General features: G+C 35.7%; 3 protein-coding genes and 2 pseudogenes across 6 annotated transcripts; 3 read left to right on the top strand and 2 right to left on the bottom strand.

Moving 5' to 3' along the window:
* Positions 1–22,209: 22,209 nt before the first annotated feature.
* LOC143616007 (small ribosomal subunit protein cS22-like) lies at positions 22,210–24,827 on the bottom strand. The gene is made up of 4 exons (XM_077088975.1): positions 24,520–24,827; positions 23,711–23,812; positions 22,458–22,757; positions 22,210–22,353 (listed from the first exon to the last, which is right to left on the bottom strand). The coding sequence occupies exons 1-4, from the start codon at positions 24,781–24,783 to the stop codon at positions 22,315–22,317; spliced, it is 705 nt and encodes a 234-aa protein (XP_076945090.1). The 5' UTR covers positions 24,784–24,827; the 3' UTR covers positions 22,210–22,314.
* Positions 24,828–35,706: 10,879 nt separating this feature from the next.
* Positions 35,707–41,299, top strand: LOC143616005 (uncharacterized). Its single transcript, XM_077088974.1, has 7 exons — positions 35,707–36,234; positions 36,305–36,470; positions 36,556–36,606; positions 36,701–36,883; positions 37,004–37,097; positions 38,904–39,580; positions 40,837–41,299. Exons 1-7 carry the CDS (start codon positions 35,771–35,773, stop codon positions 41,158–41,160), a joined length of 1,959 nt encoding a protein of 652 aa, XP_076945089.1. The 5' UTR covers positions 35,707–35,770; the 3' UTR covers positions 41,161–41,299.
* Positions 41,300–44,292: 2,993 nt separating this feature from the next.
* Positions 44,293–53,458, top strand: LOC143616009 (protein EMSY-LIKE 3-like). Of its 2 annotated transcripts, none has more exons than XM_077088977.1 (10): positions 44,293–44,415; positions 51,205–51,419; positions 51,497–51,606; positions 51,693–51,918; positions 52,001–52,213; positions 52,295–52,363; positions 52,445–52,666; positions 52,758–52,826; positions 52,898–52,958; positions 53,143–53,458. In XM_077088977.1, exons 1-10 carry the CDS (start codon positions 44,388–44,390, stop codon positions 53,157–53,159), a joined length of 1,230 nt encoding a protein of 409 aa, XP_076945092.1. In that variant the 5' UTR covers positions 44,293–44,387; the 3' UTR covers positions 53,160–53,458. The 2 variants fall into 2 exon arrangements, with proteins under 2 accessions (XP_076945092.1, XP_076945091.1); XM_077088976.1 differs by having other exon boundaries at positions 52,898–52,961.
* Positions 53,459–53,834: 376 nt separating this feature from the next.
* LOC143616011 (protein EMSY-LIKE 3-like) lies at positions 53,835–56,866 on the bottom strand (annotated as a pseudogene). Its single transcript, XR_013150586.1, has 10 exons — positions 56,839–56,866; positions 56,182–56,396; positions 55,989–56,098; positions 55,659–55,892; positions 55,374–55,588; positions 55,238–55,306; positions 54,909–55,130; positions 54,751–54,819; positions 54,611–54,674; positions 53,835–53,988 (listed from the first exon to the last, which is right to left on the bottom strand). The product of XR_013150586.1 is annotated as a protein EMSY-LIKE 3-like (transcript).
* An 836-nt stretch (positions 56,867–57,702) lies between these two features.
* Positions 57,703–59,450, top strand: LOC143616008 (F-box/FBD/LRR-repeat protein At1g13570-like; annotated as a pseudogene). The gene is made up of 3 exons (XR_013150585.1): positions 57,703–58,713; positions 58,816–58,974; positions 59,064–59,450. The product of XR_013150585.1 is annotated as an F-box/FBD/LRR-repeat protein At1g13570-like (transcript).
* The last annotated feature ends 12,639 nt before the right edge of the window (positions 59,451–72,089 follow it).

Below are 72,089 nucleotides of genomic sequence, written 5' to 3'. Positions count from 1 at the left end.
TGTCAAAAATTTGCCTGGATAATTAACCGGTTGCAGGGGCCCGGCTGGCGTAGAGGGCATAACGACGGCGACATTATAAATCAAACCTTGAGCGACTTTCGAGCTCAAGGCCAAACTTTTGAGCGGTCCGGGAAACCGTTCAAGTATTTGAATTGTTGGAAAAAACTACGCGGTTGCGCGAAATGGGACGGGGCACCAACCGTTCCGGTCGCCCGATGAGCCGGCTCAGCCCGGCCTTCAAAAAAGTCAAAGACAGCGTCGTCGACAAATCCGAGCACACCAAACACACCCTCAGATGCTCGTAGCTTCTTCTTGGACGATGCGGTTAATTTAGCCGACGATGTTAATTTAGCCGACGACGAAGAAGTACAGGAGTTGCCTCGACCACAGTGTAAGGTCCCGTTACCAGTGCCCTACTTTTGATGTTCGATTTACTCATAAACACCGTTCTAAATATCATAGTTAATTAAAACATTCGCGGAATATTAAAAAACTTTCATAAACATTACAATCAAATCCATAACTTTGTCTTTAAACGAACATATTGTCTTTCAAATCAAAAACATTAATTAAAAACATCTTAGGTCATCAGATGTCAGACTCTTATTCTTCTGCCATGTGCCCCCGCTCAAGCCAGCTGTCTCATTCTACTCACCTGCGTGCATACTAAAAGTCAGCTACGCTTAGTGAGTTCTAGTTAATCATACCACATACAACATATTCATAACTACATACTTTCGTACATACTTCATACTTTAATACCTGCATAACCATACCTTACGTTTTAAAGAGCATTACGCCCTATAACCATCGCATATATTATTATGGTATGCAACCCTTTAACCTTCGCATATATTATTAGGGCCTGCAACCCTTTAACCTTCGCATATATTATTAGGGTCTGCAACCATTTATCCTTCGCATATATTATTAGGGTATGCAACCCTTTAACCTTACCTTACCTTACCTTACCTTTCATTATCATCTCCATTATCAAATCCATACATTTAATATCATACATATCATAGTCGTACATACTTCCCTATTCACATACATATATCATACATACTACACTATACTTGCCTTAACAATACGTGCAATACCCGAAGGTCGTTCACGTACTGTCAAGCATACATTCATAACTATCACATTCGTCATTAAGACATACACTTACCATTTAAGGTAAGTGTATTAACATTCACATCGAGTATGCACACAGCCTCGAAAACGTAACAAGGAAATGGGGCTAGAAACTCACCTGAATGCGGTTACGTTCACCGTTTATGGTAATCCTTTTCTTGAGCTGTGCACGACTAATTGTATAACAATTACACGTATCAATTTAACGAACGGGGGTCTGGGGGCAGCGGGGTTCTAGGGGCGGCAGCCCTTAGCAGGGTCCAAGGGGTAAAGCCCCTGGCTGGGGTTAAGCTACCATGTCAGCTTGGAAAAATATTATTTTCATTAACTATCTTAACACATTTTCCATTAGGATTTTAAATTATTTTTCTAATTCGTTAACTCATTCGCTATAAACAAATTAAGCCTGGTTCGCTAACTAATTCGTTACTTTCATAATCTAGTTCGTTACTGATTCGTCATCTAGTCATCATCTGATTCGTCATTCCAATTCGTTATCTGAACAAGTCCTGATTTGTTATCTGGTTCGTTAATTGATTCGTGATTTGGTTCGCTGTCTAGTTCGCTATTTGGGCATAACGAATGGGTGAACTGATTTGTTGTTTGGGCCTAACGAATTGGCGAACTGATTCGTTATCTTGCCTTAACGAATTGGTTAGTTGATTCGTTACCTTACACCAATCTTATCCAGAATTTGACTCAGGGTCAAAGTTAAAATCGCCAAGAACACCAATTGGTCAACGTTTCTTAGATCTGCAATTAAACCTTCGTTTCTTAGCGAAACATCACGATTTTGGTATCCATGAACTCGGAATCACAGCGCTAACAAACCTCAATCATCAAATCGGCCAAACATTCACGTTTAAAGGGTGCGATTTATGGACCTATATTATGGGTTCTTTTAGGTTAACAATTAACCTATCAAATGTTAATCGATTTTAGTAAGATTTATTGTTTTGGATTCGTTTTTAACATACTAAAACAGATCTATGATTTCTGGACGTAATCCGGACCTAAACGAACAAGTTCTTGATATAAACGTCTCGATATAAACGTACCTTAAACGGTTCGATCTACGGGCACGATCTAGTATTGATGTAGGTTGTTACGACTTTCCAGCACCAACAAGCTCGAGTTTTCGCCTTCGGATCTAGGTTCGGGTTATAGGATAGTGTTTGTGAGTGTTTTCCAATGTGTAAGCTATGGTGTAGAGATGGGTAAAAATGGAAAGAATTAGGGTTTAAGCGGTTTTTATACTCCCTTAAGTCCATGGGCCTAAGGCCTATTCCATTTTATATTCCATCTTCAAATGTCCATGCCCATCATCTTACAGTTTATTTATCTAAACCGACACCCGACACTTTATTGAATAAACGAAATTTCATTTATTTATTATAATCAAAAGTAGGATGTTACACCACACGGGAGATCGAGAAAAAATAAGGGGGGAGGTTCGTCGTCAACACAATTCAATACGACGCCCAGTGAAGAAGTCGGACAATTAAACGAGTTGGTCGGTTGTTTGGAAACAAATGCCACGGTAATAGGAAACAACCTTCGAGCATCCAACAAACAACAAGAAAATATGAACCAGACGTTGAAATTGCGTAAGATGAAAGAAGACTACGGATCTCTCAAATCGGAGGGGTTTCACGAGGAAGCCGCATTATTGTTTCAACGACGACATGAAAAAATGCTCGAATATTACTGATATTGGTTTCTTTTTTTTAGTTATGTATTTTTTTTGTATTTCTTTTTAATTTTAATACATTTTTATTTTATTATTTAATTTTCTTGGTTTTTATCTGTTTAGTTTAATTGTAAAAAGAAAATAATAAAAAAAGATATTGTGGCCCCAGTTTGTAGCCCCTACACCATTACACTCCAAAAACAAATTCTCACTCCTTATTGACTGGGGGCCACGTGTCACAATTCGCTCCAATTTGTAGCCCCTCCACTACGCATGGCCTAACTAGTGTTAAAACTATTAACTTTTGTCATGATCTTTTATTTATTATTTATAAATTCATCATTTTGATTAAAAGTATATCTAATTAGAGCATCCATCAAACAGTCATCTATCATTCAGCCAGCATACACAACCTTAGACATGATAGCTCATTCCACAAAAATCTGGAACCCAAATTAGTACAAAAAAGCCTAAACTTGTTTTCCAGTACAACTAGGCTTTATATACACGAATCTTTTGGCCTTCAAGCACCTGCAAGACTACATAACAAACGTTATATCCAAAACAATCAAACTGAAACTACACTAGCAGCGTACTAAGAGTACAATAAAACATATATGCATGATCTACAAACTTACAGCATCATTAAATGATGAATTGGCATCTTCTACCTCCAACGAAACAAACCCGAACCCACTCGATTTTGAATTTCCTGGAACCCGAGACACTTTGGCACCAAGAACATTTCCTTTTTCTGCAAAAAAAGATTTTAAGCGAGTCGGATGTCACGGTTTTTGCAAGGTTACCCACATAAAGTTTGTAAGGGCTGTCAACAAATGGGGCGGGGCTTCTTCTGATGGAAGAAGTGTAGAGCTGACTTCAGTCAACGGTTTCTCTGTCACATTTACTTTGATTTTACGCCCTCCGATTTCCTGTTCATGAAAAATGACCATGTTACCCTTGTTGATGGATGTGTTTTAGTCATATACTAGGTTAGTGACCCGTATAACACACGAGTAGTAGAAAATAAATTTGAATAATAGTAAAAAATAATAAAATGATTAAAATATTACATAAAACAATATAAACTTAAAAATAGATGAGCCTTTTGTTTCATGTACTCGTATATTGAGTCTTTTTTTCATTATAGTAAGACTTTTTAAAGTTATGTAAGTGTTGTGTTATATTGAGAGTTTTTACGTAACATATTATATGATTTAATTATTTGGATAATGTGTTGCAACTTTTAGTAACACCTAAGGACTGTTGCATTGGTTTGGTCTTAACATCCATGACCTTTTTGTTGCCTATTTTAAATAGCTGTCAAAGATTAGACTACAGTTTGGGGCTGTTGCATATTATCTGTAATGGGATGGGTCTTTTTAAAACTGTAAAAGATCAGCTACAAATTGCATTGTTGCATACGTTAAAAAAACTCTTTCAACCTAAACAATTCGAAAAAAAATCCAAACTGTTTCAACTATAAGAAAACAATTTTAACTTAAAACATTCCAAAAAATTCCAAAATGTCTCAATTTAAACAATAAAAATTTCAACCTAAATATTCCTAAAATTCTAAACATTTCAACCTAAACATTCCAAACTAAAAAAAAAAACACCAAAAAGAACATAAAATTTTTATGTGAACATAAAATATATGTTATTTTAATATTTGGCTTATTTTTTTAAGTGAACATAAAAATTTTATGCTCTGAAGTTAAAGGAGGTGTTTTTAACCGTACCCGTTTATGGAACATGACCTTAAGCTAGCCAAGACCCGATTACCAAAAAAAAGCCGAACTTTACGAACCCGATTAAACATTAGACATGAATTTAAACGAAAGGTTTTGTGGGGCAAAAGCAAAAGTACAAGATTAAATACAACCATTTATCTTATATAAGACAACATACTTAAAAAAAGCCTCCACTAACCGTAGCTAGTTCTAGCAAACAACCAAACAATCTCTTGCCAAGTAAAAAAGAACTAAGCATAAGACACCTGGAAGGATCCATGTCAAAAGGAAGCCTATAGGAGCACCTTCAAAACAATTTTCTTTGTAATTTGTGATGATTTGAGACACCTCTGCAAAGTCTCAACTGATAACATCAAATTGTATTTAATCCATCTTATCCTCTTGCAAAGCCCCTACTGAACACTAAGTTGTTGTATTTAAACTATAATCTTCTTGCACCAAAATACTTAACACCCCCTTATTTTAACAAGTTCTGAGTTATGACCATTAATTGTATAAAATACCCGAGGAAGTAGCTTAAGGTGATAAACTTAATATATAAGGCAATATAAAAATGTGAAACCAGAATAGAGTTCATTACATAAACATTATATTAATATAAGAAAGTTTTTCATAATGCTATTTGTCATAGATATGTAACATTAAAAACAATTCAATAAAATATAAGCATATGTTGCATGTTAGCAGCATCCGCAAGATGTTAAATAATCAAAATAGACTTATCTGGTCCATGCAGTAAACTCGATGAGTTGAACTCCAACCCACACTCTAATTTCTGGTTGTTTAGCTTCAATACCACTGCGGATAGAACAAATAAACAATCTGTCAAAATTAAAATTTATAAGTGATAGAGACATTGTTGACTTTAAAGGTCAAACATATAGATTTTGAAGTTCAATATTGACGTGGCGATACAAATTTAAAAAATATCGTATTGGACAACAAAAGTACACAAACAGTAAGACTCACATTTTAAAACAAATATTTTTAATAAACGAATCATACCTGTTTTGGTTCTACATTCTGGCGACCAGTGGTTGATATGATGTGATCAGGATCTGCTTCATTCCCATCAACAACAAGAGCCGGAATTTCCTAAATTATTTTTCAACTTTTGTTAAACAATACGCTATTATCACAATTCCCACCAATTATTGCTGCCCTTTAAGTAATACACTTGTACTCAGTTCAGTTTTAGATAACCATGGCCAGTTTCAACATAAAGTGATTAAAATAGTAAAAGAATGATCCAACCCTAGCTCATCAACACGGGCTAAATACACACACCAAAGAGATATATTCAAAGTGAACAATCATAATACACGAAGTTAAGAATTAACAATTGGCTTATTGGGTTCCAATTTTCATTGATCAGTCATAATACACAAAGTAAAGAATTAACGATCTCATACATAAGAGAATCATGCTTCTGATCATTTGTAAGTTAATCAATAAGGGGCCTAAAAATAATTATCATTATAAAAACACGACTAAACAAATATAAACATAGCTCATCAGTTAACATGTTTAAACATAAATAATTATTTAAACATAAGTCATCAGTTAATTATCATCATCACTTAATGTATTTAAACCTAAATATCAACCTTCCTAGTGCAAATGAGAAGTCTTGTCATAACAAATTCCTCCATTGTTACATAATGGTGCAAACACAATTTTTTGATTAAACACATCAGCAACACCAACATAAACTCAATTTCTATATATGCGTCCAATTAAACATCCATCTTTCACGTCATGATCTATAATTATTGAATGAACCTTTGCAAACATGTTTGAAGCAATCAGGAAAATGAAATCGAAATAGACGAATTGTAAATGCAAAGCAGATGCCTTATGAAACCAATGAGGGAAGACAGTCTGATGCTTATATGAAATTGAATACCTTAAACATCAACGAATTTGAATTAAGAAAACCCTAAATCGATGTTCATGTTGTTACTGAATCACAACGTTGATTTCAATCCAGACGGCTTTTAAGAATTAGGGCCGACTATTAGGAATTAGAGATGAAAAAACTGAGTAATTGTGAAAAGGTGCATGGATAATTGATTTTGTAATATAAATCCCCCGTGAATGGAAATTAATAAACCCAAAATAAAGAATACGCGGGAAAAAAAATTTATGGATGATTATGAACGTGACAGCTGTTCCTTTCTTTTATTAGATTAGAGAGGGTAGAGGTAGGTAGATAAAGAGGGCAGTTTGGTACCCGATCTCTATTTGAGATATCAATATTTATTTTCTTGTTTTGATAATTAAAATGTATCCAGCTTGTATCGAGAAAAATGAAGATTTTTTTGTAACATACTCATTTTGATCAAAATTACAAGTAATAAACCTTTTTATTAATTAAATTGGACATAAGTTAGGTGCCTTGTTATGTAGCTTGCTTAGGCATGTAAATGAATCGTACGTTCAGTGAATGGCTTATGAACTGTTAGGTGTTCGGTAGGAAGTTCTCTTATGTTCATTTATTTTAATAAACAAAAGAACATGAACAAATAACTTATTCATTTAGTTAAAACAAATGAAAATGAACGCATGTTCCGTTCATTCATTTAAATTTGTTTATGTTTGTTCGTTTACGTTCATTGCTTTACGCTTGTTTAAGTTTGTTTGTTGATATATTCATTAAGATTATTCGACCTAACATTGGTGAAGCTTGGACTCGAGCGTCGGGGGGGGGGGGGGGCTCAAAATGTATTTTAAAAAAATCATAAACGAGGGGGACAACTCATTTTTGGCCGAAAACGGGTAATTTTGAACTACGTATAAAACTTTCGGGCGAAAAAAACGGATACATTTATACTACTACGAAAAAAATAGGGAGTTTTCGGGCGAAAATGAGTAAGTTTACACTACATATTAAATTTTCGGGTGAAAAACAGATACATTTACACTACTGCGAAGTAAAATAGGGAGGTCGGGCTCAAATTTACGGGCGAAAAACGGATACATATACACTACCGCGAAAAAAAATACGGAGGTCGGGCTCAAATTTTTGGGCGAAAACGAGTAAGTTTACACTACATATTAAATTTCTGGCAAAAAACGGATACATTTACACTACCGCGAAAAAAATATGGAGGCCGGGCTCAAATTTTCGGGTGAAAACGAGTAAGTTTACACTACATATAAAATTTTCGGGCGAAAAACGGACACATTTACACTACTGCGCAAATAAACAGCGGGGCCCGGGCCACCCCTGGCCCTAATGAATCTTCGCCATTGCGACCTAATAAAACTTACTATAGTTTAATAACTTTTAGGCCCAACACATTGTTCTTCACATTAGTTATAACTAGTTTTAGCAGTTCGTTCATCGATGTACAATCATGTTTGTTCGGGCACCGTTCGTTTATACATCAGCGAACAGACATAAACGATCACGAGCGATAAAAACTTTGTTCGTTCAATCATCGGGTTAAAGTTTAATGTACGGACATTAACATGCTCCTTTCATGTTCATTCGGTTCATTTACAAGCTTAAAGTTTGCTCTGTCTCTAACATACCCTTTAATAATGATAAAAAGATTTGTTGAAGCATATCAACAGATAATGGGTAAATATGTAATTTTGCATGCGATGGAAGAAACTCACTGTGCGATTTAGCTTCTCTATAGAAGCATTTACATTCTCAATGGTCTTCATTGTGACAAATCCAAATCTTCGACTCCTTCCGGAGTACTTATCATACATTACCTACAAATTCGAATTATACAAAGTTGTTAACTTTGATGCTGACAAAAACCATTTTCTAAAAAAGAAAATCAGGGACATTTTTGTAATTTGACAATTCGGTTGCCATTGAGCCGAACAGAAAACAAAAGTCCAAACATCCTAAAGATTCTAACATGACCGAACTAAACCAAGTTTATTCGCTCAAAACACACTAGTGTGTTTTGAGCCACCGAATCTCATATTTTCTCTAAAACTATTTTATAAACTAATTTTAAATTGTTTTTCTCAAAACACTTGGTATCTCATAATAGAACTACACACTTGGTTAAGCTTATTTTGATTTCAATGAGTTATCTCATAACATTTTGGAACCTTGGCTTCGAGCTTGACCAGTTATCAAGACTCGAACTGACAAATCCGAACACTCGTAAAGTCTCGTTTTGGTATCTATTTAACTTTGCAATATTGCAATTGTACCCATATATTTACTTAACAAAGGTTAAGTAAAAACTAATAAATAGAACACCGAGACCCGACTTCGAGTAAATTTACTTTTCAAAAATCAATACTTTAATTCCTTATGTGTATACATTTTAGCCTTCAAACTTTAATTATTTATGTTACTTGTCAAGTTATTTTACTTTAAAGCTTTCAAAACCATATACTAACTCAAGACCCTTTTTAATCAAGGTCTTGCCCATTGAACTTACCCATCCCCCCACTTTTATACTTAGAATACTTGCTCTATTGTGTGATATATGTTTCATATGCTTTACATGCACGAGTGTTTATTTTATGTTGTTGTGGATCACATTAAGTATGGTCATATGCATCCCTAACTACTTAGCCTTGTGCAAGTAGCATAGGGCATCATTATCCGAGTATGTCGGTTGCAACCGATTAGAAAGAATCCTCATTTACATATGTTTTATATACCAAGATTGATGCTTTTATTTATAGTCTCGTATTCATTTGTGGATTTTGCCTCATATTATATATACTCAAAACTTTAAAATTGCTCACCAACATACGTGTTGACAAATATTATTTTATGCATTGTTACAGGTTTGATTATTTTGTTGACTGGAGTTCGAGGATTCTACTTTATTTTAAGACCGTTTAAGTTATTAGAAAAATGAACAATTTATTTCTTATGCTTGATGTTATTTTGTATGAAAAAGTTGTGTTATTTGGTTGATTGAATGAAATGAATGAGTTGTTTAAATATTGTCACTCTAATAGTGTCTTGTGTTCTTGAGCAATCTGTTGCACCCCGGCATGTTCCGCCGCCTTTGTTCGGGTGTGACATTTATGACACTTGACAGACATATAAGGGATTTACATCTAATGTTGTGTAGTAAGCCGAAAAACCAAAACAAATGTTTAATTATATAGTAGTGTTCAAGATCAATAAGGCTGACAAAGTGACAATAGAACAAACATGTTTAACAATACGATTTTAAAAGTGCGTGAACACGAAATGAATAAAAACTTGCGTTGTAACACCCGGCCCCTCGCACCACCGATATTGTCCGCTCTGCCCACGAAGAGCTCACGTATTTGTTTTTGGCTACCCAAAACGCGTTGGTGATTGAAGAGGCAGGACATTACTTATGAACCAGTGATCTCTCTTGTCCATGGCCGATGTGGGATAGCCTAAAAGTGGGACAATGTTGTGTTTGCCAAGGGTGTTACAGACAACCCCCCTTTGGACTCATCGTCCTCGATGAGGCGTGTCCCAACATCCCGAACGGCAAAAGAGTGCTGATACCAACTGTAACACCCGGCCCCTCGCACCACCAATATTGTCCTCTCTGCCCACGAAGAGCTCACGGATTTGTTTTTGGTTACCCAAAACGCGTTGGTGATTGAAGAGGCAGGACATTACTTATGAACCAGTGATCTATCTTCTCCACGACCGATGTGGGATAGCCTAAGAGTGGGACAATGTTGTGTTTGCCAATGGTGTTACATGCGTAATCTTCTGAAAACAAAACGACAAAACAAAAACACCAAACTGACAGTGGAACACAAATCGATTGCAACGTTCTACATTTAATCATAACTTAAAATTTGGTAGAAACCAGATTTTAGTATTCTGACGGAGAAATGACATCATCAATCTTCAAGATCATCTTCACGATTTGCGTGGCAAGCAAGATCTGCTGTTGCTTGCCGATTAAGGTTTCAAATACGTTTTGCTCACACATATTATTCGTGCCAGTCAATACCACAGCAATGATTTTTCTACAAATATTCACGAACAACCTTCACCTGATACATTTGGCAAGGCGAGTAATTTACGGTTTATGTGTGAATTTATAGCTGGCCTAACATGTAAGACATGACATGATAACACAAGATTACATGTGGTGCTAGACACGAACACGACAATAACTAATTGTATCAATTTTTTCAAACACGATCCTGTTTAGAAACAGGTCACATGAAAACACAAGTTTAGGAACACCTAAATATCATATATCTAGTGAAAAGAAATTTGCCAAAAAAGTTTAACAAAATTCTTAACTAATACAAAAATATTTAAAGCAAAAATCAAAGAAAGTCTAAAACCAACTCATAACATCTACTTAGTAGGGCACATGGCTGTACAAATCGCGTCTAGGCGTTGATTAATCCCTGATTAATGCCTAGCCGTTGTTTGTTCTTTATTTTGTCAAAACCGGTAAAAATTGAGAATTGTATATATAAAATTTGGTACATCGGTTTGCTGGCTAAGAGCAAGGTGAAAGCAGACTGCAGCGATTTAGAGAACTCAGATCTGCATACCAAATGTGAGAAGGTGTGTTGTAACACCCCGGCTAAAGCGGAATACACCTGAGTGTGACGTACAGATTGCCCAAAACACATGTGACACTATTAAGTGACAATATTATCATTAATTAATTTAAACATCAAGTACACAAGTTTGTAACAAGAAATATAAGGGAAATATAAGAGCAATTAACAACTGGTCCATTTATTAATATAACCTAAGTTCTAGTGTCCTCGTCACGGCAGCATTCTCTAAATAAGGTACCTGTAGCATATATATAAAATAATGTCAACTAAATGAATAGTTGGTGAGTTCACACACGTTTTGATATAAGTACATAAAAATCTACAATTCTATGAACAAGTGTAAATGAGCAAGTAAAGTCCTTTCCAGTTGGGATTGTGCACCAACGTACTCGGATAATAGCGCAAGTAAGTGTCCATTCTGTTGGTAACAACCAACGTACTCGGATCGGGGGTCCCTATTCCACTCATAACATCGAGGTCCTGAGTGCATAGGGGGGCATATGATCATACTTAATCAGGAAACCATGAGCACGTAATCTTTGAGCAAGTAAACACACAAGTCCATGTAACGAATTGTAGTTTGTAGATAATAAAAAAATGAAATTGAATTGTTGATAGGATATATATGCTACCCCCCAAAATAGTTGAAAATGGTAAAAAGGGGGTATGAGAAACTCACATTTGATATTGGAGACAACTTGAAATAATAACCGAAAGCAAGTTAACAAACGAAGCAATTGAATCTCACGAAACTATAAATAATAACGAAGATACAAAAATCAAGGACTAGCTACCGGAATTATAAAGTTAGTTAACTTATGGTAAATGGGGACTTGGGGATTTTAACGAGTTTAACAAAAATGAATAAAGTTTATATAAATCATTTCATGTTTATTAGTTGAAGAATGATTTGTAGACAAATAATTATAACTTATTAATATAAGATTAAAATTTATGATTAAACATTTGTTTCCAAGAAACATAATTAATTAATTAACTTAAATGTTTTGCATGAATTCTCTTAAAGAAAATTATAAATAGTAGTTATGTTGAAATAAAATAAACAATAATTAATTTACTCAATTATTAAATCAAAGATATGAAGTATGTTATATCTATTGTAAAATATTTTAAATAAAAGAAATTTTTATAAATAATATTATTTGAAAGAAAGTTTATAAGTTATGATGATCAACGAATCATAAGATTTAGATAAATATATATTCATGTTTGTTCTTGCAAAATAACTAGGCTTGATCCAAGACTTAGAAAAATCAAAGTGTTCATCTTGGATATCCATGATCATAATGATTCTTAAAACCAAGATATAATATATTTATGATAAAAGTAACATGATCATGAAGAACAACTTATTAACAAGTATGAACACTCAAGATAAAATCAAAACGAAAGCTATAAAATGCTTGAAATGGTAACAATTTACTTGTTAGTGCTCTTAAACTTAAGAAAAGAATGGATTGAGGTGTGAAAATAATGGAGGATTTGTCCTCCTTTTATATTGAAAATATAGATTTGTTATGTCTTAAGGAAATTATGAAAATTAATCATATTTAATATAATTAAAACACAAATTAAAAATTGTTTAATAGGGTATTCTAAAGGTTTAACTATTTTAATAAATTTTATTGAATTAAAACATTCATTAGTTTTTATTAGTTAAGTAACATATGAAAAGATGATGATAATAATAAAATTAATAATAATAATTATAAATAATAAAAGTAGTAGTTATAGTTAAATAATAATTCTAGTAAATTGCATGAGGCATGTACATAAATATTTGATCTTGATTATGAATGCTTTAAATGAGTATTTAATACCACAAAGGTGGTGAAATGTATAGGTGCATAGAAATGATTACATAAAATACATTAACGAAAATTGAGATTAATTAATAATATTATAAAAATATATAAATTAAATAGAAACAAAACCGAAAATTTTAAAATGGGTCGGGTTTTCGGGTTTGAAAAGTAACGAATGTTACAGGACTTACAACTTTTAGAAATTTCGTCCCGAAATTAAAATAAAAAAAATTAAATAGAACAACTAATAAACGGAGTTGTTGGAAAATTTAGTAATTTTATACATGCATAATTAAAGTAAAATAACGTAGATCTTTGAATGACCCGAAAGAACGCCACAAATAGGAAACAATGACACTTATATATTGGATGTACCAGCGGCGTATCCACCATGCCCTTATCATATTGTATTTGCCCCGTTCTCCAAAAATCATTCCAAGTTCCGGGTAATTTCGCACAACCAGACTTATTATATTTTCCATGCGATGACTTTGATAATTACGTGTCGACCCATAATTACCTCTATCGTCGGATGGTCCATATAACTTGCTCTATTGTGTGGTTTTAAGGCATGGACTTTATAATTACATAAAATTCTCATATAGAACGTTGAAAATAAAAAAAATAATGAATTTAAAGGGTAAGCATTACTAAAACACATTGATAGACCATTCAGACCAAGGACGACGCGAAACACTAAGTCAAGTAAATAAAATCATCGAGTCTAAACCAAGTAAACGATTTAAAAAATGAAATAAACGAGGTAATGAAGTTAAAGAATGAAGCATTTAGAATTATGAACATCGTAACATGTGATTGAAATAATGGGGTCGGGAATAACGTGGTAAGTAAATGTAGCATTTAACCAACGAAGTATAAACATGTAAATTGATAACGCATTTGGGTTCGAGAATGGCTTAGATAAACGAAACTTTTTATGTTAATACCATGATGTTTAACAAATGGAAATCTCCGAAAGAATGCAGCGCAATTAACGGTAAATTGATGTGAAATGAAGTGAACATTACAACATATAAATTAATAATTTGAAATAAAACGGATAAACGAAATTCTATATTCACATTATTAAAATCCATTTAAGTTTGTGAAAGAAAAGTTACAATAGCAACCTTGAGTTTGTCAAAGTAAACAATTGAAATTTTGAAATCAAAATAAAGCATTGATTCCAGATTGATGAAATCAAGAACAACATAATGATTTAAATAAAACATCGAGTGAAAGAGAAGTACACAAATAAACAAAAAAATTTGTGTAAAAATATAACATAACATAAACTCGACATGTACATGGACACAGTCCCGGTTCTAAGTAAACGAATTCGTTTGGAGAGAACCGGTCACCGATAGTAAAATGTAGAAATAAAATGAAAATTCAGTTTCTATTAGGTAGCATAGTCCCAATTTCTACTTAACAGTTATGTTTAAGAAAAATGGGTCACAGACCACGAGATTTGAAATAACAAACGTAAACTGATTTAATAGAGCGAATAAGAATGATGTACGAATTCACGTTTCGTAAAAATACAAACGAATATGGATCAAAGATCAATGAACAATCAAAATAAACTTCGTAACCAATATTCTAAAGAAGTGGGTATAAAAATCACTTTGGGTACGTCCGAAAATATGTGAAGGAGAAGTTAAAGAAAAGAAAATGCAGCTTGCGACGCTTGTCTTCTCGAATGTCGGTTTATTCGGGGTATGAGAGGTTGACGTGGGAGGTGATGCCATGATTTCTTAGCCAAAACTCATTGGCGTTAACGAATGAGAAAGAAGGGAAGGGATATATCATATATTTTAATTTACGAAAATCGGTGTGTAAATCGTGGTGTTTTTATATATCATGTGAAATAAGATTTATTCTATTTTTATTTATGCAAAAAGTGTTTAGCTATCGCTAAGACTTGCAAGTTTTATGAAATCTTAAACGTAAAAACAAATGTTATCTTTTGGCCAATGACATAGGAAAAATAATTGTCATATTACTTGACTAGTTGAATGAAAAATAGTTTCAAAATGACACAAAACTTGTTTGAAGCAAATATTTTACTTTAAATATTATTATATTGATAGTAGTGACGATTATACTAGTAATAACAATATTACTAATAATAATAATAACAACAACACTAATAATAAAAATTTTAATAATAATAATATTAATAGTTACCGTAATAATAATAATGATGATGACGGTGATGGTACTACTAATAATAATAGTAGTAGTAATATTAGTAATGGTGATAATAATAATAATAATAATAATAATAATAATAATAAAGATAATAAGTTTTTTTAAGAGAATCCATTTGACTGAAAGTTAAAAATAACTAAGGATTTAGGATTAGGCGCGAGGTGTTAGTAAAAGAAATAAAATGTAGGATAGTATGCAAAAGAAAATATAGACGAGTTTTGTAAAAATCTAAGTATTGAAACCGAAAAATCGTATAAGGTCGACAAAGGATGCGGGGTTAGGATATTGCATGGCGGAAATAAGTTAGGCCTTCCAAAGTATGGCGAGTGTGCTAAGGTCACCACAATGTTAGTAGGCTTGAAGCATGAAGTTAAACATGTGGTTGAGACAAATGGTTAGTTACAGGTCTTGCAGATGGGTGAGTCGCATTGAGTTTGGGTTGGTTTTGGCATTATGTGGTTCAGAGCGATGGGGAATTAGACGTGATGTGACCCATCGAGTCCAGGTAGGATGGTGTAGATGGAAAGCAGCCACAGGTATTTTGTGCGACAAGAGTTTCCCAACTAAACTAAAGGGAAAATTTTACAGGGTCGCAGTTAGACCTGCAATGCTATATGGAACAGATTGTTGGGTCATCAAGAAGGCACAAGTGCGAAGATGGAGGTAGCAGAAATGAGAATGCTACGATGGATGTGTGGGCACACAAGGTTAGACCGAATAAAAAATGTTGTGTTTCGGGAGAGATTAGGGGTAGCGAACATATCAGACAAGATAAGAGAATGGAGATTGAGATGGTTTGGACACGTGAAGAGAAGACATTCGACGAACCCTGTTAGATCCGTAGAAAACATGACTATAGAGGGGAGGAGGGGTAGAGGACGACCTAAATTGACTTGGGATGAGGGGATTATGCGGGATTTGATAGACCTAAACCTCTCAGAGGACATGGTTGGAGATAGGAATTCTTGAAGAAGTAGGATTAAAGTTAAAGATTTTTAGGGAGAAAGAAGACCTTAAGGCATCTATTTACCTTATTATGGTCACACACCATATAGTATTATTATTATTTTATTATTACTATTATTGTTTTTAGTGTTATTATTATTATTATTTCATTCACTTTATATTGTCTCATACATATGTATTACAGAGCTGAGGGTCTCTCTGAAAGCCACCTCTTTATCCCGTTGGATAGAGGTACGGTGTGCCTACATCCCACCCTCCCCAGACCCTACTTATAGCTTGGTTGTTGGTGGGACTTAACTGGGTATGATTGATTGAATCTACCACAACTAGAAGTACATCAACGTTTCAGGGAAGTAAAGGGGTGGAATTTACACATACTGTACAAAGGGTATGTTTCAGCGTGAGACCTTTCGGTTGGGTTTAGTTTGCGTTTCCAAGAATGGTGCTAGGTTTGAATTTGAATTAACAATAGCGATGAAGGTTATGTCCTCCTTTTATATTGAATTAACAATAATGGAGGATTTTGTCCTCCTTTTATATTGAAAATATAGATTTGTTATGTCTTAAGGAAATTATGAAAATTAATCATATTTAATATAATTAAAACACAAATTAAAAATTGTTTAATAGGGTATTCAAAAGGTTTAACTATTTTAATAAATTTTATTGAATTAAAACATTAATTAGTTTTTGTTAGTTAAGTAACATATGAAAAGGTGATGATAATAATAAAATTAATAATAATAATAATTATAAATAATAAAAGTAGTAGTTGTAGTTAAACAATAATTTTAGTAAATTGCATGGGGCATGTACATAAATATTTGATCTTGATTATGAATGCTTTAAATGAGTATGTAATACTACAAGTGTGGTGAAATGTATAATTGCATAGAAATGATCACATAAAATACATTAACGAAAATTGAGATTAATTAATAATATTATAAAAATATATAAATTTAAATAGATACAAACCGAAAATTTAAAATGGGTCCCCGGTTTTTGGGTTTGAAAAGTAACGAATGTTACATGTTTTTAAAGGGATCATTAACATTTTTAGGCTATAAGCGGAATAAAATTAATGCATGATGTATCTATACATTAAATATAAATATAGAAATTGTCAAAGGTTAACTAAGCTTTTAAGCAGTTTGTAAGTGTTAATGTTAATAGGCACATACAGGACGCCTCCAATTAGAATAAAAAAAATATTATTAATAATTATGAAAACATAATCAAATGTTTACAAGTTCCGCAATCAAGTGTTTTCACAATCTGAAGACACACTGATCCGATTCCCTTAACGGGTCCTGGATCAAATGAGTCTACATGGTAGGATACAACAACAACCAACACGATATGAGCACATTATCCCAAAGTCTAGTGACAGAAACCTGCAAAACAGACACCGTGAGCTCGTTACGGGGAGGACAAGATGGGGGTCTTCCCGTAACCACCCTCCGTCGTGAGAATAAGTTCCGTAAGCAAATGTTTACAAGTTTCGTAATCAAGTGTTTTCACAATCCTAACTTGTTACATTTGAAAATAAATATCGTTATTTTAGTTTTAACTTCAGTAACCACAACCATTTGTTCCAAAACTGTTTAATCTACCCAGGGTACCTAAATGAGAAAATTGTGTTGATGGTGATGTATATGTACCTCGGACATTATAATCCCATGGAAATGCTCCCCATTCCTGCGGATAATGAGCCTATATGCACCAAACAATACAGTTAAATGACTAGCTAGTATATTAATACACAACTCGGTTTTGTAATAAACGTTATATATTTACCAGCTACACCAGTGTTGCGTCTAGTCCTGGTTCATAAGTCTGTTAGAATATAAAACATTATATATTTCAATAATATTTAAAATTTGTGAATACACTAACTAATAGTTATATTTGTTTCGGGACAGAGAGATAAAAAATAAATCTAGATGTTTCATGCCACCTTAAACAACCGCTATGAAACTGACTTTGTATTTAGAAGAAAATACCTTAAATTAAGGAAAAACCACGAAAGGTTATAATATATGTTTTCAAAAGTGGCCCGTTTTTACTTGAGCTCATTTTCACTCAAACTCGCTTGACCAAACCAGGTCTGACCCGTCACCGAACCCGACCAGCCCGTCTTTGCCAGACTTAGGCCCCAATTTAATATTAGTGATTTGCTACTAAACATCAGTATGTGAAGAAACAATGCGAAGGATCAATGCGTTACAAACGAAAAAGACTAAATATTTTCCATTTACTTCTCGTGGGAAGGATCAATGGCTTAAAAGCTATGTCTTTTGACTATCACTATTACAAACAAATTTTCACAACATTAGGCACAAAATTAATTCAAATCATTCTTCAATTATCTTTTTCCTCTTCAATACCCAAGTCATCAACCGCTTGATTTATTGGAATAGCCATCTTTACATTTTCGTCATCCAATTCAGCAATATCGCCACCAAGAATGTTAGCCAGGACGACGTTGCCGATCACACATTTACCGGAGCCACGTTTACCGGGGCGAACATCCGAACCAATCCAATCGAACCACAGGAGAACCAATCACATGGAAAACCCTAAACAGAGATCTCAGATCAAATTGCAAGTGCCTCTGCCTAGCTTGCGCCATCGGCCTTATCACATCTGTAATAACAATGCATATTTTTAATTAATTATAGCTTTATGATTAATTAATTTTCAAGGTTTGTATACCTAGTTATTATTAAGCTAAAATTGAATATTATTTACCTTCTTCTTCTATCGGTGTTGACCTGGTAATAGTCAGCCTTGGAAACAAGGCTCTTCCAGGATAGAAGTATGCGGGTCTCATGGCACGTACCTGAAGTAGTCACGGCGGCGGAAACACCACAAAGTTATTGAATATGAACGGAGGACAGAGCATATATGTGTGGGGGTTCATGTGGTTTGGGCGAAAGTTGAGGGTTCCAAACATAAACCTCCTACTCAGAGAAATGCGGTGTTCAAAGTAGTCGACGGCCAATCGCCGAAGTTACACGCGCCGACGCCATCACCATTGGTTGTTCCCGCCATAACAGCCACGGCTATCCCTAGGGTTAAGCAAATGATAATGCCTGCTATTGCGGTTGAGAAATCCATCGGCGTTTCACAGGAATGAGGAACCACCGGTAACTCCGACGGAGGATGATCGGGATTCTCTAGTAGAAGGTCTTGAGTTTTGTTTGAAGGTCTGAGTTTGTTTGTTTGTTTGAGTGAGAGAGATGCGTTTGGTGGTATGGTTATGGTAGAAACGGTTACAACCGCCTATTTTATACTTCAAAAATGTCACTTCTCAAATTAAAAAACAAATCATTTATTAAAAACAATTTTACCTCTTTAATTGAACAACTTGTATTTATTTTATTATCATAATCAGGCTATATTGTCGAGTCGAGGCCAGCCGAGCCCGAGCTTGACTAGGCTCAACCTCGGTTCTTGACATCATCAGCTGAATAGAACTTTGGTGGCTTCCCGGTTGGAGCAGCTTCAACGGCTTGTTTCTAGTGTTTAGGAAACGCACCACCGTTCTTAGCCTTGATGGCCCATAGACCCCTCTTGTGGTACATCTTTGACCTTAAATAATTGCCTACGCCTCTGATCAGATCTGGGTTCTGCACGCATGAGGTTTCCTCGCCTGTTGTGCCATTGATTCTTACCTAAATTGTCAAAAGAAAACTAGAAGAAACTCGTTAGCTAAAAACAAGCATGAATCAACCCCAAGTTCAAACTACGAGTAAGCGAGCCCAACTAAGCTCAAGCTTTTTTTTTTGGAACAACCAACTAAGTAACGCCGGGTACTTCGTACGCGGCCCCCATTGGCTAAAAGTAGCCCAAGCCGGCCACGAGTCCGGACGGACGGAGCCCCTAGCGGTACACCTATTGAGGGATTTCCGGTATAAAACCCGACCCCCACGCCCGCCAAACGACACGACAGCGAGAAGCCCGTAGAACCGGGTGAGATCAGGACTCGAACCATGGAAAATCAGGGCCATCCCTCATATCTCCCATATAAATTGGTGGTAGTGAGGTTTGAACCCCTACCTCTCACTAGTAAGGTAAGTGTTCTACCATTGAGTCACATCCAATTTATAAGTAAGCTCAAGCTTGTCTCGTTTATTATTTATTTATTTATTAATTAATACTCGGCTCGAGCTCGTGTAGCACCTTAAGCAAGCCGTTGCTCTTCTTCTGTGAAATTAATACATACAAGTTTAAAATAAGTAAAACTTAAAAATACATACAAGTCTGGAGCTCGAAAAGGCTCGGCTTGTTTCAAAACATTCATCGTTTAGATTAAAGATCATTAGTTGATAGATGAATAATCAAGCAGTAAGTAGTTTACTAAAAGAACAGTTAATAACTAGTATGCATTTCATTCAATAATAATCAAGCAAAATCAGATTCACACTAAGCAAAACCTAAATTAATTGATCTAAATGGATAGATATATTAATCCAACACTGAACAATGATTGGAACTCAAATTACCTGCGAAGAGCATTCTCATTCCATTCTCCATCTCCATCTCTATAATTACACTAAAAACATCATCTTTTTTCTTCCATTTTCAATTAAATAATAATTTTTTATATTTTTATCATTACCTTTTATCTCTCCTTCACTCATAACCATTTTCAAAAACATTAAAAAATATAGAGGTGAACAGTGTGTTTCTCCAAATTTAACCATAAACAGTAACATTTTCTCTCTACTCCTCTCACAATAACTTTTAGCCATCTCTACAAAATAGAGACTCCCCTCACATTATTTAGAGAATATAATGGGAATGCTCTAACAGCCTGGTGGGCTGGTTTATATGTAAAATGTGTCAAAGGGTAAAATCGTAAAATGAAAAACCCTAATAACAACACACCAATGTTATGTTTACATTTACAAAATTTATACGACAATGTTATTTTTTTTATAAAAAAAAAACTTAAAATAGCTTATGATTTGTGAGATATGTTTTTTGTTTAAGACAATTTTTTTATAACACTTTGAGACTCGAATCTATGACTTTTGAGTCTTCACTTATAAAGTATAAAATAATTTGTATGTTTGTTCTAGGGTTTGTGGTCCATTGACAGAGATAATGTTTCACAAACACTCAAAGTTATTAGGTTTGTGTCATGGGAAATTCAAAAATTTGAGTTTTTTTTATAAATATAAATATAATGTTTGGGTTTGAGTTTGTTTTTATTTGAAGATTTAAAAGCTTAAATTATGATAAATGAGACAGAGAATGATAAATTGTTGAAAACGCAAAATTAAAAGGCGAGAGCATTGTGATTACTATTGTTTAAAGCAAAACAAGTAGGTCGGTATGCCAGCTTTGAGATTCAAATGATTTGTTTGTTAGCGATTTACTAACTTAACAATGTGGTTCAAAACTTGAAATCAGTTGTTTAAATCAAACTGTCAGTTAACTTTTATTATGTATATGTAATGCTTGAAATATATAGTTATGTATGGTGCCCCCCTTACAAATGCGAGATTATGGGCTCAAATTCTTGCAAGTGTAAGGTTGTGGTTTCAAATCTTATGCTTGAGCTCCCTAAACTCAATATGTTCTTAAGTGATCTTAACAGTATTCACATCAAAAGTATATCTTAGTGAGTACTTGTAAAATGCAAGTATGATAAAAAGCAATCATACGGTTAGAAAGTATTAACCAAACGCTTCAAGAAACCTCAAAGGTTCTTGACAAAACTTATAAGTTCACATTTAACAATAATCAAACTAAAAACCTAACATAAATGTTCACCGCATGGATAAAAAGCCATCAACCCGACTGTTATTCATTATCATCAAGACCAATACTCGTTGCAAAGGGTTCAAACTCCGCAGATTCATCGACATTCATATTGCAAACATCACCGAGTGTGTTCGGACAATGTGTAAACATTACCCCAAATCTTTGTAGTTTGTACATAAGGCTGTCAGTTCGGTTATGGGCCAAAACTCACAACCAAACTTATAACTAGTGTTAAAACTATTAACTTTTGTCATGATCTTTTATTTATAATTTCATCAATTTGATTAAAAGTGTATCTAATTAGAGCATCCATCAAACAGTATCTATCATTCAGCCAGCATACACAACCTTAAACATGATAGCTCATACATAAAAACCGACAAAAATAACGAGCATAATTTAATACAAAAAAAAGGCGAAAACTTGTTTTCTTGTACGACTAAGCTTTATTTACACGAATCTTTTGGCTTTCAAGTACCTGCAGGAACACATAACAAAAGTCATATCCACAACAATCAAACTGAAACAACACTAGCAGTGTATTAAGAAGTGCAACCAAACATGCATGATTTACAAACTTACAGCATCATTAAACGATGAAATGGCAGCTTCTACCTCCTCGTCTGACGAGAACGAAACAAACCCGAACCCACTCGATTTTGAAGTTCCTGGAACCCGAGACACTTTGGCACCAAGAACATTCCCTTTTTCTGCAAAAAAGCTTTTAAGCGAGTCGGATGTCACGGTTTTTGCAAGGTTACCCACATAAAGTTTGTAAGGGCTGTCAACAAACGGGGCTTCTTCTGATGGAAGAAGTGTAGAGCTGACTCCAGTCAGAGGCTTCTCTGTGACGTTTACTTTGATTTTACGCCCTCCAATTTCCTGTTCATGAAAAAAATACCATGTTACCCTTGTTGATGGATGTGTTTTAGTAATATATGAAAAGGGCAATTGGGACAATTGGGTACCCGACTTATGTTCAATCTCTATTTGAGATATTAATAAATTATTTTTCTTGTTTTGATAATTGAAATGTATCCAACTTGTAATTTTGATGAAACTGAAAACTTTTTGTAAAATCCTCATTTTGATCAAAAATGCAAGTAGTAAACCTTTTTATTAATTAAATTGGACATAAGTTCGGTGCCATGCTGTGTAGCTTGCTTAGGCATGTAAACAAACTAAACGTTCAATGAACAGTTCAGCAGGAAATTCTTTTATGTTCATTTATATTAATAAACAAACGAACATGAACAAGAAAATTATTCATTTAGTTAAACAAGCGAAAATGAACACATGTCCGGTTCATTCATTTAAATTTGTTCATGTCCTTCATTTATGTTTATGAACGTTTGACTTTGTTCGTTTAAATTTGTTTATGTTTGTTCGTTTACGTTCAATTATGCTCATTGGTTTACGCTTTTTTAAGTTTGTTCGTTCATATATTAATTAAAATTATTGGACCCAATAAAACTTACTATAGTTTTAATAACTTTTTAGGCCCAACACATTGTTCTTCACATAAGTTATAACTAGTTTTAGCAGTTCGTTCATCTATGTTCAATTATGTTTGTTCGTGCACCATTCGTTTATAACATCAGTGAATGAACATGAGCGATAAAAACTTAGTTCGTTCAATCGTCGTTCGGTTAAAGTTTAATGAACGCACATGAACATGTTCCTTTCGTGTTCACTCGGTTCATTTACAAGCTTAAAGTTTGCTCTGTCTCTAACATACCCTTTAATAATGATAAAAAGGTATGAAGACTTTTGTTGATGCATATCAACAGATAATGGGTAAATACGTAATTTTGCATGCGATGGAAGAAACTCACAGTGCCATTTAGCTTCTCGATAGCAGCATTTACATCTTCAATGGTTTTCATTGTGACAAAACCAAATCTTCGACTCCTTCCGGAGTACTTATCATACATTACCTACAAATTCGAATTATACAAAGCTGTTAAATTTGATGCTGACAAAAACCATTTTTTTTAAAAAGAAAATCAGGGACATTTTGTAATTTGACAATTCGGTTGCCATTGAGCCGAACAGAAAACACAAGTCCAAACATCCTAAAGACTCTAGCAAACAATAAATGAACTATTTTCAATAATTAAAGTAAATTTGTGTAAGCCTGGTACACAAGACACTATAAATATCACAAACGAGCAATATTTCCCGAATGCAAAAAAAGATAAGATTTGGTTACTCAAACTATGCACTTTTTAAGAAAAAGAGTCAACTGATGCTTTAAAATCTAAAACTTGATGTTAACATTTAGGGGTTCACATCATGTTAAAAAACCAAACACCAGACATACATATATAACTGGAAAGTTCCTAAACCCGGTTCAAAGATGCACTAGAAGAACTTGAATATGCCAACAGTCTATTCCTAAGTTTAAGTCTTAAGTTTATGAAACTAATAAAACATCAAAATGTGCAATCACCACAAAGGCAACTTGTATGGATGTAACTACTTATGTATATACAAAAAAAAACATCCATATCATTTGAATTAATTCACATATCGAATCAAAAACCACAAATTCGATGCGAATGATTAACATAATAATAATAATAATAATAATAATAATAATAATAATAATAATAATATAAAAGCCAAGTAATAATATAAAAACCTCTGCCTTTTCAATGTCACCATGTTCTTGAAAGACCTTCTGAAGGTCATCATTAGTTGTTGTCCTTGGAATGTTACCGACATACAGCCGCCTGGCGGCTTCCGAAGAGGGGTCAATTGCCACCGCAGTTTCTTCGGCAACACAAAGAAGCCTTGTGGGTAGCCTGGGGTTTGAAAATTGAAGAAATCTGGAACAGGTGTTTGGTTTTGAAGAGATGGGTATTTGGGGTTTGAAGGATAGTGTGGATGCTGAAATTGTGGCCATTTTGTTTTGGAATAATAATAATAATAATACCCAAATGAGATGAGATGAGAATTAATTTGCAGTTTGAGCTAAGAAATGGTGAATGAAGATGAAGAGGGGTTTGGTTTATCCACTTGATTGAGTAGTGATGATGGATAGAGAAAAAAAAACCATAAATTGAGAGTTTTTTACATTTTATTGAAAGAGTATATATTTTTTATACATAATTACAAATTTTGTCTATTTTTATATGCGATTTATGAATCAGGTTCTTTAAAAAGTTTATTTGCGGGCGATGTACTATGATAAAATACATTCGCATTTTGTTATTTAAAAAGTTTATTTGCGGGCGATGTACTATATATGACAAAATACATTCGCTTTTTGTCATTTATGCTAACTGTAATCCAAAAACTCAGTTAAACTCAAACATGTCAAGACTTAACGGAGTTTTTATTTAACATATTTTATTTAGTTTCTTTTTCTAATATTATATTTAATTTATTTTTTTAATTATAAATACTTAAATAGTATGCGTAAAAAGACTTAAATGCCATCACATGCCAAGACTTAACAAGGTTTTTGGATGTCAGTTAGTCAAAATGACGAAAATCAAACAAACATGACATGTAAACTGTAAAGGACAGCGCCTACAGATAAACTTTTTAAAGGACCTGATCTATAAATTGTATATGTTTAAAGGACAAAATTTGTAATTTTGTATTCTATTTATTATATTTGTAATATTTTAATAGAGGTGTAAATAAGTCAGTTTCGTGTAAACTTAAGCTCTACTTGTTTAGCTTAACGTGACTCAAGCTAAGCTTGTAAAATTGTTTCCAAGCTCGTAGTCAACCTACTCTTGAATCATTGATGAACACATAACATGCGACTTAATGAAGTGCAATGACGAAAATGACAAAATTACGGCAAACTTTAAACATCCATTAGATCCTGTTTTTTTTTTTCATTTCATCTTAACCCATGTGTATCTTACATTTTGTTTGTTCATAAATCTGCTCGTGGATAAATTATGAGGTGGAAATGTCAAATGCAATGACCCAAAATAAAATACTTTGCTTGTTTTCATCACGTATAATTTCAATATATGGTTGTATAAAACTTAAACAACATACTAGTTAAAAAATTTTCCCACCAAAGTAGTTGGATGTGCAAACAAAGTGTAATCCTTGGCTACAGTCGACCGCCCCCTACCTGGTGGTAGGTCCACCACTGCGGCTAATCTTATATCGTGTTAGCATGAAACGTGGATAATATTGTGTGTAGTTATGCATCACATGAGAGTGGTTTGTATTTAGTTTCTTTTGTTAGGTTTGATATCTGTGACATTCGTCATTTTCCGATTCGATTCGTTTTTACCTTCGTATTGTAAACCGACCCGATTCGTATCCGAACCCTTCAATATTATTAAAATGATAGATTTTATGTTTCATAATCATCTCACGCTTGTCGGATCATTAAAACACCTTTTACGGCTCTTAAACGCTTCTGAAACGCTTAAAACGCCTCGAAACGAACCACAGGGACCAAATTTGCCAAACAACCAAACCTGACCCCTCCCCCTAGCACGCCGCGCCGCGCGGCCAGGGAGCCCAGCCTGGTCGCGCGGCGCCTAGCCATAGTTGTAGTCACCAACTCGTTTTTGTTGTTATTTATCACATGTTTAACCCTTGTTAACCAATGAGAAAGCTTGGAAATCTCTAAAACAACCTTACCGATAACCCTAACACCTTATCCTTCATAAAACAAAGCCATACCACGTATTCCAACCTACTCTTTCACATCAAACTCTCTCAAACAAAGTTTTAAGCTTCAACCTTCAAGTTCCTTCTTGTTTGACTTCTAAGAGTCAAACAAGATCCATTCTATTACAACATATATATAATATTTACCCCTTGTTTCCTTCGGTTTTCACTTCTCCGGTCATGGTCGGTTGAGGTGAAATGCTTGTAAGGCAAGGCTACATGGAGGATTATTGCAATCCTTGACTAACTTTGTAACTTGCTTAATGTTACTAATCTTGTTTAGTTTCTGTTTATTTTAGTTTGTAAACTCATTTTTGTAAGTTCCATGGTATTGGGTATGTGGCCACCATTTTCGGTTTCATCCCGAGTCAATAGCTAAACCAAAACTGAACTTTTTGTTTAATACTTTATTGTTAACATATTTTATTGAATATTTGAGTATTATTATTTTTAAGTTTATCTTAATGAGTTCTATGATATTGGATATGTGGCAACCATCATCGGTTTTATTCCGAGTCAAGTACCAAACCAAAACCGAACTCTTGTTTAAATGCTTTATATTTAAAATGATTTATTAATATTTTACAAGCAAGATTTGTGTATTATAATTTCAAAGTTCATTTTAATAAGTTCTATGGTATTGGGTATGTGGCAACCATCCTCGGTCTTATGCCGAGTCAAGGACCGAACCAAGACCGAACTAAACCGAGTTCACTCGCTTAAGACACACTAGTGGGTTTTGAGCCACCGAATCTCACATTTTCTCTACTATTTTATAAACTAATTTTTTATGTTTTCTTAAAATACTTGGTATGTCGGATCCAACTTGATCTTATAACAAGGTTGGACCGACAAAGCCAAACACTCGCTTAACGGACGTTGAGGTTCTTCCTAATAGAACTACACACTTGGTTAAGTTTCTTTTAATTTTATTGAGTTATCACTTTGGAATGTCGGGTTCGGACTTGACTATTTATCAAGACCCGAACCGACTAACCGAACACTCATTAAAATCCCGTTTTGGTATATCTAACAAGGGGTCGTGCACCATTGCATTAAACCAAATCTCCACATATTTACTTAACAAAGGTTAGTAAAACTAATGAGTAGAATACCGAGACCCGATTTCAAGCAAACTTACTTTTCAAAAACTATTATTTCAAGTTCTTAAATATTTACGTTTTAAACCTCAAACTTTGATTAATTATTTAACTTGTCATTTTATTTTGCTTTAAAGTCTTTCGAGACCATCTTCTAAATCGAAACTCTATTAACCTAGACCTCACTCGTTGAACTTACTATCCCGGTCTATCACAAACAACCCTTCAAGTTATTTATTTCATGTGAGTATTTTTTCATCCCCCGTTTTCCATCTTATATTTTGGGGGTGGCATTACATACTTATTCAAACTCAAATGATTTGTCCTTGTGTCTCAAACCACAAACTCTTTAGTATATGTTACTTAAATAAATGCTCGATTTGGTGTTGTATGCTTTACATGATTACATGCTATATGTTTATTGTTTTAGGCGGGTTGGCCTCTATGAAACTATTAAGTATGATCATACGCACCCCTAACTACTTTAGCTTAATTGCTAGTAGCATAGGACAACTATTATCCGAGTATATTTGGTTGTTACCATATAGAAAGGTGTCTCAAACTATTTACTATTTGCATATCTAAATTGTTGCTATTATTTATTGTTCCATATACGAGTTGTGGATTTCATCTATTATATACTTATTGTTCAAAACTATGAAAATTGTTCACCAACATTCGTGTTGACAAATTTTATTTTATGCAATGTTACAAGTTTGATAATTGCTTGAACGAAGAATTGAGGAACGTAGCTTGTTTTGAGACCACTAAGAAATTAGACAAATAAGCAATATATATTTGTTTACTTGTATTAGATTTGTTTGTACGAACAAGATGTGTTGTTTATTGATTTATGAAATTAATGAGTTGATTAAATATTGTCACTTTAATAGTATCTTGTGTTCTTGGGCAATCCGTTGCACCCGGCATGTTCCACCGCCTTTGGTTGGGGTGTGACAATATTAGTGTGGTAAGTCACTAGGTCATTTTCAATACTTAACTTCTTTTGTGTCCGTAAGACTATAGATAACCATTTTGTACAAAAGAAACTTATTTTATTCTCTTGTTTTTCTAAGATAGTTCGATACACATTAATTTGTATCAGAGAGCGATTGTTCCGGCTCAGCCATGTATACTTCTATATTCACCTTCCAAACTATTCTAGCTACACTTCGATCTCTTCGAATCCTATTGGCACCAACACCACCCCTAACCGATTGCACCAAGATTGCCTACCTTATTAGTTGATGTTACATTAGTAAGCCCTATTGCTATTACTACTTCTATTTGCACATCAAATTTTGTTTTGAGATTTCAAACATCCTCTAAAGTAAGGCATGAGCACACAAGAGTTCCAACCGCAGTCAACAACGGTTTCAACGTTGTTTACTGTCCCTACTTCCTAAAAAACCACTACAACTACCATTGCCCGAATGTCAATAGTCTCCTTCACGATTCCTCGCTTTCTTAAGGTGTTGGCCCTGCCCTTACTCTCCAAATCTTTAACATAAATAACTCATCCAACACCATTTCAACACACCAATCAAGCTTACATTTGAACAACAAAGCTCTAATAGAAGAGGCGACTGGAAAACATAGTGTCGTCCACCGTGGCGCTCCATTAAGACCTCCCTTAATTCACTCAAAATAGTCTAATGGCCCAATACTCTAGTAATAGAAGCTTGTGGAGTAGGCCAATCTCCGTACATATAAAAACATACTTTTGGTGCAATTTTATTCTATAGCATACTCAACACAAAGTACAAGCTTTAAATAAAAACGAAAAAACAACTGCAAATCCTAAGTGCACTTTATTTTGATAAACAAACAAGGGAAACATGGCCTAAATTATATGCATACATGTATCTTAAACACGAGTTTAACAAATAGTTAAGAAAATGATGGTTATAGCTTCTTGAGTAAAACGTCACGCTATTCTAGATACGAGAGTCGGGTCACTTGAAAACGAAACAATGCTAGAAGAGGTTCAGTTTTATACAAGGTTTGAGAGATTCAAGTTTGAATGAATGAAAATTAACCCTTAAGTCATATATTCTTAGAGCGAGGAATACTTCATGTCTAAGCTAAAGAATCATGAGGTGTCAAATTATAAGAAAGGGTCTCACTAAAATTTGAACTGTGTCATTTGTCTTCCACCAACTATTTTAAAGTATCACATGTGTCCTCATGACTAAGCTTGTTAACATACGAGGCATTGGAATATCATGAAAGGTAACAATAGAACTTGACAAGTATCATTTCATCTCCACAATTAAATTTAGAGCTTACATGTGTCTCTCACACGCTTCTAGGAAAGAAGATATTTTCTTTTAGTCATTCCTTCCATAATATATAAAAACAAACATATTATTTACTCATTTAAAATATTTAGACTATGACTTAATTTAATCGCTCGATAAAATATATGTAACTTTGAACGCTTATTTTTTTCTTAACGAGCGATTAATATATATTGAAATATTTTATTTTATACTTCGGAACGACCATATCTTAATTTTACACCAATTTCCTTTGTTTGGTATTTAAACTTCGACCCTTCAACTTTTTAAAGTTGACATTTCAAAAGAACATTTTGGCGGTTGTCACAACCGGTACCATACTGAGCACTTTTGGTACTAGTACCCATTTTGGCGATTTTTGGGGTTAGTACTTTTGGTACTGATTTGGTATGGTTGTTGTACCGAGTTCATCCCTAATAAATTGTGCTAGTATAAAATCACTAAGTCTTGAGACAAAGGTCAATTGGATTGACACGCAACTTCTTAGCACTCACATTTGCGTAAAGTGATGCATACATTTAATGTTGTTTCAAAACCATGTATTGAAATACTTTCCTCAAATGAAAAACAAAAACTTCGCATAGTTCCAAACATTGATCATGGTAGAAACATCTATATATCAATCCTAATATAAATATATTATAATAAAAACTCTTAAGATTTATATAAACCGGTATACACTAATAACATATGTATCTTTCAGATGTTATGGTCTTTGAAATTCATACTTGTGCATTTCATATTGATGTTCCCAGCATTAGATGACATTACATATGACTTTTTTTTTTGTATTTCATCTTAACACACTTATAACATTTTTATGATGTGGTTAAACATTTGATGTATTGTCATAGACATTTGATGTATTTTTTAAAGCATTTTATCTCTGACGTGTTCATAAACACTGATTTATCTTTTAAGTAAAATCACACGTGTCATTTAAAGTTATTAAGTAGAAAACAAGTAATAATTAAGTAATGAGAAATCCTTTTAATTTTATGGTGAAACATACATACATGTAAAGGTGTAAAAGAAAATAAATAGTTGAGGTAAGATGCTAGCTAGTTATATCAAGGGGACATAATAATAATAATAGAAAATTCCAATTTGCCTCCCTGAAATATATCGTCGGGAGATGGAATAGCCACTAAAAAAGAACTTGCGTGTTGCACCCCTGTATTTCTTTGGCAGGTTTTTCTGACTCCTGCCGTTAGTTGACTTACCGTTGACTTAGTGAAGTTAACATTATGCCCTTTTATAATGTAAGGCCCCGAACCCGGTAGCCCTACTTTAGCGTCGGATTTACTCATAAACACAGTTCTTACAAATCAGAGTTCATTAAAACTTTCGCGGAATATAAAAACTTTCATGAAACGTTACAGCAATCCAAAACTTGCCTTAATTAAACATTCTTGTCTTTCAAAATAAACGTCAATTACATTAAAACATCTTGAGTCTTCAGATGCCAGTCTCCTATTCGCCTACCATGTGCCCGCTCAAGCTAGCTGTCTCATTCTACTCACCTACGTGCATACTAAAAGTCAGCTACGCTGAGTGAGTTCTAGTTAATCGGACGCCATACAATACATACACATACATACATATCCGAAGATACATATCCATACTTAACTAGTTACCCTCCTGTTCTACATACATACTTACTACCATACATACATTCATATATACAATCACTAACCTCAGTCTACCGAGAGTACGTTCATAGTCCGCCGTCTATACCTGTACTCAAGGTCGAGAACACGTAAAAGGTCCGCAGTCCTTACCTATGTTCACCATTTAGGGTACGTGCAAGGTCCGCAGTCCTTCCCTATACCATCCTACATCCACAACACGTACAAGGTCTACAGTCATTCCCTATGTTGCAACCTAATTCATAGCACGTACGAGGTCCGCGGTCCTCCCCTATGCTACCACAATCACAAATACAGCACGTATAAGGTCCACAGTCCTTTCCTATGCTGATGCCTATCTATAATACGTATAAGGTCCGCAGTCCTTAACTACGTTGTCGTCTATTATCTGTAACACGTATAAGGCCCACCGTCCCTATCTACGTTTACATCTATCATCTACATTACGTATAAGACCGCAGTCCTTAACTACGCCATCACCAGCCGAGTCTATGTTCGACAGAAGCTAGAGGGATTTGCCATCCCAACTTACTATGTCAAACGTAGAACTCACATACCATTCGTGTACCTCGTATACACATACTTCACATATACAATAATTACATTATAGCATAAGAACACTCTAGCCGTTCTTTACATCATTCATTTAACAACCATACCCCTTGTCGATACGTGCAATATCCGAAGATCGTTCACGCCCCGACAAGTATTCATTTGTAATGTTCATACATCTTCGATATATAATATTCGTACCTTTATTTTTAACCTGACAGTACGCGCAATATCCGAAGATCGTTCGCGTACCGACAAGCAATCATTCATATCCATCACATATATCACATATGGCATACACTTATCACTTAGGATAAATGTATTAACAACACATCGAGTATGCACACAGGCCCGAAAACATAACAAGGAATGGGGCTAGAAACTCACCTGAATCCTGTTACGCTCTCCGTTAATCGTTATTCCCTTCTTGAGCTGTGCACGGCTAACTGTATAATATTTACATGTATCAATTAACTACTACTACTCATGTTGTATTTCTATCTTTATACAACCCACAACGAACGGGGGTCCGGGGGCAGCGCCCCTGGCAGCGGGGTCTAGGGGCGGCAGCCCCTAGCAGGGCCCTGGCTGGGGTCAAGCTGCCAGGTCAGCTTGGAAAAATTTTATTTACATTAACTGTCTTAACACATTTTCCATTAGGTTTTTAATTTATTTTCTAATCGAACTTGACTTTAGGCGAAGTTAAACCTTAGGCGAACTTAGCTTTAGGCGAAGTTAAACCTTAGGCGAACTTAGCTTTAGGCGAAGTTAAACCTTAGGCGAACTTAGCTTTAGGCGAAGTTACCAGCTAGGCGAACTTGGCCGTAGGCGAAGTTAAGCTTTGAAGGCGAAGTTAAGCTTTGAAGGCGAAGTTATCAGTTTGCAGGCGAAGTTGCCCAGTTCGCAGGCGAAGTTGCCCAGTTCAGCTACGAGTTTGGTTTTTATCAAGCATTTTGGCGATTTTAATACCCTTGTTATGGTTCGACATCACCCACTAACGTTCCCTAACCATTTCGTTTGTATATATATCCCGTATATACTATAAAGCTTGGATCTTTAAGCTTAAGGACATTCAATAAAACATAAACTTTAAAGGTCAAGAACATACCTTTTGTGCTCGTTTGGATCTCGTTTAACTTGTTTAATCACAACTAATCGTTTACTCTCTCTCGGATCTTGCTCGTTTCTCTCCCTCGGCCGCCGGCCGTATATGGCGGTGTGTGGTGTGTGTGTGTTTTGGAGTGTGTAGAGATTATGATGGAAATGAAATGAGGGTTTAGGGTTTTAGGTTGGTTTAGGGGATATTTATATCCCTTAAAGCCCATGGACCTAAAGCCCATGGACCTAAAGCCCATTCTCACTTAACCCATGTCAATTAATCTAAATCCATGATCCGTTCTTTACTCGATATTAATTAATTAATAACGCGGAAATCACTAAACGTAACTTTCTTTATTCAACATTATAAATTTTAGGATGTTACATATAATAATAATATGCTCAGATCTTCAAGTTGTGCTAAGTGTAACAACAATCTTCATCATCTACCCATATCTTCAACCCAGATCTTCACCATTATCATACTCACTCAAAACCCAGATCTTCATCATCATCATACAACACCAAACCTAGATCTTCATCATCATTATACCCACACCACCACCAATGTACTCCCTTCACCAAACTCGGAAACCCTAAACCCATAAACCCCAAACCCTAAAACATATTTCCGACGGAGGTGACGGCCGAAAAATCAAGAATACGTTGCCAGAAGTTCAAGAAAGATGGTCGGATTTGATATTGGAAGGAGGTGACCCGGAAACCCTAGCCGCCGCCACCACCACTGTCTTTCTGTTGCCGGAAAAACGAACCGGTATCCTACACCACCATGGAGCCATCGCCGCCACACATCTCTCTCTCTCTCTAGCTGCCACCGCCACCACCACCGTCTTCCTAATTTCTTCAATTTACAATCTTGATTTGATTAGTTTCAAAATGGTTTATGTTATGGATATGAGGATGATAATGAGATTTAGATGAAAAAGGAATTGTTATGGATGGATATGGAATTTATGTTGCTGTTAGTATGATTAAGATGAGGGAGATATGGATATGAGGATGATTATGAATGATGATGATGATGATAAGATTATGATGATTATGATTATCGTTTATTATTATTATTATTATTATTATTATTATTACGAGATGATTACCAAAATGCCCTTGGCATCCCTCAGTCAACTAACGGAAAGGAGTCATAAAAACCCGTCGGAGAAATACAAGGGCGCAACATGTGCAAATTCTTTTTCAATGGCTATTCCATGATATATTTCACGTAGGCAAATTGGAATTTTCTCTAATAATAATAATAATAATAATAATAATGTGAAAGTGCCGCCCCACCACAAACTTTCTTTATTTCTTTCTTTACGTCAATTTCTTCCTTTCACCTCAAACCACCTACAAATAATATTAATAATAATCTGGATCTAAAAACACAAATCCAAAATTATCATTCGTCTTCATCACCACACCTTTTGATCTCAGATCTTACGCACATCACTTCATACAACAGCAATCCACTTCAATTGCTGCTCGATTCACTCTCTTTCTTCAGGTATCAGTTTAATGCTTATTATTGATTACTCACACTCTTTTACGACTGTTTTGACTTCGTTTTTTGGTTTAATTTTGCGATTCATTTTCAACTAGACGTAGATCTAGGGTTTTGCATTTAGGTTTCAAGTAAGCGTAAGAGTTATGTTGATGTGAAATCTCTCACTTATTCAATATTATTATAGATAGATAGATCTATTTGTGAATTCAGATTGCGTCTTCGTTACTCTGTTGCTGGACTCATCAAATCAAATTTTATGACAATAATAATAATAAATTGGGGGCAAGTTCCGTACAGATTAGGGCAGCATGTAACGTAACAATGAAGATTTGATGTGCTTGATGATGTGATGTCACTTTGTTTTGATTGTTTTCAACTCAAAATCGTACATGATTTGTTTAGTCGTCTTTGTCATTTTTTTGTAGTAATATATGATTCAGAAGTTTAAGCAGTATAAGTTTAGTCGAATTTAAGCTGAAATGTAGTTTCATTTTGAGTTTTTTTCCTACTTATATGCAGCTTAATCATTAAATCTTACACATTTTATGAGCCGATTGCTTAATCATTTAAGTGTTACGCATTTTATGAGCTGATTTCGAGTTTTGTTTGTACAAGCTGTAACTTCTCTGATGACACATTACTGCATTATAAACTCTTTTTAAACATCAAATGCTTTTCATCCTTGCTTTTAACACAAATTAGTGTATGATTTAGTCTTCTGCTCTTCTTTCTCTCCTTATATAGTAATATGATCTACAAGTTTAAGCTTTTAAGTTTAAGTGTTGTTGAACATAAGCTGAAAATATAGTTTTATTTTGACTTTTTCGACTACTACCTTGCAGCTTAAACGTTTAAATTTTACATCTTTCATGAGCTGATTTTGAGGGGTTTTTTTATAGTACAGACAGTAACTTCTATGATATCTTTTTACACACCTTGCATTGTGAACTCTATACTAACAACAAATGCTTATGATTCTTGATTTTTTAACTTTATGTAGATTCTTCGTTAGCTGTCAAATATGTGGAGAATCAAGCAATTCATGCCTAAGGAGAAATCAGGACTTGAAGGTCGCGTGATCGACATTGGAAATCTGAAAACCCATGTTCGCCACGTCATCGCGGAGGGCGGGTTCTCGTGTGTTTACTTGGCTCAAGATGCTATAAATGGTTCAAAGCAGTATGCACTGAAGCACATGATATGTAATGATGAAGAATCTCTACAATTAGTGAAGAAAGAAATATCTGTGATGAAATCACTTCAAGGACACCCAAATGTTGTTATGCTATGTGCACATTCTATTTTTGATATGGGGAGAACAAAGGAAGCACTCCTTGTAATGGAGTATTGTGATAAGTCTCTGGTTAGTGTTCTTGAGAGCAGAGGTGCTGGTTTGTTTGAGGAAAAACAGATACTTTTAATGTTTAGGGATATCTGTAATGCAGTTTTTGCTATGCATTGTCAGTCACCACCCATTGCTCACCGGTAAATCACTATATATATTGCAATTTGTGCCTTTATTGCTTAGTAATCAATTTCATATTTGCAACTGTAGTGACTTAAAGGCAGAGAATCTTTTGCTTGGACCTGATGGTTTATGGAAGTTATGTGATTTTGGTAGTACTTCAACGAATCATAAACGTTTCGAGAGGCCAGAAGAAATGGGCCTTGAAGAAGACAATATACGAAAGCACACAACCCCTGCCTATAGATCACCTGAGGTTCGATAAAGGACCTGTTTCCTCATACGATAATTAATAGTCAGATCTTTTTTTTCATCGTTTCTAACGTGTGTTATTGATTCAGATGTGGGACTTGTTTCTTAGGGAAGTTATAAGCGAGAAAGTTGATATTTGGGTAAGTTTGCCGGTCTTTATGTGTCTTGGATGACATGCTAAAAGTGTTTGGGTTGACTCACAAATATGTTGGCGTGGAGTTTTATTTAATGCAGGCGCTCGGGTGTCTTCTGTTTCGCATATGTTATTTCAAGTCTGCATTTGATGGTGAATCGAAGCTTCAAGTTTTGAACGGAAACTATCGGATTCCAGAACAACCAAAGTACAGCTCATCCATTACAGATTTAATTAGGGACATGCTGCAATCTTCACCAGATTCCAGACCAGACATCACGCAGGCAAGAGCTTTGCTTGATTGGACATTCATCTCCATGAATTTAGGTTAGTTATAGATTGAACATGTTCATGGAACATAACATGTCCATGATCACTGATTCTACTTTGTTTGATTTATGCAGGTGTGGTTTTGTGTTAATGGTTTGCTACCTGATGGATTACAAAAGTCATTACCAGATAGACCACCTGAAATGCTTCAAACTGACATGACTGAAGGTAAGACACCAAATTTTATTGAATTCTTTCTTGATTCTGGTTTGACTTTGACCATAATGCATTGTGCACTTACTGACATGAACATTAGTTTATTCGTATAAAAATTCTGGCTTATTAGAGTAATTCAAAGTCTATGCTATCAATTGCGGTGCTATAGTGGTTATCGGTCCGGCTGTAAAATAGCGATCGAAATATCGGCACAAATATCGGTTCCGATATTTGCGGCGCGATTTACCGCTATTTTGCCGCTATTTGACCACCGCTATATCAGACTTATCGGTGAGATTATCAGTTCAATATTTTTGACCCAATTGTTAACTTTTGGCCCAAACCGTTACCTTTTTTTAGCCCATAGCCCAATTTCATTTTATTTAACCCTAAGCCCTAAATCAGATTATTATTGAACGATTAAAGACATCGACATTAATCAGATCCGATTCCTTGTTTCTTCTCCAGTGGAGGATTTGGTTTCTTCTCCAATCGACAATCAGATCCGATTCCTAAGCCCTAATATGATCTTGAACAACAATTGGAGGATTTGGTTGATGTGGACTCGGAGGATGATTTCATGGCTTTCGATTAATTGATTAAATCATGTCTTAAATTAAAAATATTGTTACTTTGTGTTTTGAACTATTGACTTTTATGATTTTGGTATTAAGACTTAAGTATTAATATTAGATAACTTTTGGTGTGTTATATATATATATACACACACAGCTATCCCACCGCAATAACCGATATCTCAGATATCGGTCATTGACCGATATCTGCTATTTTTTGGCATTAACTGCATAGTTCAAAGTTTAATTCTCAATTCACAAAGAATTGCCAGATAACATTTGTTTTGACCCCAAAATAGGTATATCTAGCTTAATTTGAGTATCTGCTATTTGTTATTAAGGTTTTATTTTAATATTATTCAAAGTAGAGAGGGTTCATAACAGGTGCAGGCTAAACGTGCTGCTTTCTAGTATTGGTCAAAGCAGGGTGTAGGTCTTTAAATGAACTGAACGTTCAGTAGTCCATGACACATTCAGCGGGAAGTTTGTTTATGTCTGTTTTGTTCAATAAATGGACGAACTTAAGCAAAAAGTTTTTGTTCATTTAGTTAAACAAACGAACATGAACACATGCGTCGTTCGCTCATTTATGTTTGTTTACATTATTTAATCTAAATTCGTTTATGTCTGTTCGTTTACGTTCGTCAGCTTACGTTTGTTAATATATTTTTTAAAGATTTTTTTGGCCCATTAAGTCTAGTTATAAAACATTTTAGGCCCAACACATTGTTTTTCATGGTATTTTTAGCTAGTTTTAGCTCAGTTATACTTGTTAATTTATCTTCAGTTATGTTCGTGTTGTTCACTTAAATTAAATGAACGGACACGAGCATGCTTTGTTCTTGTTCGTTCGGTTTATTTATATTGTTAACAAACGAGCATATTCATTTTTTTAACGAACAAACACAAACAAGAAAACTTTGTTCGTTTAATTGTTCGTGTTCTTGATCATTTGTTCAATTAAGTTAAACGAACGAACACGGGCATGCTTTGTTCGTGTTTGTTTACAAGCCTAGCAGGGCGGGTAGGTTGGTTGACTCACAAATGTAATTACAATGTTAATCTAATTCTTTGAATAAAACGATTTATGTGGTTGTATGCATCAGATTTAAACTTTTCCTTGACTTTTAGCTGTTTGTTTATCTTGATTCTTGATTTGACCTGTTTGAGATGATATACAGTAATACAACCCGCTCAGTGGTCAACGACTCAACGGGTCGAAAACACAAAACTATTACCTAATCTCAAGAATTAGGATTTTGTTATCATAATCACCTTAATATTATTGGTGCTGGTGGATTAACAGGTCTTTCAAAGTCTGCAAACAAATCTAGTCCAATGCCTCGTAGAAGTCCACCACCACCTCCAACCACTGCTGAGTCAGCACGGACCACACCCCAACCAGCGGGAAGTGGTGGGCCGATAGGTGCTTTCTGGTCAACTCAGCATGGTAAGGAATCAGCTGTTGCTCAAGATCTTGGCAAAGTTACATTTGATGAAGAGCCAAGTCTCCCCGAAAGGCGATTTTCTATGCACAAAACTAGCCCCTCACAAAAACCCGTTCAGGGCAAATCGGGCCCTTCAAAGGACTTTGAAATGAACTTTTTCCAGGATGGTACAAATGCTTTTGCAACCGAGTTTGATATTAATAAAGTCAACCCTAGGAGTAGTGTTGACTCTGGGAAGGAAGAGCAGTTAGAGGCTGAGGTGGAAAGATTGAAGGGTCAGTTGAAGCAGGTTAATATGGAGAAAAATGAGTTAAGTTCCAAATATGAAAAGTTATCTGCTATTTGTCGGTCACAGAGACAAGAGCTTCATGATTTGAAGCAAACTCTTGCTTCAACAACCCCGTCACCAAATAAAATCGCCACCAAAATCCAGTCATCTCCTGTAACTCAAAACCAGTCTCCCTCTCAGCAGGTAAATTTCTCAAAAGTTTTGTTAAAATGATTTCAAATGACAAAACTACTCCATTTAATATTGAAAACAAAAGAATGGGTGGGACCCACTTGAAAATAAAAATAAAAAAAAACACAAAAAATAACAAGTCAGTTAGACAAGTGCACATTGGTCATCTAGCAAGCTACATAACAGAACTTTTATACGACAAAGGACCTTGGTTTAAAAAAGCGTTAGGCGAGGCGAGGCGAGGCGTTTTGGTTCAAAAATCCGAAGCGCGAAGCGAGAGCTTCACGTATGTGAGGCGCTCAATTAAAAAGTTACTAAAAATTAATTATACATGACATATTTTACTTGAAAATCAATCATAAAGATAAAACATATTTGTAAAACTAAACATGAATACTTAATACGTAGGTTAAACATTATAAAAACATATTTAAAAGTTGCAAAACACTTAAATTCTTAGAGTAAAAAGTAAAAGGTATAGTAAAAAGTAATAATGAAGAAAAATACCTCTTGAGTCATAAACATGTGTAATAATTAGGTGAGTTTGAACTGATTTAAAAGATGGTAGTGATAACTAAGGAGAAGATAAACTTGAAACATCTAGAAGGTTGATATTTGGAGAAGCTAAACTTTGAATATGAAAATAAAGAGTGGTTATAATTAAATATAGAGTGATAAATATATATAATACGTTGGGTAATGTTTTATAGATGAGCCCCAATGTTATTATCTTAAGCAGATGGTCCCAAACAGCTACATTTTTAATATAATTTAGACTGAATCACATGAGGCGCTGCCTCAAACGCCTCACGCCTCACTAGCTAATGCGCCGCCTCAGGGCGCCTCATGTATATTAGCACCTTACGTAAAATAAGGCGTTTTCAAAAACGCCTTGGGCGCCTCACGCCTCAGGTGCGCCTTTTTAAACCAAGCAAAGGACGAAAAACCGCTGCAACACATGAACTTCAGTGACGTTTTTTGTACTTATTGAAGTCAGACATGAATAGAGTATAAACCCCAAACATAATGGACGAAAGCTGTAATTTAAAGTTTTATACAGTGGAAATAGGTCAAACACAGCAAAAGTTTCCCATATTAGTATATTTAAAATGCATAAGGTTTTCTTTGTTTCTAAAAATAGATTAGTATTAATGTAGTTTTTGTAATCATATTTAACAAGTTATTCCATTACTTACATAATTCAAATAACTTTAAACTGTGTTGTTCAATCGGTATATGTTCTTGATTAATGTTTGTTTGATGAAAAGGGACTGTTTGATGATACACCTCCAAAGTCTGAGCCAAACTCATGGCAGGCGTTTCCCGAGGCTTCTCCTGTAACAACTACCCCACCTGTAACAACTACCAACTCTAAATCTGTTAGAACCAGAAATGGCCACCAGAACAGCAAACCGCCTGGTGAAGTGGCAGCAGCAGCCACCAGTTGGGGATTTGAAGCAGAAAGCTTTACAGCGGTTCCTACCCCTAGCTCTCAGGTAAACGTGCATTTGAGTCCACCTCAGGGTTTTGGTGACTCCAAAAAGAAAGAAAGTAAGTCGAGTTCTCAACCTGCGGGATGGGCTGGTTTTTAAGGAGATGTTATCTCTATCATATATGAACTTTGTGTTGGAAAAGAGGAGATTTATGGGCTTGTTTGTCTGATGTGTGTTCTTGTATACGGATTCCAACTTTTGACTTCGTGTTATCGAATGATTTGCCAGTGTTTGTTTTTGTGGTTTTGAAAAATTTATACGCTTATGAAGAATATCAAGCTTTTGAAATGTCGTATCATAGTGAATGCGTTTTGTGGGTTCTTGTGAATGGTTAAACCGACTGGTGTACACGGTACGACCCAAAGTAAGTTGGTCGGGCACATAAACACATTGAAGTTAGAAATCAGATAAATGACACTTTTTAAGTATTTGACATTTTAAATTGGGTTTTGGGTATAGTGTATTTCAACAGAAACTTTAACCTCTTAAGATATAAATCGAGGTATACAGAAAAACTTAACCTCATAAGATATAAATTGGTATGCCGGATACACATTGGTATAGCCGCGGACCAATGGCGAGCAACGAGTCACCAATGGGATTGACATTGGTCACACACAGAGGATGAGGGTATTGCATGTTCTGATTTTTTATGACTGAATGTTAGTCCTACCAATAACACAAAATTGTTGCAGCATATACATGGTGATATTACAAGGTTGCGTAAGTTGGTTCGTCGCCATTAACATGTGATTCGGTTGGTTCATCACTATAAACAAGTGATATGGTTTGTCACCATTAACATGTGATAAGAGTATCAGTTGGAAACGTCAAGGAGTTGAACAGAGAAAGAGCATTGGATATGAAGTTAATGAATTAAACTTGAGTTGGCGTGAGTATTTGCACAATATGATTTGGATGTTTCACTACTTTTGACATTGGATTATTTCATGTCTGTTGGAGAATTCCCATCCTATCTGCTATTTTCTGTGAGTGAGGTTTTTATAATTTAGGAAGTGGTTTAGGAGTCGTAAGTAGATTAGAGAAAAAATATAGTGAGTTTTTTGTATATTTAAAAAAGTTTCTGTAAGAAATTTTTAAATATTTTATGAAAGTGGTTTTGAATGAATTAAAGAGAAAATGTACGATATAGGGACAAAAAAAGATTATTTAATTGAAAATGAAAAAAGAAAATATAATAATTTTTAGTGTAAATTTAAATTTGAAAACAGGGGAAGGATGTGAATGCTCTTAGTGGGTATTTGGGATTCCTTATTGTAGTTTCTTTTATAACTTATGGGTTATAAGTTATAAAGTGTTTGAGAAAGTTAGGTTTTGTGAGTGTATAAGGTATAAGTTACAACTTTTTAACTTATACCTTATGTCTTAAATAAGTTATAAGGATGTAAAAAAAGGAATCCCAAACACCCCCTTAGTATATCGATTTCTTCATCCTTCCGCATTATCAAACCTACCTACCTACTAGTTAAAAGAAACTAGTGTCCTGAGAATACACTTCACATCCACCGACTATACTAGTGTCTTGATGACTGATGAGACACTTCACATGTAAAAACACTTGATTACACTTAAAAGTTTTCATATACTTAAAATCGTAAAATGTAACTTCGTTTAAAGATAACATATTGTCTTATAGATAAATCATCATTTATTATCATAAACATTAATAATAAGAAATCTAAGACTTTGTACTTCAAATTATGTCAGGATCAATCAAGATGGTTCTGAACACCCAATTAGGTTAAAACAAAATTATAACCTAATAATCACACTGGTTGATTAACAAAGACTATTCAAATAAAATTGAACAAGAGTATAGCAGAGTATATTTATTTTCAACCTCAACTGTATTATGTAAGTCAGTGACGAACGGATGTTAAGGTCAGTGGGGAGTGTGTGTGTGTGGGGGGGGGGGGGGGGGGGGTTCACCCACTCAGATTTTTATAGGTTTTATATAATATCACATTTTATAGTGCTAATTTTAGTTAAAAAAAAATTCCAAGCACAAGCCCCTCATACTCAATTTTTTTCCCAAGTCCTAACCCAACCTAATAAAATGAAAACAAGCCCCCTCCTACGCTCCATATATATTAGGTTCGCATATACATTTTTACATAAATGAAAAAAGGAAATCAAATCGTACGTATTATCTCAACTCGTAAACCTTCTTGATTTCTTTATCTTATATATTAATATATTATTGATGCTTTATTTCTTTGTTTTTGGTAATGTTTCGTATGCGACTCTTTACTGTTAGAACTTAGAAGTGCTAATTCATATTATTAGTTTTATTTTTTTTTGTTGCTCACTTGCTTGAATATTATGAGAATGGAGTTCTTTACGGTATACACCAAATATTGGATGATTTTTGATCTTTTACTGCTTGAATTTTTTTGTCTTATGGGTGCTATGGAAAGTTTTTTTTTAAACCAATCTCCGGACCTAGTTTAGTTGATCTAGATAATCTTCTTCGGGATCTCGTTGATAGGAAACGAATCTTGATTACCACCCAAATCAAAGAGATGAGATACGAAGAAAATATTGGATTAATGAAATCACTTAGAGAATAATTGTCATATACATTTTGTTAAAATGTCGTGTATTTTTATTGGTTATATTTTCCCCTATCCCCAACTTATTTGTCTCATATACGATTACATAATTAATCTATCTATATTAAATAGTATTATGTAAGTAGTATTCCTAACTTATTTGTCTCAAATACGATTACATAATTAATCTATATCTATATTAACACAACAAAAAATATTAATAAATGCAAAACCCGTTAATTTCTAACCTATACCAACAACCACCAAGTTTGCCTATATATCTCAACTCTTGTTAACCAGAGTTTTGTCATAAAACAAAATATTGAGTATTGATACCTTTCAGCAGATTAAAATAATATTGACGACAACTTAAACCTTCCGTATGTATTATTGAACACGTTGGTCGGTAATACAATCAATTTAGTTGTCTTGATGAGCATTAACCATCGTGATTCCAAAAAAGAAAGTTAAGAAAATTAAAAAAAATAATGAGAAAAACATAGATTTTGTTAAAAGACTTGAATATATACGTACACAGACATTACAAGTAGGAAGTCAAAGTCAAAGTCAAAGACACAAGAATTAATTAAAAACAACCAATCGCTTTCGACTCCAAGACCAAACCCTAACTAATTAATTAATAAATCACCTTCAATTGAATCTGAATTTGATTAATTCCAATCCAATTGGTGAATCTAGGGTTTTGCGCGGTTAATTGTCGATTAATCCTAGGGTTTACTTTGCAAGCTGGCTATGGATTACGAACCTTACGATAGCAGCGGTAAGCTCTTTCACCCTCTATCCATTCATTCATTGATAATTTGAATCATTTCATATATTATTATTATTATTTTGTGCATTTTGTGTGTGTGTGTGTATATTGTTAATTAGGGCTTAATTAATATTATTTTTTTAAATTTGATGCTGAAGAAGAAAGTAGTTATATTTAGTTGAAATTTGTGTCTGTTTTTCTTTCGGCTTTTATTAAATGAGATATAATAAATGTTAAAAGATGAATGTGAAGTTTAGTGTTTGGTATTAATAATCAATGATACAGAGAAAAAGTGATATAGCAGAGTGTTATTGTATTGGATAAGGTAGAGTAGACCAACTTTTTTTTTTCTCGTTCATGTGCTCGTGCTTACACCGGGCCGTCTTGGATTTCTGATACTCAACTCAAAGTTTGGTAGTTATTAAATGATAATTTGATTATAAGTCAAGTAGGGCCTATAGTAAACATCTTGAGTAGCCTTCCTTTTTGGATTTAAAGATTGCTGCTTGCGTATCTGACGTATCCTCGATGTTGGGCTTCTTTTGGTTGCTTTCTTTTTAGTTCTACTTTTAAAGGACGGGAGCACGCGATCTTTCAGATTGTTTTGACATGATTTTTAGTTATGTATTAAGGGAACATATTGTTAGGATTAAACGCACACACGAAAGCAATAAACGAACACGAGGATTTAACGTGGTTCGGTCTAAACTGACCTACGTCCACGGGTGGCAACTAGGTATTTCTTTATTGAGTGACCAAATATTACAAGTACATAATGTTGTTTATATATAGACTGAACTAGGGTTAGTAAATTATTATGCAAGAAATCTAAACCGGGCCGGGCTTGGGCCCGACCGCCCACACCCGTCTCCTCTTTTGACTTCATATAATAAACCGGGCCAACAAGGCCTACGAACCCAACAATCTCCCACTCGGAGGCCTTGAGTACTCTCGTCTGCACTCCTGATTGTACTTCTGTAATCTGAACATTAAACTTCTTCTAGTTGCCACCGCTTTCTCATCAATTAACCTGAAGGCCCGTTGAAGCTCCCCGGAGCTCCAACACGTCAGTCATGGCTGAAACTGCCCCTGACCCGTTCTCTGTCCCTACCGGCTCCCACTGTAACGAACTACCGGATCCTGAGATAACCTGAGAACAAACACTCTCCATATTCAGCAAGTAATTCATTGGAGAGACTTTTACAGCTGGAATACTGGTTTTCTTAATCCACTGTCGACCTGGAACTGTAACTGAAACACGACCTGTGCTCCCACTGTCATGATGTCCCCCAACTGATTTAACCTTCCTAGCTCGTTCATCCTGAATCTTCACTTTGGCTCTGGGTTTGTTACTTGCAAAACGAACCTTCTTCTGCCCACGAGATTCTGTGAACCGGATTTTGTCTTTCACCAAAACTGGATCCACTCCTTTCGATGACATATCGACCATATACAACGAACCCATTTTCTTGCCACGAGCAACCACGAGATTCCCTTTGACTACTTTCCACTGCCCATTCCCGAACTTAACATCGTGCCCTTGGTCATCCAACTGCCCAACTGAAATCAAACGTTTCTTCAAACTTGGAATAACCCTCACGTCTTTCAAAGTCCAAGAAGTACCGGCTGAAGTTATCAAATCAACGTCTCCCATACCCGTAACCTCTAAAATATCATCATTCGCTAGTCGAACCTTTCCAAAATCCCCAAATTTAAGATTCTTCATCGTTTCACTACAGTGAGTGGCATGAAACGATGCACCAGAATCCATCACCCAAGCATCAACGCTACTCTCAACACTACAAACCAAAGCCTCATCACTACTGACCCCGTCATCTGTGTCGTCTTCTGTAACGTTCACCTCTTTCTTACCATTCGGACACTGATTCCTGAATTGTCCTTTCTCTTTACAACCCCAACATTCAATATCCTTACGAGTCTTAGACTGACTCCTCTTCCTGCTCCCACTGCCTCGCTGTTTTCCCCTACCTCTACCTTCTGTGACTAGCATATTGCCTGATGATTCACCTGAACTTCTGCGTCTTGAATCTTCTCCCAGAATCAGATCTCGAATCCCATCGAAAGTAATATTTGTAGACGAACTACAAACTGCAGTCACTGTTTGCGACCAACTGTCGGGCAAAGAGGATAATAACAAGAGGCCTTGAACTTCATCATCAAACTTAATGTCAACTGACACTAAGCGGGACAAGATCGAATTAAGATTATTGATATGAGTTGTAACTGACCCACCCTCTTTCATTCGAGTTGTCACTAACTCTCTGATAAGATAGACCTTATTCGCTGCCGAAGGCTTCTCATACATGTTGGATAGTGCGTCCATCATACCACGGGCTGTGGTTTCTTTCATGACGTTAAACGCCACATCTTCCGACAACGATAATGTAATACAAGCCCTAGCTTTCTTGTCTAACTTCTTCCAATCTGCTTTTGACAACTTTTCTGGTTTTTCATCCTCAAACACTACATCCAAGTCTTTCTGACAAAGTAGTGCCTCAATCTGCATCTTCCACCAACCGAACTTCTGTCCGTCAAACTTCTGTATCGAAACTTTTCCGTCTTCTGCCATGACAATGACTAAAACGAAAAACTGGATAAAACAGAGACAAACACAGCAATCGCACGAGCCTGAACTTAACGACTGTTCTACTGAACTCTGTTAAAAAAATCAACCTATTTATACGCAGCGGAATATCGAACTGAAAATCAGAAACCGAAACTTTAAACTGAAACGATAAACCTGACAAACGCGGTTGGCACTGGTTCTCCGTTTCTTTAACGCTTCTTCTGACTTGACAACGATTCTTCAATGAAAAATAGAATCCTGATTCAACTTGTTCTTGGTTTGGTTAGGCTGATCAGCGATAACAGGTAATCAGGCCGGCTTCACTGCTCGGCTACCACACTTATACTTCGACCACAAACCCGTAACGGCAGCTGGTTACTCAGTTCTGTCGGCTAGACTGCCCGACACGACTTTTAGCGTTTGATGCTTCTTGAATGACGATCGAACAAATCGGTAATAGGGTGGCACTACTGCCGGCAAACCCTAATCGAACTGATGACCAACAAGACGAACCCGGTGACCGCTGGGTTAATTTGGCGGCTGCCAAAAAACGAAACCCTAGATCAACCCTATCTTCTGCAACTCAAAAAACAACAAGCGTTGGCTTACGGTGGTGTATGGCGGTGGACTGCCCGACACGACTTTTAGCGGTTGATGCTTCTTGAATGACGATCGAACAAATCGGTAATAGGGTGGCACTACTGCCGGCAAACCCTAATCGAACTGATGACCAACAAGACGAACCCGGTGACCGCTGGGTTAATTTGGCGGCTGCCAAAAAACGAAACCCTAGATCAACCCTATCTTCTGCAACTCAAAAAACAACAAGCGTTGGCTTACGGTGGTGTATGGCGGTGGACTGAACCCTAGTCGCGATCTTCAGGCCGGGTTTAGTGGCGGCGAAACAGCGGCGGCGTAAACCCTAACGACAATCGGAGAACCGTAGCGGCGGCGGAACCCTAGCGCAGTAGGGTGGCGGCGGCGGGAGGTTTGGCGGCGACTCGGCTGGTTTAACGTGTTCTTCGCGTGATCCGAACCCAAGCTCTGATACCACTTGTTATGATTAAACGCACACACGAAACTGAACACACACACGAAAGCAATAAACGAACACGAGGATTTAACGTGGTTCGGTCTAAACTGACCTACGTCCACGGGTGGCAACTAGGTATTTCTTTATTGAGTGACCAAATATTACAAGTACATAATGTTGTTTATATAGAGACTGAACTAGGGTTAGTAAATTATTATGCAAGAAATCTAAACCGGGCCTGGCTTGGGCCCGACCGCCCACACCCGTCTCCTCTTTTGACTTCATATAATAAACCGGGCCAACAAGGCCTACGAACCCAACACATATATTTATGACTTGTCTTTTAGAATGTTTACAAAGGTATATTCGTGCATAATAATATCTTTAACCTCTTTATACGCCAATGCTTTTATGCAATGTGCTCACCAGCTCAGCGTTTCTAGTGGCTTGATATGAGGGTTGTTAAGCAAAGTTTGCATCTTGTTTGAAATATCAACTTTATGCTGTTCAGATGATCAGATCGGAGGTAGGAGTAGAGGCTCGCTGATGAATGATAAGTGTGCTCAAGAAGTAACCTAAATTTAGGAACCATAAAACGAGTATCAGGACATTCCTCTTAGATAAACCAGTGAATGTGTTGTATATTGATTGCGTATCAAGTAGGGTTTCTATATTTAGAAAATAATATTACACATAGATACCCTCCAGTCTATGTTAAATCATGTAACTTGCCTAATACTCTGTATGCTATTGGATGTATATACTGAAATACTGATTAACTCATGGATTGGTACTTGCCTTTCCAACAGTTAGAGCTTCACAATAGGCACAAATGGAGCTTGACAAATATTCATTTGCACTTGCTTGCATTGCAACTGCACATATGCTAGTTAGAACATAGACCATAGCTATTTGTTTTTACCTTTTTGAAGTGTGGTCCTTGTTGAGGGGTAATTCTCGTAGTAAATCTGTTACTTTGTTGGGTTTAGGTTCATGTCTTAATGAACTGTAAGCCTGGAAGGGTATATAATGTTGTATATTATCCGAATCCATAGCTATTCTCGTAGTAAATCTGTTACTTTGTTGGGTTTAGCCCTGCTTGTGGTGCGCACATATGATGTATATATGTGTGAACCCTCGGGTGGGCAAAAGTGAAATTGCACTAATTTTGACGTTATTTTACTAATCTCGTGAAAATAACGTTAAAAGTGACGGACGGTTAATCAGGCATCATGTAGTGGCGTTGATAGCCGAAAGACAAGGGTACATGCACCGATCAGCCGGTGTCCCGATGATTGAGTGCTATGTGCCTTATGTCCAAGGCTTGATGCAAAACTACTATCGAGCCGGGGGTCTCACCGAAAGCAGCCTCTCTATCCTTATAGGGTAGAGGTAAGGCTGTCTACATCTTACCCTCCTCAGACCCTACCATAGCTTTGCTATTGGTGGGATATACTGAGTACGATGATGATGATGATGATGATGATATTATCCGAATCCATGTTGCTTGTTTTACATACATATGAATGATGGTTCCATACTTTTTGGGCGACTGCAAGTACATGATGACAGTGCAACTGTAATTTCTATATGTTCGTGGTTGGTACTAGTGGAATATCAACAGAATATAAAATGGTTTAAATATCTGTGATACATATATCCTATGCTATCAATATCGGTGCTATAGCGGTTAGCGGCCCATCAGTAAAATAGCGGTCAAAATAGCGGTCCAAATATCGGTTCCGCTATTTGCGGCGCTATTTACCGCTATTTTGCCGCTATTTGACTACCGATATATCGGTTAAATCGGCGAGTTTATCAGTATAATACTTTTGACCCAAATTTGTTATCTTTTTGGCCCAAACCCTTACCTTTTTTGGCCTATAGCCCAATTCCATTTGATTTAACCCTAAGCCCTATATCTGATTATTATTGAACGACTTTACACATCGACAATCAACTTCCTGTTTGTTGACTTTTATGATTTTGGTATTAAGACTTAAGTATTTATATTAGATAACTTTTGGTGTTTTATACACACACACACACACACACACACACACACACCGCTATCCCACCGCTATCCCTCCGCAATAACCGATATCTCAGATATCGGTCATTGACCGATATCCGCTATTTTTTGGCATTAACTGCATAGCATATATCATATGTAAATCACTTCTGATGCCTGCTCCCCAACTTTAAGAGCTAATTTGTCGTTTCAAATATGTAAAGCACCAAGTTTTTGCTCTACCATTTTTAGGATAACATAACTCATAGGTGAATTTCTTTTCATTAACCGAAAGTGCTGCAGGAGCAGATGATGCCCCGGGGTACTGGTTTCGATGACCTGATACTCGACAGTGACTCAGTATTGATATTTGACTGTGACCCTGCATGGATTAAGTAGCCGAAAGGTTATCTGAGAATTTGAATTTGAATCTTTCGTTTATATTTTATTTCAATTGTTTCATTTATTTTTTATTAGTTTAATCTTTTGTGGGGTTGTTATCTTGTTTTTAGTTCAAACCTTATAAAAGATTAAGTACTTATAAACGTTTGACCTAAAATCAAGATAACAACCCCGCAAGAGATAAACTTATTAATGATAAAGATAATATTCTTGAATAAAAGTTAAAGAAAGATTCGAACTCCCAGATAAGCGTCTTCAAATTTTAATTCTCATATAAGCGTTCAACTCCTTAATCTATGTAGAATCACAGTCAAGTGCCGGTCCCGGTTTAGGTATCGCCGTTGGGTTTTAGGTTGTTGGGTCTGGTAGCTCCTCACATCCTGATAATGTAGATGCCATCTCACTCATGTACATATATATCTGTCATTTGGAGATTATGCCTTCTAATGATTGTCATCATTTACTTCAAGTGGGTAGATATATTATGACAGATGCTTATATCATAGTTAAATGGTTAGATTCATATTACCAAGGTCTAACTAGAACCTTTCTCCAGAACAGCAAGATAAGAATAAGTTGTGTATACTTCATAAATGTATGCAATCTAAGACTAACATGTACAATATGTGTTGAAGCATAGTCAATGTAATAGTACTAGATGTAGAAAAACAGCAAACATGTATGGAAATGGGATCACCCATGTAGTATCGTGGACACTAATGGACTGGGTGATTAGTTTATGTTAATGGTTTGTATTAATGGCAGGAACTGATGATGATCTTCCGCCATCTCATCAAAACAGAATTCCGAGAGGTGGACGTGTGGCAGGTAATGGAAGAGCTGCAGTTATGGGTGGCGTACAATATCCTCCTCGGATGTATGGGGAAAATGATATGGAAGCCCAAATACATCTCCTTGAGCAGGAAGCATACATTTCAGTTTTACGAGCCTTCAAAGCTCAAGCAGATGCAATTACTTGGGTATGTTTTGTCATTATATATATGCATGAATCTTACGTGTTTTAAATCTTAGATGTTCAATAAATGAATTTTTCCAGGAAAAGGAAGGTTTAATAACCGAGCTCAGAAAAGAATTGAGACTGTCAAATGAAGAACACAGGGAGCTTTTGCTTAAAGTAAATTCAGACGATGTTATCCGAAGAATAAGGTCCAATAGTTACTAAAACGTATATTGCCATGTTATGATGTTGAATTTGCTTTTCTGATTTCTGGCTATGTATTATGATGACATAGGGAGTGGAGACAGTCGAGTGGGCTTCAACCTGGGATGGTCAACACGAATCAAGCGGTTCACGATCCCTTACCGAGTCCATCTGTCTCAGGAACCCGTAAGAAGCAGAAGATGACCTCATCAGGACCTTCTCAGTCTTTTGGTGGGCCACCACATGTACCTCTACCCACTTCTTCATCTGCTAGAAGAGCACCCGTGACAGGGAGTAAGGGGAAAAACAAGAAATCTGTAAGCTCATTTTTATATTTACTCTATTTACCATTTTTATCTTATGCTGTTCACCAATTCACTCTTGTTTTGTCATGGTCAGATGATGGGTGGGGCGTCTTCCATAAAGCCTCAGCATCCTCCGGGCCCAAATGGTAGGGCCCAAGTTGGTAACCTTGCGACTTCTGGTGCAGTTGCAAACGTGCCTGCTGAAACATCAGCATTCTCCCCATTAATTGGGAAAAAAGTAAGAACTAGGTGGCCTGATGACAACAATTTCTATGAAGCTACAATAACAGACTACAATCCTGTTGAGGTAGTTTGATTTCCTTACATGCATGCATTCATGACTTTTTGCCTCCAATCCTGGAAGATGTGCTGAAAATATGACTTTCAGGGTCGGCATGCTCTTGTATATGATATGTATACGACAAATGAGACATGGGAGTGGGTTAATCTTGCTGAGGTATGTGTAGATAGATCTTTTATTATGTTTTTTGCTTTTATCATTTTAAAAATATATGTATTATTTGTTGTTGATGCATAGATATCTCCAGAGGATATACAATGGGTGGACGGTGAGGACCCTGGGATTCCTCATCGTGGAACGGGTCGACCCGTTGGACGAGATAATGGTGCAGGTGGAGGAAGAGGCAGAGGGATGACCAAGGATCAATCAAGAAAAGATTTCCCACCATCACAGAATGGTGTAGGAAAGAAGGGTTTAGATGATATTCAATTACTCAACACTGATACACTAATTAAGGAGGTAAATAATTAAAACATTCAAGGCCAGTTTCAGATTCTGTTAAATCGTGTTTTCTTGTTTTTAACGGTTTATTATTGATGGACGTGTGCAGGTGGAGAGGGTGTTTGGATCTGGTCACCCAGATCCTCTTGAGATAGAGAAAGCTAGGAAAGTCTTGAAGGTTAGCTCAACACAAAGTCTGAAATTTTGTACTATTTTTTAAAAAATGTCATTGATTTTGATATTATGCAGGAACATGAACAAGCACTTGTGGATGCCATTGCAAGATTAGCAGATGTATCTGATGATGAAAGTGGTACAACCTCATTTTAACTCTACTATGGTTTTTACATTAAAGACATAATGCTTAAATCAACCGTTCTTCATTTGAATGCAATCTGATAAAAAAACATGATAAATCTTTTACTTTCGATTTATATTATTTACCAGCTCATTTCAACTCTACTAGGGTTTTTACTTATTGGTTGGTGTTACAGATGAAGGGGGGCGATGATCGATGCGTGGACAGCCAATGGATTGAGAATAGCCGAGCGATTAAAAGTTGCGTGTAGCTTTTTATGGAGAGGACCGTAAATGGCATGGGGAGAGATGATAGTGACACAGACTAGAGATGTTTATTTAAGGGATAGAGGTTGCAAAAGTGCAATGAGAGTGTTTTAAAAGGCTTTGTAAAATATCATGTTTGTTGATTTTTACTTAGTTATATGTGTAGCAGTTAGGTCACTGGGAGCAGCCTCTCTGCCCGGAAAGATCCGGCCTCATTGCACCCTTCACTGTGAGTAGGATGTTGCTGGTGTTTGTTGGGTTGGAGAAAAGGGTTTACTTATTTTGTTCATACGTAAATAAATTCATTTGCGGATTTATGCACTTCACTTTGAGAGTGTTGTTTAGAATCTACAAGATGGGTTTTTGGTGTAAAGACCAGACCATCTACCTTTAATAAGTTTATTTAAATTGACAATAGAACCAAGTTATCATACAACTGTCAGTTCCTCATATCAAAATTACATGAATAATCAAAGTTACAAAATGAGTCATCAAAAATCAAAATCCATTTGGATAAAGTTCACAACTCATTAACTTTGATGTCATTTGAGTTCTGTTTTTGAAATAATTTCATGCTATCTGAGAACACAAATGATGAACATGATGAAGATAATTTACCCAAAATACTAAAATTTCTTCTAAACATTATAACTAATGGGTAACCATAAAAAATCATGATATTATATTTTACAAACACAATCTCTATTCCTAAAATAAACATCTCTATCGCCTCTCCCTGCTTGTATCGGGTTATCCACGCATCAATCACTCACAATCTGTAAAGCCACTCAACAAAAATCAAATTGCTGATCATAAGTAGGGGTGTAAATTTCTAACATGCCATTGAATTCTTGGATTTGGGTTTAGCATAAACGTGTCAGGGTCCGTTTTGGGTCAAACACTCATTTGCGTTTAGGTAAATGGATCGTGTTCAAAACAGGAAGGATTGTTCTTTTTTCAAAAGAATGTATACCAGGGAACTAAGTCCATAAATTAAACTTACCTTTTTATAGTTAAAAAGGGAAACTGATATAAGATTTTGTAATAAAAATGTAAGTGTTGCATGTAAATTTGTAATTTTTTATTTTAAAACAATAATATGCCAAAAAAATGGGTTAAACGGGTCCTGTACATGTCAACCCACAAATATTCGTATCATGTTTGGTTCATTTGTCTACCACGATATTCGGTTCGTGTTGCGTTGGGTCCGTATCAGGCTGGACCCACAAACCCTTGGAAACGACCCGTCCTAATCAAAATTTGCAAACAATCTTGCCCCAGAAAGCACATTTATAGCCAAAGTAATGACTATTGCTTGCTTCACAATTGCACAATCCAAATTATTATAGTTATCATGTTTTCTATGTAAAAACTTATTAGAGTTAAATGAGTTTGTACCACTTTCACCATCCGAGATATCTGCTAGCCTTGCAATGGCATTGGTAAGTGCTTGTTCATGTTCCTGCATAATATCAATATCAATAATGACATGTTTATAAAAGATAGTACCAAAACTTCAGACTTTGTGTTTTTCTAACCTTCAAGACTTTCCTAGCTTTCTCTATCTCATGAGGGTCTGGGTGACTAGATCCGAATACCCTCTCCACCTGAACATATCCATCAATAAATGAACTGTTAATCTAGAATATAAGATTTAACAGAATCTGAAACTGATCCTGAATGTCCAATTAAATACCTCCTTTATTAGTGTATCAGTGTTGAGTAATCGAATATCATCTAAACCCTTCTTTCCTATGCCATTCTGTGATGGTGGGAACTCCTTTCTTGTTTGACCCTTGGTCAACCCTCTACCTCTTCCTCCACCTGGCCCACTATCATGTCCCACTGGTCGACCCGATCCACGATGAGGAATCCCAGGGTCCTCACCTTCCACCCATTGTATATCTTCTGGAGATATCTGCATCAACAAAGAATAATTTCAAAACGGAATCCATCAAAAAATAATACAAATACTTTTTAAAGCGGAAAGAAAAAAAATATATGAATAGATTTATCTAGGGTTACCTCTGCAAGATTGACCCACTCCCAAGTCTCATTTGTCGTATACATATCATATACTAGAGCATGTCGACCCTGAAAATCATACTTTCAGCACATCATTCAAAGTCCAAAAGTCATGCATGTTAAGAAACTAAACTACCTCAACAGGATTATAATCTGTTATTGTAGCTTCATAGAAATTGTTGTCATCAGGCCACCTGGTTCTCACTTTTCTCCCAATCAATGGGGAGAACGTTGATGTTTCAGCAGCCCCATTTGCAAGTGCACCAGAAGTTGCCCGATTACCAAGTTGGGCCTGATGGAGGGTGCTGAGGTTTTATCGAAGACGCCCCACCCATCATTTGACCATGCCAAAACAAAGGTAAAATCGGGGGAAAACATAATATAGAAATAATAGTTATTAAAAATAAATAAAAAAAATCAGCTTACAGGTTTCTTGTTTTTCCCCTTGCTCCTTGTCACGGGTGCTCTTCTAGCAGATGAAGAAGTGGGTAGAGGTACATGTTGTGGTGGCCCACCAAATGATTGAGAAGGTCCTGATGAGGTCATCTTCTGCTTCTTACGGGTGGCTGAGACAGATGGACTCGGTAAGGGATCGTGAACCACTTGACTCGTGTTGACCATCCCTGGTTGAAGCCCACTCGACTGTCTCCACTCCCTATTGTCAACATCCAAGATAGCCAGAAATTAGAAAAACAAGTTCCTCGGAGATTTGGAATAATAAGACGGTGTGTAATTATTAAAACTATCGGACCTTATTCTTCGAATGACATCATCTGAATTTACTTTGAGCAAAAGCTCCCTGTGTTCTTCATTTGACAGTCTTAATTCTTTTCGGAGCTCAGTTATTAAACCTTCCTTTTCCTGAATAAATTCATTTAATGTACATCTAATTAAAAACCCGACTGAAAAAATGTAAGATTCGTGCATATATAATGACAACATACCCAAGTAATTGCATCTGCCTGAGCTTTGAAGGCTCGTAAAACTGAAATGTATGCTTCTTGCTCAAGAAGATGTATTTGGGCTTCCATATCAGTTTCCCCATACATCCGAGGAGGATATTGTACGCCACCCATAACTGCAGCTCTTCCGTTACCTGCCACCCGTCCACCTCTCGGAATTCTGTTTTGATGAGATGGCGGAAGATCATCATCAGTTCCTGAAATAATCTAAAGTATTAGCATACAATAATCATCTGGTCCATTAATCCATACATGTATCATATGTTAGTTACTATTAGATTGCATACTAGGTTCTAAAAAAGGTATTTGTTAGCTATGACTTGTACTGTTGAAATGCATTTCACAGTTTTGTATCGTGCTTTCTTTGAAAGAGAGTTGTTATGCATTGTAGACTTATAACAAATGACAACATTGTTGAAGAAGATGTTCATAAAATACAAGCTTACTGAAGGTGTAATGGTCGTATCCTAGTGCAGCAGTTATAGCTGATTCCAAATAAATTTATGTTAACTCTGAAAAAACAATATACCAACACATTGCTATATTATAAGATTCCAACCAAACACTTAAGTCTCTAGAGCAAATAAAGCAGAATTAAGAGAGAAAGAAACAGTATAGAGTGCTGTGAAAAGAGCTTACCGCTGCTATCAAAAGCTTCCTAGTCCATAGCCAATTACCCTACGATTAATCCACAATAAACCAATCGCCTGTGTATGGGTGATATTCAGTCCATTGAATTAGGGTTTGGTTTTGGAGTTAATTCTTCTTTTCTTTTCTTTTCTTTTCTTTTCTTCTGGGGTTTTGACTTTTTTACTTTCTACTTGCTTCTCACTTCACTTGTGTTATTATCTTCTTATGGTCAACTCAATATCAATATATTCATTTTTATATTATGGATATTGGATTTTCATAATCTTCAAAATTTACCATACTTTTTGCTGCCCTTTTAAAACACAAACAAAAGTCACTCACTCTGTGTTCTAATGATTTAACTGAGAGGAAAAAGTTGATAAGTCACACTTTTATAACTTATTGAAAAAGAATAAGGGGTTTTCATAAGGAATTCCAAACACCACCGCAAGTCCTATCCAACTGCTAGCTTTGTCCTACATACAAAATAATAATCCATAACAATCCTAATTAACTTGCAACTATTTGATTAATAACAATGACCATTTAATGAATAACTAATCTTTTTTTTTTTTTTTTGAACAGCTTACGTTAAGTAATCAATAAGTAAGTTGTTTACCCATCAACTCGATCCATTTCCTATGAACCCAATCCATGAAATTTAACATCACCACCAACTTTGATTTCAATAATTGTTGATTTATTAAAACACATATATTTATATATGCAAATACAAAGGGAAAAGAATATATATGTATCTCAGTTTTGTATTTGATAAGATTAATAGAGACGTTTATTATTTTGTATTACATCGAAAATACCGTGGTATATATGCATACAAAGGATAACAAACAATTTATATACATTGACAATACCACCATCATTTTAATTGGTTAAAAGAGACGTTTATTATTTGGTATTAAAACTTTCAAGTTTTCTGAATTCTCCATCTAAAAGTTAAACAATTATCAAAGCATCTTCAATTGCAGTCACTCATGATCAAAGTTGCTTCCAAGGTTACAATTTAATCTGTTTTACTTATTGTTTTCATGAATTTTTCATTTGTAAAAGAAAGTTTGTGTGTTTTAGTGGCATCGATCACGCTCATTGTTTTTTTTAGAACAATGGAAAAGGTTGACCTAACAGTACATAACAAGGCATCTAAATTTGCATCAGAAGATGTTATCTCCAACATGCCCGAGAATGTGATAACTAATATTCTGAATCAATTACCAGTACGAGATGCCATGAGGACTAGCATCTTAGCAAGAAACTGGAGGTTTAAGTGGACTATGCTTACGGAATTGAAAATTAATTTTCAGTTATGGGAGAGATTTAAGTAGACTTCTTCTTCTTCATCTTAAAGGTCCCATAACAAAGTTTTCACTCTATATAACAGGTGACATGGTATTGGATGGTGAGGATATTAATCACTGGATTATGTTCTTATCCACAAAAGGAATTAAGAACCTCACTCTTATAAATTTTCGCCAAACACCGGTTAAGTTGCACACCCATCTTTTCTCTTGTCTAGACTTAAAACATTTGAGGCTTCAAAACTGTTCTTTTCACATGCCACCTAGCTTTCATGGTTTTCCAAACTTATTGAGCTTAAAGTTTTATGATGTAAAATTCGAAAGCGGCAACTATGGAGAATTTATCACTTGCTGTCCGTTACTTGAGGTTCTATATATTGGTAATGATGAGGAGGATCCTATGAGAAAAATGAAACTGATTGAGTTTGCAAAATTCGGAAATCTCAGAAAGTTATCTTTGTCATTGTGTAATCTTGAAAATATAACGATCACAAGTTATACCATCTTTACGCTTGCGCGTTATTTTCCAAAACTTCAAGAGCTTTATCTGAATTTTGCAAAGTGCAATGTAAGACTATTTAGGGCCTCTGAAATTTACTTTGCGTCATATATACAACTACATAACACAATGAATTTACTAACCAATTAATGTGTACAACTTTTCTTATAGTATAATAGAGAGGAAGGTGTTAGAAAGCGGGCTCCCATCGGTTTTCCATGCCTCAAGATTCTTGAATTATACGTGATAGATTTGAGCATCGCTAATATGTTATCGTGTGTTATTGAAATGATGCGGGGCTCACCGAATTTGCAGTCCCTCAAGATTGAAGTGAGTGAAATATATGCGTATCATATATATGCTTCTAGTCTTAGTCTACGATATAGCCATGCCACTTAATGATGATATGGATCTTGTAGGTTCCATGCGAGGATGACGTGCCAACCCATGCACTTGGTTTTCCAGAGATAGACTACAACACAACGGGGTCGTTGCAGCTACGAAGTGTGGTGTTTGAATGCTTTAATGGTTTAGAGAATGAAATGTGTTTAGTACAGTATTTACTTGCTTGTTCCCCGTTTCTAGAGTACATGATTATCGACACCAATGGTGGCAAGTTGATGTTTGCTAAGAAGTTGCTGGAGTTCCATCGAGCCTCCCCGGTTGCCGAAGTCTATATCTACTAGTTATAGTATTTTGAACCTTCATATGTTGTATTTCCTATGGTTTTGTGTGAATTTGGTTCTTCTTATGCTTTTGACATCACTCTTGGCTTATGTAATTCATGTGAAACTTCTATTTTAATTATTGTGGCATTCTTTCTAATGTGAGAAACTTAATCACAAATTTCACACTCACGAGACTTCACCAATACGGATATTAGTCAATATGCGATTGGCCATCATGTTTCACGTAAAAGACACCTTAAGCTAACAAGGTTTTAATAGTGTAATCCTCATTTTCATCAATATTTTAGCTAACAAACACACACACACACACATATATATATATATCCTTACAATTTGTTCACTTTTAAAAAATCCCCTACACCCGATTTCTTGTATCTATCTCTATACAATTAAATAACAACTATTTCTTCCTTTTAATATATATATATTTTTTTTCTCAACTCACAAAATATACAGGGAACGAATATATGGAGTGAATTGACTCCATATATTTAGGGAATTAGATGAAGTGCAAAAAAATGATAAAATTTCAAACTTTTCATTAAATTATAACTTTATAGATGATATAAAGATTTCAATGTGAATGATCTTAGAAAAACCTCACACTCAATTCTACCATGTTCGATTAAATAGTAACTTCTATTTTTTTTCTTTTATTTTCGATTACAAACCGTTCACGTGAAATATAGGGAATGAAATCACTACTCACTCCCTATTTCTTTTATTTATAAAAAGTAATTAGATGGAGTGCAAAAACTAAGAAAAACCTACATTTTAAAAGTTTAAAGATGATATAATATAGGGGGAAGATACCGAACTAATCTGCAGTTGGACTTTGAGAAATTTATTTTTTGGGTTTAGTTTTGTCACGAACTCTAATTTATTTATTTTTGAAATATGTTAACTTTTGGTATTTAGGCGTTGATGAATGTATTATTTTGGCTTTAGTTAGTTATGATACCTTCATTACCTAACCAGCGCCGACCGAAATAGCAATGACTCGCAGCCGCAACAAGCAGGTTTTTACCAACCTAAGACGAATTAACTTTTTACTTCAGTATTGGTGTCATTTTCAATAATTTGTTCTTTAAATATGTTATCTTTTGGTATTTGGACGCTCACAAATGGACTTTTTTTGCTTTACTTAGAGTTTCATCACTAACCTAACTAATACCGACCGAATTCATGACTCGCATCTACGAGTTGGTTTTATCAACCTAAAACACGTTTTAAATATTATTTTTTTTTGTTTTGTAAGAAGTTATACTAGCACCCATACTATTCTCAGTGTTTAATAATTTATTTTATGGGTTTAGCGTCGCTACTGCAATGAACCTAACTGATATGGACCGAATTCGTATTGCTGTGTCGCCACAGCACGACGAGTTTTGATACCTGGTTATTATCTAAAAATTTGTACATTGGTCCGCCTCAAAAGATTGTCACCAGGAATTTAAACGAGGACTCGTTTAAGTTACACAACCCTTGAGCTCGAGCTCGCCTCAATCTCTATTTCTAAAGCTCGAGCTTGGCTTGTAAATAGCTTTTCAAGCTCGAGCTCGCTCGCCTCAATGTCTATTTCTAAAGCTCGAGCTCGGCTTGTGAATAGTTTTTCAAGCTCGAGCTCGACTCAATTACTATTTCTTAATTAATTTTTATATATTTATATTATTTTTTTCAACTATAATTTTATATATGTTATTTAATTATTTTTTTGTAACATTATATAAATTAATTAATAACTGTTAAATATATATTATAAAAATTATATTAATAACATGCTCGTTTAGGCTCACGAGCCGGTTTGATAAGTGAAGCTCGGGCTCGGGCTCGGACTCGTTTATTAAACGAGCTTACTTCTAGGCTCGAGCTCGGGCTCGTTTAAGCTCGACTCAGCTGAGCTTTTTCACGAGCCGAACTCAAGTAGCTCGCGAGCAGCTCCACTCATTTACACCCCTAAGTGTCACTCGTATAAGTTTTAAGATCCTCAAACCAACCGTTCAGCAATCAGCATTGTTCAATGCAGATGAAATGGAAGAAAGTGAAGCATCACTTTCTGCTCTCACCCTGGAGAACTGCAAGCCACTGGGCCATGTACCAATGACGGATTGGTTTTCAGTTACAGAAACGATCACAATCCAAATTCTTCTAAGTGCTTCCGATACTGGAATATGAGAGATTCTCTTAATTACCGTTTTCTGATATTTTCTACATCGGGCCTGCGGTCTTGGTGGAATCTTGACCCCTAATTCCAATTTATAGAACAGGTCGATTCATTCCATTGCGATAAATTGGTGTACCAACAGACCTGTGTCGTTTGTATGCTTTTATTCAAATTCAGAAATTCAGACAAAAAAATTAAAAGTCAATATTGACATCAAACCGAACCGAACCCTGCACACCTTTTTTACACACCCCGGTTAACTCAAAAGCTTAGTTTACTTAAAACTTTGACATACTAATACTATATATGGAGAAATTTACAAAAAAAAGAAACACAAATGCATATAAATAATTACTATCACACATAACACTTGATGTTCGTTGTGTCTTTTATCTTCTAAATTTGACATAAGTTACCAAGAGAATTTATGTTACGATTGCAACACACAGTCATAAAAAGAGTACAAAAGTAAACAAGTTACGACAAGCCCGTTAGCTAAATCCAAACACACACATTTTGTGTTAGATTCATATCGTATCAGAACTCATGCCCCTGAGTGGATGAACCATCCTACATGCTGCAGACAGCTTTGGTTAGTACAGACGTACAGTATGGCACAACAGCCAAGGTCAGCAAGGATACTTCCCTGGCTGGAGCTGTAACAGGCAAAGGTGTGATGAGAACTGAAAGCAGACATGTCGGCTCATCGGGGTCAACAGGTCAAGCTAACTATACGACACCTCAGGTCACACAAATTTCGAGCTTGAAGAAAACTTTGTATCGAATTATTAAATAAATTAAGTGCAATAGTTTCTAAACAAATGTAAAGCATCAGCCAGGACAACAGTTGACACGGGCACTTTGTATAACCAACAAACCATAACATGTTACAACTTACAACATATAATGTGTTCAATTACAAAACTAAAGAAAAACAAACAACACTCACACTCAACAGCTAAAACATGCTTCTATAAAAGTATGAAACATCAATGTGATGAAAAAAACACGACTAAATTTAAATATCAGAAACCCACTTCTAAAAACACAACATTACCTCAACCGTCCCTCCTAAGCTCCTGAGCCATCCCATCTTCTAAAGCTCAAACCCGTGACACATTACTTCTTCTAGAATTAGCAGACGGGTGTAACTCTGAGATAGTAAGATCAATCTCTACATTACTATCGGTTAACTCATCTCTGCATTCTGAGGCTCAGGTTCAACATCAATAATATTATCTGGTATCATCTGTGCATCGTTCCGCCTCATAAACCGGTGGTGACGGTGGTGCCGACGAAATGGCGAAAGTGAAGGATCGATTCCAGTTTCCGCACCAGAGAGATTGTTTTCCCCAACCGACCCGATTCCATTTCTTATCCTTCTAAGCGCTTCCGCAACAGGAATATTCGAAACAACCCATTGCTGCCTAACACTTTCCACTCGCCGAGCCTGTGGTCTCGGCGGAACCTCAGCCCCAGACTCCAACTTCAAAACCGGCCGACTCCTCCCGTTTCCATAAATAGGCGTAACACTGGAATCCGTGACTTCCCCTTTACAAACGGGACACTCCTTCGCAGTCGAGTCCACATACGCCAACTGGTAGAAACAACACCAGCAAAACAAGTGGCCGCAACACGTCAAAACCGGATCCCTTGCCATTTCCAAACATATATTACAATCGAAAAAACCGCCACCGGCATCATCCTCATCATCCTTATTAATATTATTATGATTATCCGTGTTGTTGGAATCGACATCCATGGATAAGGCTTTAGCTACGTGAGTAATATCTCGTTTACTGTTAGGGTTTTGTGAATCAATGGTGTTGGTGTAACTGAATTCTGGATTGTTTCGAGCCAGGCGCCACCGCTGGCGTTGTCGAAACCTAGCGGAAACGGCTTCGAGCTGGCGAAGGCGGTCCTCGATTGGAGTGTGGGTTGTGGTGTATGATCCGAAAGGCGGAGGCGGGTGTTGGTTCAAATCGAGATCAACTAACATATCATCATCATCATCGTTATTCATATTATTATTATTATTATTATCAGTCATCTAGGGTTTACAGATCCCTAATAATATTCGAATTCATAAGAATTAATTACATGAAATTAACATGGCGAATAAAGCAATCTGACCTGGCTTTCATTTCATCTGGACTATTATATTCATTCATTCAGAGGTGGGAGAGGATAAAGCACATGCCTTGGCGCACTTTGCTCAAAGTAAATGAATGAACGAATGATATATGGATGGTTCACAGTAGGAGCTCCTGGATACGGTGTCGTATCACCACCACTCCTGTTCTACTCTAGGAGAGCCCACCTCGTTTAACTTACACCCATCTCAAGCTTAAGTTTAACTCGTTTATTATTTTTATATAATTTTAATTATATATATTTTCTATTATAATTTTATGTATAAAACAATATATTATTATTTATTTATTTTATGATATCATAATATATATTAATTAATAATTATTAAACAAGGTCATGTTTTTTCCTACAAATGACAAGTATGAGGATTTATTCACAGTAAAAAAAAAAAGAAGTATGAGGATTTATAGCCATAAAAGAAACAAAATTTAATAAAAAAATAAAAAAAGTAAAAATACAAAAATATTTCCATCATCTTTCTAGTTCTGAAAAAAAGATACAATGGTGAGTGAAAAAGATCATTGTGTCTTTTTGTTTATCATTGTGTTTTGTGTTTAGTTTCGTCATTGATTGTGTCTTTTTTTCCCCTGATATTGTGTTGTAATACTCAACATTGTGTTATATTATGTTCAGCATTGTGTTATATTTTGAGATATATTGTGTTTTTTTTAGTTACAATTGTGTCTTTTATTCATTTTCGTCATTTCGTTTTTAATCTCGGCATTGTGTCTTTTCGTCGATTTTTTAACGGAAATGACGGGGGAAACATTTTAGTATTTTAATTTTTTTTGTTTTTTATTTATATTTTGAGTTATGATGTTTTTATTAAGTTTTTTGAATTTATTTTTAAGAGGTTTACATGTGGTCACAAATCCTTCTCACACTTCTCATTTTTGTCTCACTTTGTCCTTTAACTTTACACTTATTTAATATATATTTTTAAAAATTAAAGTAATGACATGCTCATTTAGGCTCGGGAGCCGACTCAAGCTCAATAAGTGAAGCTTGGGCTCAGGCGCGTTTATTAAACGAGCTTACTTTTAGGCTCTAGCTAGGTATCGGGCTCAATTGAGCTCGACTCGATCGAGCTATTTAACGAGCCAATCTTGAGTAGCTCGTGAGCAGCTCGGCTCGTTTGCACCCCTAATTCTACTCAGACACCCTTTACGAAACTAGTATAGATGTGACGATTATTTTATAAAAAAATTCCCAAAATAAGTATTTTCAGAAACTAATTTCAAGTTTTACATACTTTTCCCATTAGATTTCAAATAGTTGTTAATAACTAGTCAGGACGAATAACGTGTAACCAGACGAGTAGTTTACATAACCACTTAAAACATGCTACATGGCCATAAACCAACCAAAACGAGCAAGTTTAATACTTGTTTAGTCGTCACGAATGAAAAAGATGCATGCCTTGGAAACAACGCCAATGAATAATGCATAAATGTTTTAAACGCGACGAGTAGATCGTAAATTTTCGGAAGGACGAGTAATTTACAAGCTAATTGACGCGATTAGTTTGGCTCACAGAACTCATCGACCCGATTAGTATTACAAAAGACTAACTAGACCAAGTAGTTCGCTGTGACATTCGTCAATTTCCATTTAGAAACCCGGACCGATTTGATTTTTATAAATGAAATTCGAATTTTCTTTTATCATTAAAGTTTTGGATTTTTATATGTTTTTATATTTTATGTGTAATACTTTTCCTAAATTTATTAATGATATTAATCGTTACTAATATATGTCATTTTATATAAATAAACTTTCTGACACTTAAACATTATACTTATATTTTTTTTCTTATTCAAATGTCACATAAGTAACATCATTTATAAATACACTAAGTACATATTTTAATTCAAATACGGTAAAAATTTTTTCCCATTTAAAGTTAGTTTGTTTTAAAAAAGAAAGACGAAAAGTATTTTCTCACACAGTTTGAGCGGCTGGTGCATGCGTTGCCAAAACTTTGGATGTTCAGGGCATGTGTTCGAGTTCATGGACACACATTTTTATCATTTTTACTCTGGTGTGGCAGTAAGATGGTTTGGGTATGAAATTGTTAATGGTTCAATCCCCTAAGTGTACAATATTTAACTTTAAGAAACAACAACTTGGTCAGTAACTCCCCCACACAGACTACAATAAACACTACACAATTTTCATTGTTCACCCTAACACAATTCACATACGTCCTACTTTCACAACAATCATGATATACAGGAAACTCATGGCATAACAAGATTAGTATAATGTTTGTTGCGGTTAATTACATTTTGCTCTATATATTAGTTAAGAACTTTCGTGGTATTATTTGTTATCTAACTAGGATTTAACCCCGTATTACACACAGGTGGAAAAACATATCAACAAACTATATAAACATACACAACATGTTTATTTAAAAAAAGGAAAATTTTACTTGAATTACAAAACATTACATAGTTATAACAAATACAAAATTCGCCATTCAACACATAAAAAATATTACAAAAGAATTAAACTTTTTCTACAACATAAAAAGTAAATACTCGATATAAAAAACCACAGTCTATAAGGAATGCTTCAACATAGGTGTAGTATAACACTTGAAAATTAATAAAACATATTAATAAAAAAAGTATAATATTAGTACATGCGCTGAATAATACATATTAGTGAATAAATAGGGTCATAACATGAAATTGATATCATCAGATAACAATTGATATCACATAATAATGAAATTATCAATTATGATAATTTAAGGTTTAAATCCCGTAACTAACAAAAATTTGTGTAATTTAAATCGTTAAAGAAAGCTTAGAGAGTAACATTATTTATTAAATAATGATTCATAAAAGGTTATACATTTCTTGATCCCGGTTTAATTAACAACTATATTTCAGTTTTTTATATACACTTTGATTAGAACATGTCTCCTTGTCGGTTCGGTTCACATAAATGGTAGGTTTTTAACTTATTTCATATTCGAATACATGGTTTTGAAATTATCATATGTTCACATAAATGGATGTTAGAGGTTTAATAAACCTAATGAATTTTAACTTATCTCATGGTTGAATAATATGAGAATACCACATACCAAAACTAACACGGGCATTAATTTGTTCATAAATAATCAAGAATCATGTAAAAAAAAAAACAAAACAACTTAAGAACGAAGGGTTTGAGTTATTAGCAATATTCCAGTCAACGAGTCAACGTAGTCTTAGAGGGAAATAATATTCAAATATCAAACTCAAATTCCGCCAAAAAACCCTTCCTGCCGATGTTACCAAACCAAATCCAGACTATGTTTCTTGGTTTCGCCAAGATCAAATTCTTCTTGGTGCCTTGCTTGGAAGCTGCTCAGATACAATCCAGCATGTTGTCTCGTCTGCCGACACATCCTTTCAAGCATTTAAATGCTTAACGGCAAGTTAACCCTAAAGGTTCACGACCAGTAGCTGAAATGAAGCAAAAATTGCTGATGATGAAGATCTCATTGTTCATATCCTTGGACAACTGGGTGATGATTTTACTCATGAAAGGACTCTCAACCACACCGATCATTGCTACTGTCAACAACACTCACGGTCCACTAACCGATATAATCAAGACTCTCGTGGTAATGGTTCTCAAAATCGGTTCGCTAACAACAGTTCCCGACCAACTCGCTCGCAAGGCCAACAAAATGGAAATCACTATTTCATGCGTGGTAATCGTAACTCGTCAATATTGTACTATATCCGGTCACGATACTAAAGAATGCAGGAAGTTGGCCTGATTTCTTAAAGAAAACAACATCACCCTATCAATGGCATCACCAACACCTCCAACAGTTAATACCTCTTCAGTTCAATCCAATTTACCAACTCAACCTTGGATGTTTGACAGTGGTGCTTCTCACCATGTTTCTTCGGATCGCTCTGCGTTACACACTATGGCGGGTCTGATGAAATTGTGTTAGGAAATGGTAAATGTCTTCCCATAACTCACACCGGTCACTCTACATTATCCACTTCTGCTCGCTCTTTAAATCTTAATAATGTCTTATTTGTTCCTCATTTACGTAACAATCTTGTTTCAGTTGCTAAACTTTGCAAAACTAACCAAGTTTCTGTTGAATTTTTTCCTTTTCATTTTTTGGTTAAGGATCTAAGCACGGGGGCGCATCTCATGCGGGGAGTGAACATTAATGACATCTATTATTCGGCCATTCATTCCCTTCGCCATCTTCCACAAATAAATTCTACCACTACAACAACCGGTTCACTTTTATCATGGCATCATAAGCTCGGGCATCCATACATTCAAGTTCTTCGTATTATGCTTAAGAATCTAGGACTTAATTTAAATAAAATGTCGCATATTTCTTTTCATTGTGATTCATGTTCAATTAATAAAAGTCATAAATTGCCTTTTGGTGCAAATTCATTTATTGCAAACAAACCTCTTGAACTTGTATACTCGGATGTTTGGGGCCGGTCCAAACCTCAAATGATGGTTTTAACTATTATGTCATTTTCGTTGATTATTTTTCCAAATACATATGGCTTTATCCAATAAAACGAAAATCTGACGTGTCTAGTTTATTTCCTCAATTCAAAGCGTTGGTAGAAAAGTTTTTTAACACACCTCTTATTTCATTATTCACCGATAATGGAGGTGAATACATTGGTCTTATTCCGTATTTACAAAAAAAATGGAATATCCCACTTTACCACTACTCCGCATACTCCGGAACAAAATGGCATCGCCGAACGGCGTCATCGACACATTGTCGAAACGGGTTTATCACTACTACATCATGCCAAATTACCAATAACATTTTGGTCTCATGCTTTTCAAAATGCTGTCTACCTAATTAATCGTTTACCTACACCCATTCTTGATCTCAAATATCCCTATGATAAGTTGTACAAATCCTCCCCGAGTTACCTTAAACTTAAACCATTCGGTTGTCTTTGCTTCTCGTGGTTGCGGCCGTATGCTTCCTCCAAACTTCATCCCCGCTCTGCTAAGTGTATCTTCCTCGGATACTCAGTATCCAAATCTGCCAACAAATGCTATGATCCGGCCTCTCACAGGCTCTATCATTCAAGGCATGTGGAGTTTGTGGAACACATTTTTCCATATATCAATGATGGCTTTATTATTGCTCCTCTTCCCACAGCCTCTCAATTCCTTCATGAGGAAGACCATACTGTTTTGTCTAGTCAAATTGAAGCCCCAAAGTCAAACACTCCTCAAGATCCACCTACCACATGCATGCATCCCAATCTTACTGTTGGTTCACGTGTTTTTTCATCCACCAAATCCCATGACATACCACACCCTTTCATGCCCATGAATTCTAATACTATTTCCACTCCAATAATTACCACAACCCCATTTCCTTCCTCTCAATCATCACCAAACCTTCCACAATCTCTCATTTTACCTAATGCTTCTCACACCTCCCCTAGCCCCGTACCTATTGCTTCATCACCCACCCTTAATTCCAATCCATCCTCACAACCAAGAATAAGAAAGCCAAATCCCAAATATTTTAACAACCATTACGTAAACACCACCACACTCCCTCCTACACTTGAACCGTCTACCCATAATCAAGCTCTCAAAGGTCCGAAATGGCGCCAAGCCATGGATCTAGAGTTCAATGCTCTTCTCCAAAACAACACATGGGAGCTCATTCCGTCCACATCTCACACACCCATTGGTTGCAAATGGGTGTTTCATATTAAACGTAACCCCGATGGTTCCATTTCCAAATACAAGGCTCGACTTGTAGCTAAGGGTTTTCTTCAACAATACGGGAAAGACTATTTTGATACCTGAAGAGGTATGCACCCGCCTTAACATCGAGCGGGGCGGGTCAACCCACAAGATATAGACAAGAGGCTTGAAATCAGGATGTCATGAAGACACAAAGCCAAAACCTATGCGCGTGGCGCATATCACATATGCTCACGCGTATCACACATGCTCACGCGTATCACATATGCTCACGCATCATATATGCTCACGCATATCACATCTGCGCGTGGCGCATATCACATATGCTCACGCATATTACATATGCTTGCGCATATCACATCTGCGCATGAAACATCTGCGCGTGAGAATAAAGAGAAGACCTCGCGCATCCCCAGGATAGGCGCATATCACACATGCACATAATCAACCACGTCCTTATCCAAATCAGGATAAGGACAACCATGATTGTGCTCATCAGACAACCTTCCAGAAGGTATCCTTTAAGGAATAAAAAATATGCTGATGTTGACAGCTGCCAATGAAGGGTGGACAACTCAGCAAAACCCATGTGCTACCACGTGATTGCACATGGGTCAGGTGAAATACCTTGGTCAGAGAATAATCAATGAAAAAGCACCAGGTGTCCTAAAGACACGTGGCGCGAAGCAATAGGAGGAGGCCAAAAAGGCCCTAATTGGGTCTGAGCCCAATCATTGGAAACCTTAATACTATAAATACCACACCACCTCCGCAAGGGGAGGTAAGCAAGAAAATACATTCTAAGTCCTTACTCACTTTCAGATTATTATTATCTTCTCCTACAATATCTTATTCTCACACCGGAGGGTTACCCCAAAGAGGACCCCTCTGTCCCTTTCTGAGGGGTAAGTTCACGGTGCTGCTCGTTTTGTAGGTGGAAGAATTCATATTCCGGAAAACCATCGGTGATATAGCACACTCATACCCGAGGAAAGTTGATCGTATACTAGTAAGTCGATCCACGTTTCTTCAATACCTTTAGTCCCGTCGCAAAACCTGTCACCATTCGTATTATTCTCTCTATTGCTCTATCAAAAAATTGGCCACTTCGCCAACTTGACGTTAATAACGCCTTTCTCCATGGAAGTCTTCATGAGGACGTCTATATGACTCAACCACCGGGTTATGTGCACCCTCAATTTCCGAACCACATTTGCAAGCTCAAAAAATCTCTATACGGGTTAAAACAAGCTCCGCGAGCTTGGTATACTGAGCTAACTAACTTCCTTCTTCGGTTTGGGTTCAAAAAATCTTTAGCAGATGCATCTCTTTTTATCTACCAACATCAAGCGGTCACTTGCTACTTTATGGTTTATTTGCTACTTTATGGTTTATGTTGATGATATTGTTCTTACGGGTAATGACTCAAACTTTCTGGATACATTTGTCAATGCCCTCAGCAATAAATTCTCCATAAAGGATCTTGGTCCACTTCATCACTTCCTTGGTGTTGAAGTCATTCCCACACCTACGGGCCTCTTTTTGTCTCAACATAGGCACATTCAAGATGTGCTAAATCAATTTCACATGGAGGGTGCTAAGGATGTCATGACACCTTTAAGCACCACAGAACCTTTGATTCTTCATGACCCCTTCACCCACAGTTGATGCAACTCCCTACTGTCGCCTAGTTGGATCCCTTCAATACTTAGCATTCACCCGTCCTGATATCTCTTTCGCGATCAACAAATTGTCTCAATTTATGCATGCTCCCCGTCAAGCCCACTGGCAATCTCTTAAACGTGTCCTTCGGTATCTCAAAGGTACCATTCATCATGGTCTCTTTCTAAATCGCCAATCTCCTCTCACGCTCTCGGCCTTCTCAGATTCGGATTGGGGTGGTGTTAATGACGCAGGACGGTCCACTACGGCTTATTTATTATATCTCGGCACTAATGTTATATCTTGGAAATCTACGAGACAAAAATCAGTCTCCCGATCTTCAACCGAGGCCGAATACAAGGCCATAGCTAATGCTTCTGCTGAATTGATTTGGGTTAAAAACCTGTTGCGGGAACTTGGTATATCTACTTCATCTACATCTACTTTATTTTGTGACAACACTGGTGCGACATATCTTTGTGCTAATCCGGTTTATCATTCGCGGATGAAACATGTGGCACTCGATTATCATTTTGTGAGAGAACAAGTTGCAGCTGGCCATCTACGAGTTTTACATGTTAATTCCCAGGATCAACTTGCAGATATTGTAACCAAACCTCTCTCCCGGGCACCCTTCCTTCGTAATCGCTCCAAGATTGGCGTATCCGACGGATCCTTCATCTTGCGGGGGCGTATTAGCAATATCCAGTCAACGAGTCAACATAGTCTTAGAGGGAAATAATATTCAAATATCAAACTCAAAATATTCAGAATAGATAAGTCAATATAGTTAGCTTTAGATTCAAATTTATCTCCTGTAAATGTGCATCTCTAGTTACTATATATAGCCTATATCAGGCATGTTAATCAATAGAATTATTTAACCTTTTCACAAATACTATTCAACCTTATATGAGTTATTCAAAACAAAAGGCATAGTAAACTACACTTGAGTTTGATTATCCCAAACCAAATGTATATAAAGCTTTCTAGCCTATATACCATGTACTACACGTTTTAATATTACAATAATACAAAATTAA

Source organism: Bidens hawaiensis, unplaced genomic scaffold, assembly GCF_021521415.1.
Source record: "Bidens hawaiensis isolate Kalapana, Puna unplaced genomic scaffold, B.hawaiensis_p1.1 tig00045233_1, whole genome shotgun sequence".
NCBI classification, from domain to species: domain Eukaryota; kingdom Viridiplantae; phylum Streptophyta; class Magnoliopsida; order Asterales; family Asteraceae; genus Bidens; species Bidens hawaiensis.
This window is presented reverse-complemented; position numbering and strand designations above follow the sequence as displayed.

Coding starts and splice junctions, on each gene's coding strand:
- LOC143616009 (XM_077088976.1), top strand. CDS start 44,388: ATGGATTACGAACCTTACGATAGCAGCG. Junction 51,420..51,496: donor AAGCAGATGCAATTACTTGG/GTATGTTTTGTC, acceptor GAATTTTTCCAG/GAAAAGGAAGGTTTAATAAC. Junction 51,919..52,000: donor AGGGGAAAAACAAGAAATCT/GTAAGCTCATTT, acceptor TGTCATGGTCAG/ATGATGGGTGGGGCGTCTTC.
- LOC143616005 (XM_077088974.1), top strand. CDS start 35,771: ATGTGGAGAATCAAGCAATTCATGCCTAAGGAGAAATCAGGACTTGAA. Junction 36,607..36,700: donor GCGAGAAAGTTGATATTTGG/GTAAGTTTGCCG, acceptor TATTTAATGCAG/GCGCTCGGGTGTCTTCTGTT. Junction 37,098..38,903: donor TCAAACTGACATGACTGAAG/GTAAGACACCAA, acceptor CTATTACCTAAT/CTCAAGAATTAGGATTTTGT.
- LOC143616007 (XM_077088975.1), bottom strand. CDS start 24,783: ATGGCCACAATTTCAGCATCCACACTATCCTTCAAACCCCAAATACCC. Junction 23,813..24,519: donor GTGACATTGAAAAGGCAGAG/GTTTTTATATTA, acceptor TCGAATTTGTAG/GTAATGTATGATAAGTACTC. Junction 22,354..22,457: donor TTTCATCGTTTAATGATGCT/GTAAGTTTGTAA, acceptor GTGTTCCTGCAG/GTACTTGAAAGCCAAAAGAT.